Here is a 66,513-nt window from a genome sequence, read left to right on the forward strand (position 1 = left end):
CACCCCAGCTTTTGCCTCCATTATCACATGTCTGTCTTCCCTCTGTTGTCTGTGTCTTCACATGACCTTCTTATAAGGACGCCACTCATGGGCTTTAGGGCCCAACCTAATCCAGTATGACCTCATCTTATTTTAACTAATAATTTCTTTAAATACCCTATTTCCAAACAAGGCCATGTTCTGAGAGGACATGAATTTTGAGGGGGGCACTATTTAACCCAATACACCTTATATTGGGATTTAGTACCAGCAGAATTATAATGGGTGTTTGATGTGATGACTAGACTCTAACTTTTTCTTCCTAGGGGAAAACAAACAAAAACAAAACTCTAGTTTTGAAGGAATGTATGCAATAACAGAATCTGAATGGAATGTTTCTGGTTACTATTTTGTAAACTTCCCCTTTCTTGGAAAACACAGAAGTGGGAAATGTCTCCACAGCTTCCCATTAGTAGATGGTGTTAATGGTTGGCCTCTGATTCTTACTAGAGTCAACTAGTCCATTCTCAAGACATCTTGGTGTTGCCTACCCCCCAACTTTTGCCTTTCTACCAAACCACGTATTAACATACCAACCAGCTTTCAGCAACTTCAGCGGGGTAATCATTGTAGTTTCAAGGGAAACATAGCTGATCTCATCAACTTGGGCAAAGTCTCTTGGAAGCAAATGCCATGACACAATTCAATTATTTAATCAAGTAATCATACTATTACCCATAATCAGCACAATTCAAGTGACCATCTTATTCGCATGGCCATTGGTTAGGACTGTTATGAATCCTGCAGATTGAAACTAGCTGATGTTGGATTCTGTGAATAGGCTACAAATTCCAGGGTCTTCCCCTTCTGTGACTCAGAATTCCCCAAGGGAAGCTTGCCAACCACAGAGCTGAAGAAGATTGCATGGCTCTGCTACCAAAGGAGCAAAGCTTTCTTACCATTGTTTTCATCTTTGAAATGGAAATCTCAAGAAAGAGACAGCTGTTTGTGGTGAGAAATATAACAAAGGCCCTTGTCTTGGGCAAAGTAGGGGTGATGAGAATTCAAAACTATATCATGATGAAAATGTGGACCCCTTAGGTCATCTGGAGAAACTTCTTCTTTCTGTTCAGGATTGTCTGTTTTGTTTTCTTCATGAGAACATAAAATCCTCTCACCCTATTCCAAGGAGAAGGCTGAATGACATGCAAGCAACTGTTGAAATCATGTTTGCTCAAGTTCTGGTGTGGAGGGAAAATTCTATTGCTTACCAGCAATATTTTTAAAAACTAAGCATGTCCAGTCTGTTCTTCACAAATTTACCAATCAGATAAGTCCTTCACCAAATAAGAAAAGAGCTTACTAGGAATTCCTGGGAAAAGATTTGCACTGACAAATATTTCAAATCTATTTCATCCCTGTCACCAGACACGTCATTTTGTGCAAAAATAAGCCAGTCAGAAAGAACTTCAGAAGATCGTTTGTTGTTGATGGTTGGTAATTGTTTATTCCATTGAATGAAAAGACTTTTTTTTTGCTGTGACACAAATCTGAATATCCCCACTCTGCATCCCACTACCACACCTGTGCACCCTCAAACAACTAGAGAACTCAAAAATAAGCCCCAAGCAACACTCAGATTGACCTACTGTGTCCCTAAAGTGCAAGTATACATAATAAACATAATGATAGAAGTCAAGGCAGGGGATGTGGCTTATTCCATCCCTTTTCATTGGTCTTTAAATAAACATATATGTGTTTACTACCCTTCCACTTTGGACAATTTTTTTTTCCTGTAATTTGCTGTATGGGGGAAATGTAACTTCATGAAGCACTTTTTCCTACAAAGTGTGAGGCTTGAAAAACATGTCTAATGATGTGTATGTGTGTGTTTGCTTGCTTTTGTCCCCCCATTTTTATGGAGGTATAATTGACAGTTGAATTGTAGTGTATTTAAAGTGTAGGGCGCCTGGGTAGCTCAGTCGGTTAAGCATCTGCCTTCGGCTCAGGTCATGATCCCGGGGCCCTGGGATTGAGTCCCACATCGGGCTCCCTGCTCCGCGGGGAGTTTGCTTCTCCCTCTACCCCTCCCCCCTGCTTTCTCTCTCTCAAATAAATAATGAAATCTTTAAAAAAAATAAAGTGTACAACATGGTGATTTGATATACGTATATGTTGTGAAAGGAGTCTCATTATCAAATTAATTAATGGATTCATCACCTCACATAGTGATGTTTTTTGCAAGAATGATTAATTTATACTCTCAGCAAATTTCAATGATACAACACAGTATTATCAGCTATAGTCACCATGTTATACCTTAGATCCTCAGAACTTATTCATGTTATAATTGGAAGTTTGTATCCCTTTCCCAGCCCCACAGTCCAATTTCCCCACTTCCCAGCTCCTGGCAACCCCCAATTCTACTTTCTGTTTCTATGAGTTTAACTTTTTTTTCTTTTTCTTTCTTTATTTTAGATTTCACATATGAGCGATACCATGTAGTATTTATCTTTCTCTGTCAGGTTTATTTCACGTAGCATAATGCCCTCCAGTTTTATCCATGTTGTTGTAAATGACAGGATTTCCTTCTTTTTGACGACTGAATACTATTCCATTGTATCTGTACATACACCATGTTTTCTTATCCCTTTATCCATCAACAGGCACTCGTTTCCACACCTTGGCTATTGTAAATAATGCTGCAATGAACATGGGGGTACAGATATCTCCTCTAGATAATGGTTTCATTTTCTTTGGATATACGTGGTAAGTAGGACTGCTGGATCACATGGTAGTTCTATTTTTAATTTTTCGAAGAGCCTCCATCCTGTTTCCCATAGTGGTTGTACAAATTTGCAGTCCTACCAACGGTGCACGAGAGTCCTTTTTTCTCCATAACCTCTCCAGCATTTGTCATTTTTTTTTGTCTCTTTGATAATAGCCATCTTAATAGGTGTGAGGTAGTATCTCACTGTTGTTTGGATTTGCATTTCCCTGATGATGAGTGATGCTGAGCATCTTTTCATGTGTCTGTTGGCCATTTGTACATCTTCTTGGGAAAAATGTCTATTCAAGTCCTTTGTCCATTTTTAAATTGGGTTACTTGAGGGTTTTGTTTGTTTGTTTTGTTTTGTTTTTGCTATTGGGCTGTATGGGTTCCTTGTGTATTTTGGATATTAACCCTTTACCAGATATGTGGCTTGCAAATATTATCTCCCATTCTGTAGGTTGCCTTTTCCTTCTGTTGAATGTTTCCCTTGCTGTGCAAAAGCTTTTTAGTTTGATGTAGTCCCACTTGTTTATTTTGCTTTTGCTGTCAAATAAAAAAAAATCATTTCTAAGACCAATGTGTCAAGGAGCTTATTCTCCTATGTTTTCTTCTAGGGGTTTTATGGTTTCAGGTCTTATGGTCAAGTCTTTAACCATTTTAAGTCGGTTTTGGTGTGTGGTGTAAGACAGGGGTCCAGTTTCATTCTTTTGCATGTAGCTGTCTAGTTTTCCCAACACCATTTACTGAGGAATCTGTCCTTTCCCCATTGCATAGTCTTAACTCTTTTGTCAAAAATTAGTTGACCATAGATGCATGGGTTTATTTCTGGGCTCTGCACTATGTTCCATCGATCTATGCGTCTGTTTTTCTGCCAGTACCATATGGTTTTGACTATGAAAGCTTTGTAACACAGTGTGAATACTTTGAAATCAGGAAGTGTGATGTTTCTAGCTTTCTTCTTTTTTTCTAAAAATGGCTTTAGCTGTTCAGGGTCTTTCACAGTTTCATACAAATTTGAGGGTTATTTGTTCTAGTTCTGTGAAAAGTACCATTGGAATTTTGATAAGAATTACATCGACTCTGTAGATTGCTTTGGATATTATGGACATTGTAATAATTTTAATTCTTTCAGTCCATGAGCATGGAACGTCTTTCCATTTATTTGTGTCTTCTTCAATTTCTTTCATCAGTATCTTATAGTTCTCAGTGTACAGATCTTTCACCTCCTTGGTTACATTTATTCCTATGTCTTTTATTCTTTTCGATGCTATTATTAATGGTATTGTTTTATTTCTTGAGGCATTTTAGAATGCTTTATTATTTTTCTATTTTTAAAAAATATGGAATGCTTCATGAATTTGCATGTCATCCTTGTGCAGGGGCCATGCTAACCTTCTTTGTATAGTTCCAATTTGAGTATATGTGCTGCGGAAGCAAGTACAATGGTATTGTTTTCTTAATTTCTTTTTCTGATAGTTTGTTGTTGGTGTATAGAAACACAGCTGAGGGGTACCTGGGTGGTGCAGTTGGTTAAGCTTCTGACTCACGGTCATGATCTCAGGGCTGTGAGATGGAGCTCTGCGCTCAATGGGGAGTCTGCTAAAGTTTCTCTCTCCCTTTCCTTCTGCCCCTCCCCTTGCTTGTGCGCTCTCTTTCTCTAAAATAAACAAATAAATCCTAGAAAAAAACCCAACAACTGATTTTTGCATGTTGACTTTGTATCCTGCTACCTTACTAAATTTCTTTATTAGTTCCAACAGTTTTTTGGCTATAGTCTTTAGGATTTTCGATGTATAATATCATGTCATCTACAAATAGAGACAATTATACTTCTTCAATTAACAATTTTGCTTCTTACTACTTCTTTGGATGCCTCTTATCTCTTTTTCTTGCTTGGTTGTTCTGGCTAGGACTGCCAGCACTATGTTGAATAAAAGCGGCAGGAATAGGCACCTGCATCAGAATTACCTGTGATAGTTCTTTAAAAAAATACAGATTTCTGGGCCCCTTTGGCTCCCTTTTTCTGCACATTGGCCTGCCTCAGCCTCAACCTCTGCTTTCTACCTTGACTTACTTTCCTCATACTATTCTAACTTTTGTAGTCTATTCTCAACACAGCTGTCAGCATGATCCTTTAAAACTCTTCAGTTAGATCCTGCCTCTCTTCGACTCTCCTCGAAACTCTCCAGTGGCTGCAGTCACAGGGTCCTTCATCCAGAGGTCAGCTCTCATGGGCCTCCTGGGCTGTTCTTCTCTTTCCTTGTGCCTTCAGGCCGAGAGGTCACCTGCCCCTGCCTCATCTCTGTGACCTTGTCTCTTACTGCCCTCCCCCTGGGGTCACTCTCTTCCAGCCAGCAAGCCTCCTTGCTGTTTCTCAGATCTGTTTCTGCCTCAGCCCTTCGTTTTTGGCCCAGATACCCACATCGGTTATTCCCTCACCTTTTAAAGGGCCCTGCCCAAATGTCACCTTCACTGAGAGTCCTTTCTTTTCTGTAAAATAGCAACCCCATCTACGCCCTGCTGGACACTCCCCAGCTCTCTCACCCTGTCTTATTTTCTCCTCGCATATTATGGATCCATTGTTAGTTTGTGTACTGCCTGTCTCCCTGCACTAAAATGTAAGCTCCAAAAAGGAAGAGATTTTTTTAATATTTTCTTTTTTTTTTTTAAAGACTATATTTATTTGAGAGAGAGCACAAGGAGGTGGAACAGCAGACAGAGGGCGAAGGAGAAGCAGACTCCCCGCAGAGCAGGGTGGCTGATGCGGGGCTCCATCCCAGGACCCTGGGATCACGACCTCAGCCGAAGGCAGACGCTTAACCAACTCAGCCACCCAGGTGCCTAAAAAAGAAGGGCTTTTTTCTCTCACAGCTCCAGCCGTAGTGTCTAGCCTGGCACACAGGAGGCCCTAAAGAAACATTTTTTGGGGGGCCGCCTGGGTGGCTTAGTTGTTAGGCGTCTGCCTTCGGCTCAGGTCACGATCCCGGGATCCTGGGATCGAGCCCCACATCGGGCTCCCTGCTCGGCGGAGAGTCTGCTTCTCCCTCTCCCGCTCCCCCTGCTTGTGTTCCCTCTCTCGCTGGGTCTCTCTCTGTCAAATAAATAAATAAATAAAATCTTTTAAAAAAAAGGCTTTTTTTGAATAAATGAATGAATGAATGAACCATATATAGGCATGTAAACGCTGAGCTCAAGATGGATGCATATTAACTGGTCATAGTGATACCTCTGGGGAGTGGGGTCATGGAAAGGGGACTTTCATTTTTGACTTCAGCTTCTTTACTGCTTGAATTTGTATAGCAAGCATGCGTTGCCCTTGTAATTAGAAAAATAGAAATAATAGGGATTTTGAAAAGAAAATGAGCTTTCAAGGGCCAAAAAGCTGCTTAGGAGATTAGGTTGGGCAGCAGGTGGCAGGGTTGATTCAACTTGAGCTTCACTCGGCCCCCGTCGTGTGCATCGGAGCCCACGGGCACGCTGGCTGGCACTGGCAGAATGCCAGGGAGCGGGGTGTGAATAGAGCGAACAACGCTGCAAGTAACACACAGCGGGATGTGAACTGAGGCTGGGTCTGGGTGCGGGGTTACTGCAGATATTTTTTTTAATCTTCTGGGTGCTTTTGTGTATATTTTTATTTTTTTTCCCAGGATGAACATGTAGTACGTGTGGACTGGGGAAAAGGAAAGCATTCCATCTTTTGAAACGAACATTTTAAAGGTGTCAACTCTTGTGCCCCCCCGCCCCAAGCAGGAGGCTGCCCTGCGTCCAGACTTTAGAAGTTCCCTGCCTGTGCGAGCCTCAAGGAAATGCCTTCAGCTAACTTTGGGAAAACAAACTGGGCCTTCAAACTTACCAATGTCAGTAGGTTGTGGGATCACCTCTGTTTCAGTTTACTAGGAGTTTCCCGGGTATCAGCCGAGGAGTTTGGAGTTACTGTTTTGAAGCGTCAATAGGTTCATGACTACAGTCCGTAAAGGTCTCTAGAGATGCATATTTTTTAATAAAGATATTTATTTATTTATTTGAGAGAGAGAAGGGTAGAGAGAAAGCATGAGAGGGAAGAAGGTCAGAGGGAGAGGCAGACTCCCTGCCGAGCAGGGAGCCCGATGCGGGACTCGATCCCGGGACTCCAGGATCATGACCTGAGCCGAAAGCAGTCGCTTAACCGACTGGGCCACCCAGGCACCCTCTATAGATGCATATTGAAAAAAGAAAATCTAGAAGAATATTTTCATGTGACACTTTTCTCTTACCCATCTCCCCAAGCTTCTTTCTGCTTGATAACAGCTGCTCTCACCAAGAGGCATTTCAAAAACAGGATGATTTTGTCTTTGCCAACAGGAACCAATGATTAATGAAAGACACAGCTCTACATGGCTGAGGCTGGAGGCGGTGGCCGGGGGGGGGAGGCTGTACACTCCCACAGCCGGCTGAGCATGACCATCCTTCGTGCCTCTTGGCCTCCAGGATCTACATGCATATCTCACCTTGGGGTGAAGATTTTCCTGTTAGTGCCCCCCCCAATGCACATACACCTATTGCACACAGACATACACGTGTGTATACACACTCACGTGTGCACACGCACACACATCTAGCCCCGGACAGGAAGCTCAGGAGGCACCTCTGACCCCTGTGTATTTTACCCTCTTACCACGTGCGTCTTCCTTCACCCCACCTATGCTGCACCCCACCCATTGGCCAGTACCTTCTGGCCCACGTCCATCATCCTGCTGAGCATCTGCTTCCCCAACACCCCCACGTCTTCACTCCCAGCTCCTGACTCTATACCCATCCTGCATGGACTTCAGTCAGAGCTCCGTTATGCAAGGAACAGAGATCCACTCAAGCTGGTTCCACAAAGAAGTGTAGGAGGGGGCAGGCGGGTGGGCCAGGGATTATCGTAAGGAGATGGAGACCTTACGGCTCTCCCAAGAGGGCCACCGTGGTTGGACCTGGAACAGGAGGTATGACAGCTACAATTTCTGGGGCTCTCTCCAGAGGCCCAGGATCTCTCGCAGTGTCTCTGGTCTGCTCTACATATCTGCTCCATCCTGTTCTTTCTGTTGACCGGTTTCCTGCTCACTTTTGCTCATAGACAGTCCCTCACCTTTGACCCCACTCCAAGTCTGTCTTAGAGCCTTTCTCTCTCAGATGGTGGCTCGGAGTCTCAGTGGCCCTCTACCCTATTCCCAAGAGAGGAATCTCATTGTTCAAGTTTATCTTCTTAAGCCAGGCCACAGGAGTTCTACAGAGAGTACTGACCTTCCTATGAAACGGCCGTCATTGGCCAAATGCCCACCGATCCCGCTGTAATCAGACAACTTTAAGAAGGGTGGGGTCTCATGGACATTTAGGCTCACAGAAGCAACTTGCAGATTCCCTGTGGAAAGGTAGGCAAATTGTTAGCCTGTCTGGTACAGCTAGCCTGGAAACTGTGGTCTGATGCAAACCCAGACCAGAGGGCCCTGTCCACCGACAAGGACTTACAAATCCTACACGATATTCGTGTGCCCTGTCTATTCTCAGAGACTCCCAGAGTTGTTGGGTCCTAGGGTTCATTCGGCCTGCTGACGCCTGTCCTAGCCCTTGCTCACTGGTCACGAAGTCCCTTCGTTGAAACAAAATGTGATAAATTCATAATATGGAATATCATTCAGCCATGCAAAGGAATGAAGTACAGAACATGCTATTAACACGAAGGAACCTTGAAAACATGCTATGGTAAAGAAGCCAGTCACAAAAGACCACATACTATATGATTCCATTCATATGCAAGTCCAGGATAGAAACATCTACCGAGACAGAGAGAACAGTAGCGGTTGCTTAAGATGGGAGGTGGGAGGTGGAGGGTAAGGAAGTGAGAGCTAAACGGTATGGAGTTTCTTTTTGAGGTAATGAAAATTCCACCTTTCTAAAATTAACTTTGGTGATAGTTGCACACATCTGTGAACACACTAAAATTCATATCCCCACAAAACTCAAGATGGCAGAACTGCAAAAATCTTTTTTCTCCGACTGGTGAGAGATTGTTCAAGTGAAGGGAAAATATTAGACACTCTAACTTCCAATTAATTTTGCCTCATCATGAGATGAGTCATGACGTGCACGGAGACACCAATCCCAACAAAGGTAGCCAAGCGTGGTAGTGAAATTCCATCCCGCAGTGCGCAGTTCTCCCCCACTAGTTTTAAGAATAAAAACATGAGGGGACAGACGTGTGGGAGACGGTATTAGACTTTTCCAAAGAGTTGTTACAGTGAACAGAGCTGTCGCTTTTGCCTATGGGAAGTGCCGCATTTAGACGTGGGACAGGCGGTGGCCGAGAGGGCAGAATTTCTTTTGGAAAGCGGAGAATGGTCCAACTCGTTTGACGGGCCGAGTGATTTTCCATACCACAGCTGTACTTGTAGCACTTCAGGATATGATCTCCAAGTTTTTTTAGAGGTAAGCAGAGCAGTGCCGTGTTTCTAAAACGAAGAACAGAACAGAAATAGAGGGGAAAGAGCAGTGCAGACAGGGCGCATCATGAGGGACAGAACCAACCGTGGAGCAAACTTTGCCAAGTCTGACCTTCCAAAAACCTAGTTTATATTACTTAGCTCTCCATGTAGAAGTCTGGTGTCTCTGAAGTTTTTTAATGTATTTAGCTATTAAATATCTTTAAAATTAGAACCTATTGCTAGCACACCAACGTGGGCTCACAGAGAGCTCATACAAAGAGCAGAGAGCAAAATGCGATTTCCACAATTAGTTAGTGCTAAAAACAAACAAACAACGAAGATGTGATTCGTATGCTTATTTAGCCTTTATTACAGAATTTTAAAACGGGGAAATTCAATCACTTTAATTGACACTGAAAAGTACAACAGAGAATAAGGTAAGGCAATTCATATGTGTGGGTTTGTTTTTTTTTTAAAGATTTTATTTATTTATTTGTCAGAGAGAGAGAGAAAGAGCAAGCACAAGCAGGGGGAGTGGCAGGCAGAGGGAGAAGCAGACTCCCCGCTGAGCAGGGAGCCCGATGTGGGACTCGATCCCAGGACCCTGGGATCAAGACCCGAGCCGAAGGCAGACGCTTAACAACTGAGCCACCCAGGCGCCCCTGTTTGTATTATTTCTTAACTTGCTTTTTGTTACCTGGTGATATGAAAATCCTGTTTTACAAAGGTCTGTGTCACAAAAGGAAGAACACACACCTCACAGTTGGCAGCATTTGGAAACTTAGAATAGACTACTCTCAAACTCATGAATTATTTGATATTCTACAGCTGTTTTCCTCCAATTTTTAGAAGTGGGGCAGGGCTGGGCCATCCTCACTTTGAAGTATTCTGAGTTCTTGCTTGCTTGATGCAGACACAGTTTGAAGACATAAATCTCTGTTTCTGGTGTCAAACTTCTTCCTTTCTGTCACAAGCTCATAGGAAATGAGTGGCCAAAATACACCCCTTGAATAGACGAGATATGATAAATAACAATATCACAAATCTATGGAACCAGAAAGACAACCACGGCCCATTTCCTCACCTCTTCACCCCAGAGGTGGTGTTAGCACAGAATTAGTAAATCCTCACCCAGCCTCCTTTTGCAGAGATTGCAGGAGGTAAGCTCTGCCTTAGCAGTGGACCTAGCCTCCAAAATAAAGCAAGAAATTTTCCACTTCAAACTTCTGCCAGCTCTTGGGGTAGGTGGCTCTGTGGCTGGTTTACTTCTTTGCCTCTGGAGCACAGTCTGAAAGCAGGAGAAAGAAAACACTGGTACTTGCTTTGTGTAACAACATAACTTGGCAGGGCAAGCCTGGCAGGTTTTGTGACCCTTTGAAAAGTGTTTCTATTTCTCACTTTGAATTGGACTGGACCGTCCTTAATAATTAATGGGGCCCCATTGGAGACATGTTGTCCTCCTAAACGTATGGCCTGTTGAGTCAGCCTGCCTACGTTCCCATTTACCATTTACCAACTGTGGGGCCTTGAGCAACCTTAAGGTTACTAGCTGTGTAACTTCTCTGAGCCTCAAATACATCATCTGTTAAATGTTAATAAAAATAGTCCCTCCATGGACACCTGGCTGGCTCAGTCAGTAGAGCCTGCGACTCCTGATCTTGGGGTTGTGAGTTCGAGCTTCACGTTGGGTGTAGAGATTACTTAAAAATATCTTCAATGGGGCACCTGGGTGGCTCAGTAGGTTGAGGGTCTAACTCTTGATCTCAGCTCAGGTCTTGATGTCAGGGTCATGAGTTCAAACCCCACATTGGGCTCCACGCTGGGTATGGAGTATAGTTTAAAAAAAAAATTAAAAACTAAATCTCAAAAAAAAAAAATAGCCCCTCCACGATGGTGTCATGAGGATTAAATCGTCATATCTCATTGAATCTAAGACATGGTCCCAATCATTGATTGTAGGATAGACCATTATTTTATGTACCACTCAAAAAGAAAAGGCAAGTTACCCCTTAAACTCTATACACCTTGAACACCTTGATTTTGAGACATCCTGGTTTCAGAAATGTTAAAATATGAAATGTGCACATTTCCTAATCAATGAAATACAGTAGTTAATACTGATAAGGTGCTTATAGCAATGCCTGGCATAAAGTAAGTGCTTAACGTTTGTTATTCTGGGGTGGGATTTCCCAAAAAGAAGGCAGTCATCCCCACCTTGAAAACGGAAGCCTTATTGAGAAGTGCAGAGCCTTCAATAGGAGAGAGCGAGGCTAGGACCCCGATGTGTCCACGAAGGACCCTTGTACAGGAGTTAATCTTTTCATGCTTTTCTGTTGCACAGCACAAGGGCAAAAGCCACGTTTAATGTATGGTTCACATCGTCTGTCCCTCATTGCAATTCTCTCCAGTTACACTTACCCCCGCCCCTCCGCTGAAGTCTGACCCTCTGCAGAACTCTGCATGGTGGAGTTTGAGAGGACTACAAGGGGGAGGAGAGCCTGTTCCACGTTCAGCTTGGAGCTGATGCCCAGGCAGAGGAAGCCACTGTCCAGGAGCTCCACGTGAGGAGCTGCCCGGATGGAAGAATCTCTGAGAGTGGCCTGGGGCGGGGGGGGGACCCAACACCGCACAAGTGGCTACCCAGGGAACGCCTGACTGAGGAGTCAGTGTGAGGGCAGGAAGCTTCCTTCCCTAGGATTTTAGAGAAACACAGACCCTTGGGGTGACAGAAGTGGCTAAGGCTTGGGTCACATCGGTGATGATATTATAAGACAATCCATGTCACTGAATTGGATCTGTACCTTCACTGTATTTCCACACTTTTAAAAAAAGAACGTTTTTCACATTTGATTGTTTCTGAAATCAGAATGTATAACTATGATGGTGGTGATGAGGATAAAAAAATAATAATATAATAATAACAGCTAATGCTTATATACAACTTAATGTGCACCGGGTGTTCTTCTAAGTGCCTTATGTGCATGAACTTATTTATGACCCTGTGAGTTAGGTCCAGCTATTATCCCCTTTGACAGTTGAGGAGACTGAGGCACAAAAAGGGGAAGTGCATTTTTCAATATGTCACACATGAGCATCTATAAAGAGGCAGAGGTGTGCAGAACCACGACCTTAACCATGACACTGGCATCCAATTTACCAAAACCATGGCATTTGTGTTCTTTCCCAAGGCTATCTCTCAACCAGTGGTGCCTCTTAGATACCCGGTGGTATCTTAGAATTGAGAAAACCCAAGTGGTGGTTAAACTGTCCCTTCAGTCCAATTTCAGTCCCATCTTCATGCACTGGGTCCTGCAAGGGACAGAATAGGGCAGTGGCTTCTCATTACATGGCTTTGAGTCCCAGCTATACCGCTTACAAGCTGAGTGAGCTCAGGAGAGTTTTTAAATTCCTCCGATCCTCAGTTTCTTATAAGATGAGGATGATCACAACATTTTCTTTAAAAAAAAAAAAAAGATTTTATTTATTTTAGAGAGAGTGTGCGTGTGCCTGCGATCAGGAGAGGGGCAGAGGGAGAGGGAGAGAAGCAGACTCCCTGCTGAGCACAGAGCCCGACATGGGGCTCGATTCCACGACCCTGAGATCACGACCTGAGCCCAAAGCAAGACTCGGCGGCTGAACCGGCTGCGCCACCCAGGCGCCTGGGGTATAACATTTTCTACCTCACAGAGCTGCTGTGACCATAAAAAGAGATAATGCATGTGAACTTCCTTGAACACAGCAAATGCTCAATAAATGGAGACCATTTTCATCTCTCATTTGACTTCCTGGAGTGCTCAGATGAAGGGCCTTCCCCTCCAGTGTTCAGTGAAGGGGGTGGTTCTTATGCAGTGAAGACTAGCACCTTTAGACAGTGCCAGCCCTCAGTCAGCTCAAGCTTTCTAGACTCTTCTCAGTGCTTTTAGAGCACAGGTATTGTAAAGGGCTCACTGCAAGGCCGCCATATGCCTAGGGAACCGCTGCTACCACAAACCAGGCACGACTTTGTCCCAGATGGGAATGTGTAACATTTGCTCGTTTAAACTGGAAAGCAACGCCTCTAGGTTTTTGTTTCATGTCATTCAACCTTTTTGAATATTTCAAACCCGACCTAGGTTTGCAAGAAGCCCCTAAAGGCTTTGTCAGGAACAGCAAACATTCAAGCAAACAAAAATCAGACCCTGCCATCTTGCTTGAAGCAATGAATGGCCACATGCCAAGTAATAAACTGGAAATTAATGGTTCAGGTGCTGAAGTGATACCTAATTAATGAGCGGAGAAGATGCTGGGACTGAGTCTGTGGTAATCAGACAAATCCCCTTTGTTTAACTGTGAGCTTATGTCCTCTTGTTCTTCCTGTGGAAAAGAAGGCAAGCTTTTAATCCTCCCCTGGGTAAAAGCCTTTTAATGGGTTATTAGCATGGAATCAGTGGATTTTAAGAAGGGGTTTGAGAAGAAAAATGTGGTCGAAAAGGGAGAGAAAACTGCCAGATGACCTGAGCGGTGGGAGAATCCGAGGCTGAACTGTTGTCTTTGGTAAGAGATACCTTGAAATTGACTCGTGGATTACAGAATGAGTACAAGTTTGGCACCTAGCTTTCTGAGACTATTTTGTCCCGTTCCTCGGGGAATGTGCATGGATCTTTGGTTTGAAGATTTTGGATTTTCTCCCTCAGCATGTGTCCCGAGGGGCAAGACACAAAGCACAGCCAACCATCATAGCAAACTCATGGCCCTCTCATTATAAGCACACTGCTTCAACCAGCTAACCAGGCACAGCCAAGCCAATCAAGTCATCAATCCAACTGCTCTCCCCAAGGGCCCCCGATAGGATTTCTTGCTGTATATAATAACCAAACTCTGGGCCCTCATCCGAGTATTCAGGCAAATTTTGCCGTGGCTCAGTGTCTGAAAATGAAATCAGTCATTTCTGAAATCGGAATATCTGGTAGGGCCATCTCCGGGCATGGGGCTCCCCAACTCATAGTTTCCAGATAATACTCTATGGTGCTCATTTGGGCTTCAGCAGTTCACGGCCCTGATACTCTGAGGAAGGAGCAGGTATGAAAAACACTTGGGGGGAAATGTTTGGGTGGGTAACAAATAATTATAAGCCAGCTAGTAAACATTGGGTGAACTATTCTAAGTGGGTTGAATCCTTAGGGGCTAAGTCGCCACCTCCGATCTTTTCTGGAAATAGTTGGGGAGGAGATAATACATGGAATGAGAAGCAGAGACAGAGTTTACACAAACACACAGAGCAGCCAGGTACTCTGAGAGCTGGGTAACACTTGTCGCAGACAGTGGAAGAAATAGGAATAGCAAAATGATTAAGAGACAGGCAGAGGAAGTGGGCTGCCTAGATTTAGATCCTGTCATGGCATTCCGCAGGCTGGGCAAGTTAATTGATCTCCTCAGGCCTCAGTCTCCTAATCTGTAAAAAGGAGGTAATAACAGGATAGCTACCTCATGGAGTTACTGCAAGACTAAGTGTGTTATTAAATAGAAAATTATAGGGGTGCCTGGGTGGCTAAGTCGGTTAAGCGGCCGACTCCTGATTTCGACTCAGGTCACGATCTGTGTCCTGGGATGCAGCCCCGTGTCCTCGGGCTCAGCACTCAGCAGGGAATCTGCTCCAGGATTCTCCCTCTCCCTGTTCATGCTTTCACATGCTGTCTCTCTAAAATAACTAAATTAAAAAAAAAAAAAAGAACACCATAACAGCACAGCTAAGCACATGCTAAGTGCTATATATTATTGTTTCTGAGGGTTTTTTTTTTTTTTTAGATTTATTTATTTGTCAGAGAGAGGGAGAGCACAAGCAGGGGGAGAGGGAGAGGGAGAAGCAGGCTCCCAGCCGAGCAGGGAGCCCGATGCGGGGCTCGATCCCAGGACCCTGGGATCGTATCCTGAGCCCAAGGCAGACGCTTAACCCACTGAGCCACCCAGGCATCCCTATTGTTTTTGAGTTCTAAATGTTTCTAGAATGTTCTTCCGAACTCGGCTGCTATGCCAGTTTACTGAGCAGCCATTAAGGACAGGGCAATTCAAAGGTGGGTGAGAGGAGAGCTGCTATGAGGAAAACTTCCAAATTCAGGTCATTGACTACCACCCGCAAAGTCTAGTTTTTTTACACACTCACATCTAGGGGACAGGGGAAAGTGGGAGTGTTCCCACATGGAAATGAAAGATTGAAATTGCTTATTTCGGGAAAAGCCAAAACAAACAATATGGAGATACAGTTGGGGCCGTCCCCACCTACTTCCTAGGTGGCTTCATAGGAAGCTGGCATTGGCCCTTTGAGCAGTGCGGGGTCATCTGGGTCTGGTTCTGTCACACACCTACTCTTTTCTATTCCACCATGTAACAAAGAACCAAGTCACCGTTCTTTGGTTACCGATCACTTTGATGAGTGCAACTCTTCATTTCCTAGTAACCGTTTCCTTCCTCATTACTAAGCCCTACCAACCGAAGGCCTCTGAGCCCTTCCACTCTGACTCAGAACAAGAAGCCCGCATGGCAAGCCCGACGCCATGAATCAGAGCTTTTCCAGTGTTTGTTGATAGGAAGGGAAGAATGCAGGTATGGCAACAGTGATCACAAGATCTACAGCTTTGGAAACCTCTCAAACCAATTTCTAGTCACTCGTCATCTAAAGATTTTTCCTGAGGGGTAAAGCACCTTGATGAGAAGACGGAAATGATGACACAGAAACTTCAAAGGGCTCCCCCTCTACCCCCACCTCATCTTATGCTCCGCTCCGTCCCGTGGCCCCCACGGGCTTCATCGCTCAGGATGGGGAGGAAAGGATTTGACACCAAATTCACATTAAGTTGTTAGCAGTCGTGAGTGTGACCCCTTTAGGTAGTAGCATTTACAATTTGAAGGGAATCCCGGGTAGGGTGAGAAATCTCTAGTGGTGGACACCCAAGCCCTGGGACTTCTAGTCAGAGTAAGATGAGCTGGTCTCTCCCACCCTGGTCAATCTCTAACCAATTACCCCCTTTCATTTCCTTCATAACCCTTATCACTATCTGAAATCATCTAGTTAATTGATCTATTTATTTGATTATTGTCTGTCTACCCTCCTAAGAATGTGCTATACATTAGGACATGGACTTTGTCTGGTTCATTCACTCCTAAATCCTTTAGGGCCCAGAACAGGGTCTGCCATATAACAGGTGCTCAATAAACACTTGTGAAGTGAATGAAGGAATAATGAACTGAAGCGGTTTTTTTAGCAAGTTTTCCTGAAAGTGAATTGTTCCTCTCCCCACATAGCCTTTGACAATTCAGACCCCGTAAATTTTTTTATGGAGCAAATAAGACTGCCCTGTCCTCCCTGTGCATTAAATAGCACAGGTCCATGGCAGTAAAAAGAAGCTCTTTTGTCACTCGAAGGACTTTTGGCAAGAGGTAAGCTGGAATTTGGGCTGCCAGAGGCCACAACACTCTCCTAGATATATATACACCAGCTTGGGGCCAGATGGGAACACTTCTCTTCTAACATAATTGAAATGCTGAAGAGGAATTTGAAAGATGAAGAGAGCAGGTCTCCACACGACAACCCCATAGCTCTGAAGGTTCAAAGGTTTCTACTTTGTTAGATGTACATCTTCTAATGACTCCCCGCTCTCCGTGGCATTTGCCTACGATAACCCTCGCAAAACTGAAAGGCTTTGGGACAGGCCCCCCCTCCCAGAATGTGCCACTCTGGCATGTGGATTATTTTGAGCCAACGGCAATCGAGACTCTGCGGGCTCAAGAGAAATTTTTGCTCCTCCCTTAACTACATAGAAGAATCTAAATTGGAAGGTCTTTCCAGAATAAGGGTTATTAGCAGAGATATATTTTCTCTGAGTAACCCATCTGGATGGCAGGGCAAACATCAAATTACCAATATTTGCTCTTCTTATTGCCCTGTGAAGTACTTTCCTTTCCTCTGAAGTCCCAGACCCCTACCCCCTTCTCCTGAGTTGAGGAGGACCCACAGACCCCGGTTTGCCTGTCTTTGGAATTTCCACGTCTGCGTGGATTCCCTGTAGGTGTGCCATTGAACGTGATTTTCTCCTGTCAATCTGTCTCAAGTCAGTGGCTTCTTAGTCCGGCTAGAAGGACCCTTGAAGGGGATAGGAATTTTTGCTCCCAGACAACAACAGTAAGGTGCGTAGGTGGCAAGTATTACTAGGCCTATGTGCAGGTGGAGAAAGTGAAACACAGCCAAGGTGGGTGAGTTGAACCAGCGAGGTGGCCTACTGTGTATTCCATTCAGGTTGCCGCGCACTGAGTGCCTACTTTGTATGGACATAACTCTCGAGCTGTGTCAACCAATCGCCCGTGTTATTTTTCTCATTCAGATAGGCCTGGGTTCGCTTAGCTCAGGACTGGGAAAGGCTTCTGTGATAACCTAGAGGCTGCATTTGAGCACGCAGCCACAAATGAACAGAGTTGTGAAGGCCAGGGCCCCTGTGATGACACCCAGTGCTTAAGAGTGGTGGGTTTCCTGTATAGAATGAAAGGGACCTTCTGGCTGGTTCGTGATCACAAGGCTCACTCTGGGGCCAGGCTCTGTGCCTCCCTTGCATTATCTCATTGGGTTCTCATAACCCTTGAGGTAGGAAGTCTCTTTATCCCCCTTTTACAGAGCTTTACAAAAGCTCACTGACTTGCTCAAGGTCACAAAGCAAATAAGTGGCAGAGCCACTTAAACGGGAATCACCTGGGTCTACCTCTTTCTGGAGGGAGCCTCAGAGCATTTGTTTTGAGCTGAAGACATACCCAGCAGCATACTACGGCATCCAGGTAGAGCACTGGGGATCTGTCATCCCACACAGAGTAGAAAGCTCATTCAGTCCCAGTCCCACACAGTCGCCACTGGCATCAATAGCACAAGCACTCAGTAAAGTGTGTGGTGAATGTGTGAATAATGTTGGTAATGAAGCCATTTAACCTTTCAGAAACGGTGACCACATGTTTAGAGTCTTCTGTTGGAAAACAGTATTTTAGAAAGAGCTCTATCCAACAACACTGTCATGTGTAAGTTCCCACACATAAAGGGCTGGCCTTCAGTTATATGGAAAATGAGCTTCTGTGGAAGAGCCCCACCCCTCCACACCCCCACCCCGTCGGTTCTGGATAGCTGGGCTTGCTTGCATCCACTGTCCTCCCTTCCTACGCAGGGACGAGGCCATGGTCAGTTGCAGGGATCGTGAGCGTAGGTTCCGAAGTCAGGCTGCTGGGCAGTTGTCATCTTGGCTCTGCCACTTGTGAGCACTATAATCTTAGGCACATTACTTCATCTTTATGCCCTCCATTTCCTCACCTGTCACGTAGATTAAATGAGTTCTTATTCGTGAAGCACTTAAAACAGAACCTGGCATGTAGTAAACACTGTATAAGTTATCACGCTGCTTCCGGTAAGAAATGACCCTGTGATGACAGATTGGCTCGTAGATAGGCCACCCAATAGACGAAGTAGAAGCAGCAAGTTGAAGGTTAAGCTTAGAAGGTACAACTTCCGGCACCAAGTATTTCCTCTTTCCACCGTTTGTTGGTGAGCTCCAGGGTAGTGAGATTGTGGCCCACCAGAAGCCACACTCCGTGACCACCAAAACTCAGAATTGCCCACCTCAGTCTTCTAGCAACGCTGCTAGGGTGACTCAGCACTCGCTTTGATTCCCCCTTAGCACTTAAGCCCGAGGAGAACCCAAACCACAGCAGCGGATGACATCGGCAGTGTGTATTCGGGCAGCCCCTCTCACTCCTTCCTTCAGAGTCTCCCTCCTCCAATCTCCCAGGCACTCAGGGTCCTCAGTAGAGGAGCCTGGCGGCTGGGCAGGGTTCAGGCTATCGACCTTCCCGGTCTGGGATTCTGATGGAGCAAAACCTACCTCTCCAGTCGCTAGCTGGATTCAAATGGCCTAAGCCCTCATTTACAAAACAAATCAACCCCGCCTACAATAGCTTCCTAATCTTTATTAGTGATCTGCCGGACTGATCCAAGATTGTTTTGTTTTTCCACCCCCCTCAGGATGTCCTCCCTCCTCTTGCCAGGCCACCCTTGATAGCTATGACCTCTCTTTTTTTCAAAGTCAGCCATAGCAAACCACATCTTAGGAGCATCTGAATAGGTCTATAACATCCTTACTTACGTTCTCAGTGGCGAAATGTTGGATGCCTTTATATCTTTTTTTTATTTTTATTTCCATTTAAAAAAAAATTTTTTTAAAGATTTTATTTATTTATTCATGAGAGACAGAGAAAGAGAGGGGGAGAGAGAGGCAGAGGGAGAAGCAGGCTCCCAAGGAGCAGGGAGCCCGATGCGGGACTCGATCCCAGAACCCTGGGATCATGACCTGAGCCAAAGGCAGACGCTTAGCCATCTGAGCCACCCAGGCGCCCTATATCTTTTTTTTTAAATGTCTGAGGTCATCTGTTAACTATTTTTCTTTTTTAAGGTTAAGAGATTTGGGGAAGGGGCACCTGGCTAGTTCAGTTGCTGGAGCATGCGACTCTTGATCTTGGGGTGTGAGTTCAAGCCCTACATTGGGTGTAGAGATTACTTAAAAATAAAATCTTTTTTTTAAATAAAATCTTTAAAAAAAGAGAGATTGGGGAAATTTATAGGTATAGAAAGCTCCAAAAGATTAAAGGCATGGTTGTCTTTTTTTTTTTTGATTCAGAAGAGCACATTTTATCAGTAAAATGTAAGATCAATTCATGCATGCAGAGAGTTTTCATGAAACATTCATCTGTGTTTATGAAATGTTGTAGAAACCAATCCTTGGACTTCTAGCCTCCAGAGCTCTTAGACATTAAATTTCTATTGTTTAAGCCACCCAGTATGTGGTCTTTTGTTACATCAGTCTTAGCAAACTAATAAACTGCATGTATGGCCAATTAATATTATTCTTTTTGGATAGGTAAGGTGATCAAGCGTGCAAATTTTTAATAATCTGTATATGCTGAGGGGCCAGGTATCCTGGGGCAAGTCTTCAACAGCACAGATATATTCCAGAGCGCAAGGTCACCGACGTGAAATAGCTGGCTGGTTTAACCAATAGTGACTATAGCTCTCAACACTTTGTCCTTATGCTCTGGCATTCTGGCACCAGGAAAGTCTGTGTCACGGTTCGCTCTGTTTTTTGTTTTTTTTTTTTAAGATTTTATTTATTTATTTGACAGAGAGAGAGGCAGCAAGAGAGGGAACACAGCAGGGGGAGTGAGAGAGGGAGAAGCAGGTTTCCCGCTGAGCAGGGAGCCCGATGCGGGGCTCGATCCCAGGACCCTGGGATCATGACCTGAGCTGAAGGCAGACGCTTAACGACTGAGCCACCCAGGCGCCCATACACAGTTTGCTCTGTTTATGGGGAACACAAAGCTAAGGGGACCAGATCCACTTTCCAGATGCCCCTCTCCTGAGATCACAGCCCACATAGTCTGAGGCCTATAGTGAAGAGGTACCAGTCCCAACTTGAAATGACAGGTCTGACTGCCTTGGCCACTGGAATAGGCTCAGGTAATGAGCACAGAAGAAGGAAAAAGAACTCACTCTAGAACCATAGCAGAAAGCAAAAGGCCCTGGGTTGAGAAACCTGGCTTCTTAATCTTCTTCTCAAGGACCTTGAATAAATTACCTAACCTCTCAGGGTCTCTTCATTCATATCTGTAAAATGGATGAGTTGTACCCCCTTCCTGCTAAGACAGAGGTTCTCAGGATGGGATCAGCATGAACCAGCTGTAGCATAATCATCTGGGACATTTGTTTCCAGCAAAATCCTGGGCCTTACCCCAGACCCACTGAATCAAAATCTCCTATCGTGGGGTCTTGGAATCTGCATCTTAACAAACTGTCGCTCCAAGGTCTCTAATTTTTTTTTAAGATTTATTTATTTATTTGGCGGGGGGGGCAGTAAGTGGGGGAGGGGCAGAGGGAAAGGATCTTCAAGAAGACTCCCCCCTGAGTATCGAGCCTGATACTGGGCTCAATCCCACAACCCATGAGATCATGACTTGAGCCGAAACCAAGAGTCAGGCACTTAACAAACTGAGCCACCCAGGTGCCCCCAAGGTCTTTCTCAACTCAACATCTCACAAGTCTATGACCTATTATCCACTCTGCCTATCCCACTTATTTGCTTAGAACTAGGATCATTTTCTCACTTGGACCCCTTGTTACTCTTAGCTGCTGGTTTGATCCTTAGTGTAGCTGGTGATGTCCTCAAGGGCTTTTAGCTATAAAAGCCATATTTGTACTTTTAAGCAAGGAGAAAAGCAAAAATAAAGGTTTGGTGGGGGAATAAGTTTGAAACTACTAGCTTAAGGTAAACTTTTGATATTGTCTGGCTTTTAATTCTCCAGAACTTGTTTGGCCCTCATGGACACAAATAATCATGGGTAGCCTCACTAAAAATTTCCTTGAACTGGTTCCTTTGACCAAAAAAAAAAAAACAACAAAAAAACCCACCACCACCACCACCACCAACAACAAAACAGAGAGAAGGGTTCACTAATCATTTGAATTCTACCAAACATCACATAATTGTTTTGCATATCCGTATTTTGGCCTTTCCTGCTTAAAGGTCTTTCCTTGGGTTTGCAAACAGGAGTTTGAGAAGAGTCCTGGTACTGACTGAGCTTTCTTGGTAATGTCACAAAATTTCCAACCACAAAGTCAATCTCCATTTGAGTCAGAGCAATTAGAGGAAGACTGATGGCTGTGGACAAAAGTACTAAAATATTTTATTGAGGAAGCCAAATAGGTAATTCAAATGGGAAAATGTCTTTTTACCATGGTGGGGTTCAATCTGCTGCCTTTTAGCAGGGAGATGCCCAGAAGATAGTCTTAAAGAAGAGGAGAAAATATGAATATTCGAGACTCTCACAAACTGTAGGGAATGGCATTGAAGGATGATATTCTGGGCCTTTCTGTAACATCTGTTTATACGCTCTTTCTATAACTCAACATTTAAACCTTCATTTCTACATGATCTGGGTTGGTGCTTCAGGAAAAGACTTATTTCAACTAGTCCCAGATACTATTAGTCAAAGTCAATAGTAAGTTCATAAACACATGTGATCTTGGGCTCAATATGAACACATACCATAGAGATAGTTAGAAAATCATTTTTAGCAAAGCTGAGTGCTGGCTAAAGGAGAGGTTCCCTGTATAGAAGTCGGAATCAGTAAGGCCACCAAATGCTTCAATGGCTCTTTTCACTTGAGAATACACTGGTGCTGGTAGCTTTCTTATTTCCTGACCATTGGCGGCTAATGATGAAGATTTTCTTGTATCAAGATCATACTTTTTTTTCCACGGAATCCACGATAATAAAGAGGGTCTATACTTATAAAAGAAGCTCACAGTGCAAATGATTTGGATTGATAATGCTTGTGCAAATCAACAAAGACAAGTTACAGACTGCAAAAATTTCCAAACATTTACCAGGCTCTAAGCAAAACTTCAGGGTTAGAAGTTTTCAGCAATGTGACAAAATGTAGTAACCCTTATCAGGACTCTAGAGTCTGGGTAACACCTCCATCAGCTGAGCCACTTAGAGTCAGAAAGAGTCTGTTGCTCACCTTAGGGTTTCATATGATGCCCTCCAAGATGCTAGAATCTTCTCACTAGGTTACCACGGAGCAAGGTGTAAACCCATCAGGGTACTCTCTCCATCAAAACAACCAACCAGATTAAAAGGGTGTGGGAGAGGCCTCCACACATACAGCCTCCACATCAAGGCCCCTGAAACGTCTCTTTAGCTAGGAGGAGGTGATATAGCTGCCAATATAGAATCTGAGTTTGAGGGCGGTAACCTTGAGCTGCTGAAAATGGCTCATCTCGTGGCACCCATACGTACTCCATTGCTCATGGAGGGGTATCTGTTTAGACAGACCTGAGTTTGATGCTAGTCATGCCTTGGGGCTCCAACCTAAGGGTCTTTGAAGAAATGACTGTCTTTACCTGACAGAATAAAAGCTTTTTGAGAGCAGTAGCCATGTCTCCGATCTCTTAACCCCGTGCCTCTTGCGGGCAAGTAGGAGAAAAACCACAATCTCACAGTGATGCGATGTTCTTAAAAAGAAAGCATTGTTAAGTTGCCTTTTAAAACGGTGGTTAGGGGCACCTGGGTGGCTCAGTCGGTTAAGCGTCCAGCTCTTGGTTTCAGCTCAGGTCGTGGGACCGAGGCCCATGTCTGGCTCCACGCTCAGCAGGGAGTCGGCTTGAGAGTCTCTCTCTCTCTCTCTCTCTCTCTCTCTCTGCCCCTCCCCCCTAAAATAAATAAATAAATCTTAGAAAAAGATAAAACAGTGGTTATTAGAATGTGGAGCAACATCAGATGCTTAGTAGAAAAGGCTAAGTGGAGACAACTGTGTGAGGTGACGGATGTGGTAATTAACTCAACGGGGGCATCCTTCCACAGCACATATGTACATCAAATCATCACAACGCACACTTTCAACATCTTACGATTTTATTTGTCAATTATACCCCCAATAAAGCTGAAGAAAAGCTAAGTGAAAAAAGCACCATGTAGTCATTATATAGATTCTATAATCACAACCATGAAAAATTTTATGTGAGGGGAAGACTAGAAGGAAATATGACAATAATGGTTATGCTAAGAAGGTAGGTTTATGAGTAATTTTGTTCTTTTTCTCTTTTTTGGCAATATCATGAAATAATACTTTTTTTCAGAATTATATTTAAAAGAGGGGTTTTTGTCTAGTTATTATAAAGTTAAGTTTCCAACTTGAAAGCATGAATCGATTTTTTTTCCCTTGCATAACCCAATCTTCCAGAAACTGAGGATCTCAATGGCGTGAGCAGTTCTTCATCCTAAAGAGGTTGCCCAGGAGAGGGGCTCAGCTTGCGCTCTTGGCTTTGGTGAGTAGTCCTGGAGGAACTCGGAGTCATCCCAGAAACAAGAGCCAGCAGCCTCATTCCTGTCCGTTCTTTTAAATCGAGGCCACGGTGCGACCCATGCTTCTGTGTGCCCACCAGCGTGGTTTCAGAAAGCGGAGTCTCAAGGAGGATAAAGAGAAGAATGGAAGCCCCTGATTTGGGCTCATCATGGACGGGCCGGAAATAGGGAAATGGCAAAGGAGCATGCTGGGTAAAAGATGGTGCCTCCTCTTCCTGGGAAGGAAGATGACCTTTGTGGCTAAGTTTGCCACTTAGAACTTTCCCTGTCCCCACAGATCATCCAGTGAATCACCAGGTTTTGGGAGGGCTGCTTACTACCTTCACACACACACACACACACACACACACACACACACACACACACACACAATTTCAAAACCACATTTGAATTGATCCTGCAATTTTTTGTTTGTTTGTTTATTTGTTTGTTTGGAAAATGTAGAGAGGGAAGGGTTAGGGCACCATAGAAGCTTAACACCTAGTGTTTGTTGAGACAAAAACAGTTAAGTGACAGTGCCTGGTGCTATGTAATTAAATGCCATATGAATGGAAGAACACTCTGAGGTTACCAGAACAGCCTCTAAAGTACTCTGCCACCCTCTGGGCTCTGGAGCTGTTTTCATTTATTAGGATTTGGTATTTAGTAATTATGGAACGTGCTTCTGAGAGACAGTGCTAAAATCATCTTTTTCATTTACAAAATCAGTTCCTAGTAGGGACAGATTTGGGAGCAAGTTAAATAAGAAAATGCTCACCCTACCCAATGTTCAGGGGAAAGTGAGTATGAAGTTGTATGCCCAGTGTGAATCCAGTGATGCAAAAGGTATGTATATTTATTTCTTTATTTAGAGAGACAGTGCATGCAAACCAGTGAGCCTAGAAGGAAATACTCCAAAATGTTATCAGTGGTTATCTTGGGGTTGCGGGTGCTTTTGTTTCCTTCTTTATATTTTTCTGCATTTTAAAGTTTCCCACAATGAGCACTTACCAGTTTTCTCATCAGAAAACAGGAGCTCCATCAGGCATCGGTGGGTGAAGCATTCTAAAATGAAGAGCCCCACGTGAAAATAATAAAATGGGTTTAAGAACAATTTTACAGACTTCTCTGGCTAACTGAAAAAGAATTCTTCACAGAAATTAAGCCTCTTTGAGGTACACTTTTTTCTGGTGAGATCTAGTGGGGCAGCCACACACCCCCCAAACTTGCCCTAATGTCTTGACCAATCACCCAGGGCCTGAGCAAGCCGGAGCTGAGGGCCTATGGCATGCCCAGCATTGCACTGGGTGTCATGAGACCTCTGTCTCTCCTCTCTTTTGCGAGTGAGCTTAGCCCCCATTAGCTATGGAAGGAATTTGGATTTTTTTCTGACCTTGCCTTCTCTAGCATTTCCTACCATTGTGAGAGCCATCATAGCACAGAGGTTAAAATCACAAACACAGGAGTCAGACTTGGATTTTCATCCACTCGGTGCTGCTTACAAGCTTGACCAACTAACTTGACCTTTCCCAGCTTCAGTTCTACCTCACAAGCTGCTCTTGGGAGCCTCTGATGAGATAAAGCGTATGAAATCTTTGGTATGGACTGGGTGTATCATAAGTACCCCAACTATGCTAGTCCCATCCTGTTTCCTTCCCACCATCACCCCAAATTCTGGAATACTGCAATATCTTGCCACGTGTCACACAGGAAAGAATCACAGAAACAGCAATACACGGCACTGGGTGGGAAAAAAAGGGGATGGTAATCTGGGATGCAGTGCAAATATTTGATACCATTCCTAGCCATCCACAAGAAGCGCAGACTTTCTCTATAGAAGGAAAGGCCACGTTGGGTGGTGGATGATTTAGTTGCCACAGGAACTTAGATAAAAGAGAGAATCCTATGGGGCCTCCTGGAAAAGGTACAGCTGAGGTTGAGTCTTGGAGAGAGGAGTGTTGGGGAGGTGTAAAAGAAGAGGAAGTGAAGGCATAATGGAGGCTGGGCTGTTGGCCTAAACTCATACCTTGCTTACAGCAGTAGTTTGTGAGTAGAATATAAAAACAGCAAGAGTCCCTCAGGGAACATTTTGTGGTCCAATCCCCTCATTTTACATCTAAAAAAACTGAGACCTAAAAGGGGAAGGCCACACAGTCACACAGCAGGTCAACGGCACGGCCAGGACTAGAACCTTGGTCTTCTGTCCCACCCAGAGCCCAGTGATGGGGCACAAGCCTGGAAGAGCCTTGGGGGCAGGGATCCTGCCTTTGTGGAAACTGAGTGGGGATGGGAGGGAGGGAGTGGAGCATGACTGCAAAAGGGGATGTTCTAGAATTGGATAATGGCAATGGTTGCATAACTCTGAATATACTAAAAAACCGTTGAACTGAAGTCAAGAGTTGGCCGCCCAAAGGTCCGAGGCACCCAGACACCCCTGAACTGTACACTTTAAATGGGGGCATTATATGGTATGGGATTTATATCTTGATAAAGGTGTTACAAAAAGTACTGAAGTGGGGCGCCTGGGTGGCTCAGTCGGTTGAGTGTTGACTCTTGATTTCAGCTCAGGTCATGATCTCAGGGTCCTGGGATCAAGCCCCACGTTGGGCTCTGCACTCAGGGTGGAGTCTGCTTGAGATTTTCTGCCTCTCCCTCTCCCTCTGCCCCTCCCCCCCCCCCCCCCCCCTCCCCAATAACTAAATAAATAAAACTAAAAAAAAAAAAAAAAGTACTGAAGCCCCCGAGGCCCATCCTGGGTCCTGGCCCAGAACAGGAACCCAGTTGTCAGGAAAGGAATGGGGCAAGTGAATGGCAGGACAGTAGAATGCTGTATAGTAAAGACCATTTATCAACTGCAAAACTTCATACATACCAAGCAAAAACACCTGGGTGCCTTTGAGGTGAGGTCTCAAATTCATTCTCTGAAGTTCTTCGGTTTGGCCTTAGATGCCATTTCTCCCCCTCCTTCCCTCACTCAGAATGCCCTTGATCTCTTCATAAACAGTTGAGATCAGATGGTAGGAGTGCCAGGTGTTAGGTTCTGGGTACCGGCCAAGAGCTAGCTGGGTGTGTGGAGACCCTGTGGTTTGGGAACTGCTCAGGCCAGCAGAGGCCCCAGGCAGCACCCCCATTGCCTCTAATAACATGACAGGCAGCAAAGAGGGGTTCAGTTTTGATGCCTACCCGGTTTATATGCTCTACGGCTTCCAAAACCTTCTGTGAAGTTGTAAGGGGTCCCTCAACTTCTTGAACACAGTGGTAAGGCTTTCGATGAATCAAAACACATATATCCATAACTGTTTTCCCTTAGTTCTCGTTCATTCTTTTTCATCCATTTGTTCATTCGTTCCACAAAACAGAAATGTCCCCTACCCTTGTGGACTTTATGATCTAGTGGGAGAGAATCACTGTGGTAAGCACAATTCTAAGATGGTATTCGAGATTCCTACACCCTGAGGTACATGCCTTGTATAGTCCCCTCCACTTGCATGCAGGCGGGACCTAGGAGTATGATGGGCCATTACTCTTGTGATTATGTTACATTGTATGGCAAAGCTGAAGGGATTCTGCAGATATAATTAAGGTCCCAAATCAGTTGGTTTTGGGTTTCTCAAAAGAGAGACTCTTCTGGTGGAGCTGACTTAATCAGCAAAAAAAATTGTCAGATGACAATTGGGATAAACATTACAGAAGGCGAATGTAGGGTGCTAAAGAGGTCGCCAGTGGGGGTTTTTAACGATATATATTTATATATAACTATATATTTATTTAACTTTATATATATTATAAAGTATATTATATATTTAAAATATATAAAAATATATTATATATAAATATATAAATATAAATATAAAACGATAGCGAACACTCAACATAATGTATACTGTTTTCCAGGTGCTGTTCTTGGTGCCTTGTTTAGGCCTTGCAATAGCCCTAGGAGCAGAGACCATTGTCCCCATTTTGTAGATGATGAGATGAAGACACAATGACTTTACTAACTTGTATGATGTTGTGTGCTTGGAGAAGGGTGGAATTGGGAAGCTAGGCCGTGTGGTTCTGGTGCTGAGGGTCAGTCCAAGCCAATGAGCCCAGGAAAAGCCTTCCTTGCGTGGGGAGGTGGGCGGTGCTTCAGGGGAGACAAGAAGGATGAGCTTAGTTCTTGCATCTTTTCGAAACCCTCTTGGGTTTCTACGGTACCTCCCAGTCCTGATTCTCTTTGGACCCCCCTCTTCACTTCTCTTTTCTCTTTTATCTAATTTTGAGATTCTCCTAAGGTCTGGTTGCTTCCTCTCTGCCCTCTTTTTAATGTCCTCTTCTTTTCTGCAAGGGCACTCACTCTAATGAATGGTCTTTTAGGAGTCAGTTGATCACTTTTGAGCAATGAATCAAAACTAATTTCAGAATTAAGTGGCATATGTGTCAATTTGCGTAAAGGTAGTAAACTGTCTGGAACTTGAAGAGAAATGATAGCTGCACCAGCTTGCAAGTCTAGCTACCCGGTAGAATCACACGAGAAAGCTGTTCAGGTGATCCTAATGGGTAGCCAGGGCCGGGAACCATTGGCTTAATACCGATAAAGCCAATTAGTACAATCTTCCTTCAAGGGGGTCTAGGAGTTAGCATGGAGGGACGGGCGAACAGTGTTACTTTGTTGACAAGACCATGCGTAAGTAAACACAAGCTAGAACAGCGTGAAAACATCTTACATCCACTGGTGCAAATGAAAAAAAATCAGGAGACCAGAAAAATGATGGTACATCACTTCCCTTAGTGTACTCCACACAGTGTTAATGAGTGTTAGACACACAAGAAAATAAGGCAGTAAGAGGGTAGGAGGAAATGGTGCTGTTTGATGGGACTTTCCATATATATTGCTGAATCCTCATGACACTTAGAAGCAGATATTATCCCTGTTTAAAATATTTGTTTTTTTTTATTTAAATGTAATTAATTAACCTATAATGTATTATTGGTTTCAGAGGCAGAGGTCAGTGATTCATCAGTCTTATATAATATGCAGTGCACGGGGTGCCTGGGTGGCTCAGTCGTTAAGCGTCTGCCTTCGGCTCAGGTCATGATCCCAAGGTCCTGGGATCGAGCCCCACATCGGGCTCCCTGCTCGGCGGGAAGCCTGCTTCTCCCTCTCCCACTCCCCCTGCTTGTGTTCCCTCTTTTGCTGTGTCTCTCTCTGTCAAATAAATGAATGAATGAATGAATGAATGAATAAATAAATAAATAAATAAATAAATAAAATCTTTAAAATTTAATATGCAATGCTCATTACATCATCTGCCCTCCTTAATGTCCATCACCGAGTTACCCCCTCCCCTCTAGCAACCCTCAGTTTGTATCCTGTGATTTATTTAAAATATTTGGAAACTGAGGCACAAAGAGGATGTGATATGCCCAAAGTTATAGAGATAGTAAGACTGAAAGATACATGTACCTTATGAATGAAGAACGTCAATACTGTTCCTCTTCTAAAAGTATTTATCAGCAATCGATGGTGAATTTTTGCCTTTTCTACCATGGATTACAATAGTGTTTTTTTCTTCATTCTGTTATTAACATAAATTTGATTAACAGATTTTCTAATACTAAACCATTCTCGCATTACTTGAACGGGTCCCTCTTGGTGAAGGTATATTAACATACTGCTCAATTTCCCTTACTAATATTTTACTTGGCACAGTTTCAATAAATATTTATGTGTGAGACGGATGTTAGGCAGTTTAATTTCTTATACTCTTTTCCAGGTTTTTACATTCTATCTTATCATTGTAAGAACACCTGAGATTTATCCTCAACACATTTTTTAAAAATTTTATTTATTTGATAGAGAGAGCACAGAGGGAGAGGGAGAGGGAGAAGCAGGCTCCCCACTGAGCAGAGAGCCCGATGCGGGGCTGGGTCCCAGGACCCAGAGATCATGACCTGAGCTGAAGGCAAATGCTTAACCGACTGAGCCACCCAAGCACGCCTACTCTTAACAAATTTTTAAGTGTACAGTACACTATTGTGAATACAGGCAGGATGCTGTACAGATCTCTTGAGCTTATTCATCTTGCTCAAACTGAAAATTTATGCCTGTTGATTAGTAACTCCCCATTTCCTCCTTCCCAGCCCCTGGGAAACACCATTCCAGTCTTTGATTCTATGAATTTGACTACTTTATTTCATTATTTTTTAAAGATTTATTTATTTATTTTAGAGAGTTAGAGAACAGGGCGGGGGGGGTGGTGAAGGGATAAAGGGAGAGAAAGTCTTAACCTGTGCGGAGCCTGAAGCAGGGCTCGATCTCATGACCCTGAGATCACAACCTGAACAGAAACCAAGAGTCGGACACTTAACCAACTGTGCCACCCAGGTGAGCCTGAATTTGACTATTTTATGTACCTTATATAAATGGAATCATGCAGTGTTTTTCTTTTCTTTTTTTTAAAGATTTTATTTATTTATTTGACAGAGAGAGACACAGTGAGAGAGGGAACAGAAGCAGGGGGAGTGGGAGAGGGAGAAGCAGGCTTCCCACCGAGCAGGGAGCCCGATGCGGGGCTCGACCCCAGGACCCTGGGATCACGACCTGAGCCGAAGGCAGACACTTAATGACTGAACCACCCAGGTACCCCGGTGTTTGTCTTTCTGTGACTGACTTATTTTATTTAGCATAATTTCCTCAGGGTTCATCCATCCTTCTTTTTTGAGGCTGAATAGTATTCCACTGTGTGTATGTACTACATTTTCTTTATCCGATCATCTGTCAACCGATATTTAAGTTGTCGCCACATCTTGGCTATTGCTGCAATGAACATAGAAGTGCTAATGTCTCTTCAAGATACTAATTTCAATTCTTTTGGATAAATACCCAGCAGTGGGATTGCTGGATCACATAGTAGTTCTATTTTTAATTTTGTGAGGAATGTCCATACTGTGTTCCATAGTGCTGCACCATTTTGCATCAACACGTGCAACGGTTCCAATCTCTCTATGTTCTCATCAACACTTGTCACCTTTTTCTCTAATAGTAGCAATCATGACAGGTGTGAGGTGATGTCTCATTGTGGTTTTGATTTGCATTTCCCTGATGATTAGCGACATTGAGCATTTTTTTATATACCTATTGGCCATTTATATGTCTTCTTTGGAGAAGTGTCTATTTGAGTCCTTAGCCCATTTTTAAATAGAGTTGTTAGGTTTTGTTTTTGTTTTTTGTTTTTTGTTTTTACTATGAGTTGTAGAAGTTCCTTATATATTTCAGAGACTAACCCCTTATCAGATATACAGTTTGCAAATATTTTCTCCCTTTCTGTAGGTTGCCTTTTCACTCTGTTGATTGTTTTCCTTGCTGTGCAGAAGCTTTTTAGTTTGGCGTAGTCCCACTTGTTTATTTTTGGTTTTGTTGCCTGTGCTTTTGGTGTCATATCTATGAAATCCTTACCAAGACCAATACCATGAGGCTTTTCTTGTATGTGTTCTTCTAGGAGTTCTATGGTTTGGGGTCTTACAGTTAAGTCTTAAGTTCATTTTAAGTTGATTTTTGTGTGTGTAAGATAAGGTCCAATTTCATTCTTTTGTGTGTGGATATCCAGTTTTCCTGACATCATTTGTTAAAGAGAATATCCCTTTCCTACTGTGAATTCTTGGCATCCTTGTCAAATGTCAGTTGACAGTATATACGTGGATTTACTTCTGGGATCTCTACTAACTTCCAATGGTCTATATGACTGTCTTTATGCCAGTGTCTTGCTGTTATGATTACCATAGCTTTGTAATATATTTTCAAATCAGGAAGTATAAGGCTTCCAGCTTTGTTCTTTCTCAAGATTGTTTTGGCTATTCAGGTTTCTTCATTGTTCCACATGATATTTAGGATTTTTTTTTCTATTTCTGTAAGTAATTTCATTGGAATTTTGTCAGAGCAGCATTGAATCTGTAGATTGCTTTGGGTAGAACAGACATTTTTACATTATTAAGTCTTTCAATCCTTGAACATGCGATGTTGTCTTTCCGTTTGTTTGTATCTTAATTTTTTCATCAATGTTTTGTAGTTTTCACTAGACAAGTCTTTTTTTTAAAGACTTTATTTATTTATTTGACAGAGAGATACAGCAAGAGAGGGAACACAGGCAGGGGGAGTGGGAGAGGGAGAAGCAGGCTCCCCGCTGAGCAGGGAGCCTGATGCGGGGCTCAATCCCAGGACCCTGGGATCATGACCTGAGCCAAAGGCAGACGCTTAACGACTGAGTCACCCAGGCGCCCCCAGTAGACAAGACTTCTACCCCCTTAATTAAATTTATTCCTCAGTATTTTATTCTTTTTATTATAAAGAATATTATAATATTCTTTATAATATTATAAAGTTATAAATGGAATGTAAATGGAATATAAATGGAATATAAATATTATAAATGGGATTGTTTTCCTAATTTCCTTTTCAGAGAGTTTGTTGTTAGCATATAGAAATGCAACTGGTTTTTTATATTGATTCTGTGTCCTACAACTTTACTGAATTCATTTATTAGTCTAACAGTTTTTTAAAAGGAATCTTTAGCGTTTTCTATATATAAGATCATGTCATCTGCAAACAGGGATAATTTTACTTCATCTTATCTGATTTGGATGCCTTGTTTCTTTTTCTGGCCTGATTACTCTGGCTAGAACATCCAGTTCTATAGTGAATAGAAGTGGCAAGAGTGGGGGCGCCTGGGTGGCTTGGTCGTTAAGCATCTGCTTTCGGCTTAGGTCATAATCCCAGGGTCCTGGGATCGAGCCCCATGTCAGGCTCCCTGCTGAGCAGGGAGTCTGCTTCTCCCTCTTCTGCTTCCCCTGCTTGTGTTCCCTCTCTCGCTGTGTCTCTCTGCCAAATAAATAAATAAATAAAATCTTCAAAAAGAAAAAAAAAGAAGTGGCAAGAGTGGGTATCGCTGCCTTCGTTCTTGATCTTAGAGGAAAAGCTTTCAGCTTTCCATCACTGAGTATGATGGTATCTGTGGGCTTATTGTATATGGCCTTTATTATGTTGAGGTGCTTTCCTTCTATTCCTAGTTTATTTAGAGTTTTTATCATGAAAAGATACTGGATTTTGTCAAATGCTTTTTCTGCATCCATTGAGATGATCAAGTGATTTTTATCCTTTATTCTATTCATGTGGAGTATCATATTGGTTGATTTGTGTGTATTCAACCATCCTTGTATCCTAGGGACAGATCCCACTTGGTCATGGTATTTTAGCCTTTTAATGAGCTGTTGAATTCAGTTTGCTGGTATTTTGTTGAGGATTTTTGCTTCTATATTCATTAGGGATATTGACTTATAGTTTCCTTGTGTTATCAGGTATTATTGTGCTGACATCATAAGATGAGTTTGGAAGAGTTCCCTTCTCTTCAATTTTTTGGAAAAGTTGGAGAATGAATGGTATTGATTCTTCTTTAGTGTTTGGTGGAATTTACCTGTAAAGCCATGTGGTTCTGGGCTTTTCTGTCTTGGGAAGTTTTTGATTATTGATTCAATCTCTTTACTCATACTGGTCTGTTCAGATTTTCTATTTTTTCATGATTCATTCTTAGTAGGTTGGTTGTATGTTTCTAGGAATTTGTCCATTTCTTTCAGTTCATCCAGTTTGTTGGTGTGTAATTCTTCATATCAGTCTCTTATGATCCTTTTTTATTTCCGTGGCATCACTTGCAATGTCCCTTCTTTCATTTCTGATTTTATTTATTTGAGTCTTCTCTCTCTCTCTTTTTAGTTAGTCTAGCTAGGTATTCATCAATTTTGTTTACCTTTGCAAAAAATCAGCTTAGTTTTGTTGATTTTTTTCTATTGATTTTCTATTTCATTTACTTCTTCTCTAATCTTTGTAATCTCCTCCTTTCTGCTAACATTTGCAGGCAACTTTTGAGTTACAAATGTTCTGGACACGGGGCGCCTGGGTGGCTCAGTTGATTGGGCATCTGCCTTCAGCTCAGGTCATGATCCCAGGGTCCTGGGATTGAGCCCCGTGTTGGGCGGGCTCCTTGCTCAGTGGGCAGCCCGCTTCTCTCTCTGCCTCTGCCTGCCACTCCCCCTGCTTGAGCTCTCTCTCTGTCAAATAAATAAATAAAATCTTTTAAAAAATGTTCTGGACTTCCTGAAACTGACATTAATTTCTCTTCTGTTTCCTCTACTCCCTTTTCCCCATCTATTGAATCAAATCTCCTGTGCTAGAGGAGGTGGCTAAAAAAGAGCCACAGAACTAGGTGAGGGGGTGGGAAGAGAGTGGAAAACTATCAGAAACCTTCATTGGGAATTAGATTTTTCCTGCCTCCCCCCTCCTACCCAAAAAGGCCTACATTTCTTCCGGGCCATGGTTTGAGCCTGCCATTCTAGAATGTTCCATAATGCAAATATTACTTTCCTGCAGAGGTCATGAAATGTAGATTTTTGGCTTTCCGGTCTTGCTCAAAGATCGTCTTCATTTCAGTGAAATACCAGTCCAGAAGCTACTTTGAAAAGTGTCATATGCTGTCGCCAGCCTCAGTTTAGGAATAACTTGTGCAAAAGCCACAATTGCTCTTCTTTACAAAACCTCTACTGTGGTTTTCGCACATCACTGCTACCTTGAGCACAGTCTTTCCTCTTTCTTACAGAAGTAAGAGAAAGTATTAGTACTAAGTCAGCTCTGTTCACATTTCCGGTTTCAGAGGAGCTAACTCTGAAGATGCAGTAATTTTCATTGTTCACCAACTTTGTGAAGGATACTCCCCAAACCCACCCCACTGACAGAAAATTCTCTCAAGTCCTAAGCTGCAAATGAAAATTTTGCTCTTAGGTGGGAGTAGATTTTGAGATAGGACTTTGTTAAGAATTATGAAAATAAGGAGCGCCTGGGTGGCTCAGTTGGTTAAGCATCTGCCTTCAGCTCAGGTCATGATCCTGAGGTCCTGGGATTGAGCCCCGTGTCAGGCTCCCTGCTCGGTGGGGAGCCTGCTTCTCCCTCTACCCCACTTGTGCTCTCTCTCTCTCAGATAAATAAAAATCTTTAAAAAACAGAATTATGAACTTAGGAACATTGGTAATTGACAAAATGCATTAATTCCTGGGCTTAGCCACATGAGTGATATCCTGGGTTGGCATTTTGTATCTAGAGGTTCCTAATGCTGTGAACCCCAGAATGCTGGGGCAGAAGTATGCAGTGTTGGAAAAGAAGGAAAAACCTCTCACAACTCCCCTCCCATACAGCTCAAAGTCCTAGAAGACTTCCTTTGCCAGAATACATATGGCTCCACCTGGACACAGAAATGTGTGATCTCTCAGAAATCTTTTGCTATCAAAACTGCACCCTCTCCTTGTCTAGTAAATTAGTCAGGAATGGTCCTTAATTAAGATAGTGCTGGAGTTTTCCTTTTTAAGGCAACTTCCTTACCTACAATTAATTGGCTCGTAATCCTCCTTCAGCTTCCCCTTCCTGTCTTGGTGTGTGTGAAAGAAGCCAGGAAGGAGAAGAGCCGTGAACTCCTACAGGGTCCCCAGAGCTCCGCTCCTGACCCCAGTGCTCGGAGGCCCCTGACCCTCCCTCCTCTTCTCCAATTTCTTGGCTGGCGTCCCAGCTTCCAGAGACCCAGTTCTTCGCACTGAGACTAACCACATTACCTGCCCCCCCAAACCTCTCCCCAGCCGGGGTAGCTTTAAAGCTTCCTGGGAATTTGCCTTTGAAAAAGAAAACCTGGGTACAAAGCCTCCCCTCTGGGAGAACCCTCCCCCCAACAAGGCCTGATGGGAATGGTGGGAAGGTGTCATCTGCATGGAGGATGAGGGGGATATCCCTAGGAGAAGGCACGAGAACTGGAGGTTGGGCTAGAGGTACAGCCAGGGATGGAGGTGTCCTCCTCTTGCCCCTCCCCACTTCCTTTTTCCTATTTATTTCAACAAGTCTTCCTTTTTGACTTACTTTTGGACGTTTTCTGTACTTCTCTTGTTCTGTTCCTGAACTGAGACCCTTCTGTAACCACTTGGCTGCCATTTCCTCTCTCTGTCTGTCTCTGTGTCTCGGCGTTTCTCGATGTGCTCCCTATGTCAGGACTGAATAAATCTTAATCTGCAATTAAGAAGCCCACCCATCTGCAGAGCCTGCCCTCCCCTTGACCCTGGATTTTTCTGCTGGGTGGTGCTATTTTGGGACAAGGAGCTCTTTTTATTATTTATCTATCTATCTGTCTATCTATTTATTTTAAAGGTTTTATTTTTAAGTAATCACCCAACCACCCCACCCAACGTGGGGCTTGAACCCACAACCCCAAGACCAAGAGTTACACACTCCGATTGAGCCAACCAGGTGCCCCAAGGAGCTCTTGTTAGACTCACCTCGAATCGTACCACATAGGTGCCCCCTTGTAGGTGATATGAGAGGTCATCCTTTGAAATTAGCTAATCTTTGCCTGTGGGTGGGGGTGGGGGTGGAGGAGCAGACTGTGGAAGGACAGAGATTGAGAAGAGAATAGGATCCCTTCAGCAACGCTGCTGCCTTTTGCAAAGCACAGAGGCTTGACTTGAACAAAAATGTTCCTGGTAGCAGAAAATGCTTCTAGGGGGGAGCTTGCTTTTGTCATATTCATTCAAGGAAAATGTACTGATCACCTACTATATGCCAAGCACCATTCTCAGTGCTGGAGATACAAGTGGCTTGGGGAACATGAAAGGCAAAAAGTGCTGTCCATATGGATCTTACATTCTAGAACCTGCTCCTGGACCAGGTGTCAGGACCATGAGTGCTAGTCACAGCCCCATCAGTTATTAGCTATGAGACCTTGGAAAAGTTCTTTAACAACTCTCTGAGCCTAAGAATTCTTATCAGTCAGAGGGGTCTGAGGTTGAATGGGTGAATGGATATGGAAGTATGTTCTGTGAAGAGTATCAAATACCCTATAAATATATGGTTTATTTTTGTCTATCCTCACCCCTGCTAGGGCTTTTAGGGAGTAGTTCTTAACTGCGGGTCTTTAAGAAATGAAGGTACCCTGCGACTATTTCACTTAGAAAGATTCTGTGAGTGCATGAGAGTACTAGTAATCGAAGATAGGTAGATGACAGATAGAGACACATGTTTTTTACACAAGTAATACATATTCATTGTGGGAAACTTAGAAAATACAGACAAGTTAGGGCGCCTGGGTGGCTCAGTCGTTAAGCATCTGCCTTCGGGTCAGGTCATGATCCCAGGGTCCTGGGATCGAGTCCCACATCAGGCTCCCTGCTCCGTGGGAAGCCTGCTTCTCCCTCTCCCACTCCCCCTGCTTGTGTTCCTGCTCTCGCTGTCTCTCTCTCTCTGTCAAATCAATAAAAATAAAATCTTTAAAAAAAAAAAAGAAAATACAGACAAGTTAAAGCAAACAGATAAAAGCCTTCCAGAATTTATCACAGATGAGTCTCGTAGTACCTTCCAGGCTTATTTCTCTATGCATGTACAGACTAGTGTAGAGCATAATCGGAGAGGGTCACACAGTCCTTATGCTTGAGAGTATGTCCTCTGTTGAGCATTTTTCTCTTCATGTCATGACCAACATAGCATTTCACAAGATGGGGCAAACTTTTTCTGTACAAGTGCTGTATTCGTTTCCAATGGCTTCCATAACCCTACAGCAAGCTTGCACACCCCACACATACGCTACCACAAATCAGGTAACTTAAAACAACAGAAATTTATTCTCTCACCGTTCCGGAGGCCAGAAGTTCAAGATCAAGGTGTAATCAGGGCCATGCTCCCTCTGAAGGCTCTAAGGAAGATCCTCTCTTGCCTCTTCCAGCCTCTGCTGATTGCCAACAATCCTTGACGTTACTCGGCTAGTAGCAGCGTCACTTCAGTCTCTGCCTCTGTCACATTGCCATCTTCCTTCGGTGTGTGTCTGTGACCAAATTTTCCTCTTCTTATAAGGACACCAGTCATTGGATAAGGCCCATCCTAATTCAATATGGCCTTATCTGATTTCAACTAATATCTGCAAAGATTCTATTTCCAAATAAGGTCACAATTTACAGATTCTAGGTGGAAAGAATTTTGGGGGGCTGCTATTTGACCCAGCACAAGTGTCAACCCCATTGTTTATTTGAACATGCCTCAGGTATGGTTGGTTCTTCTGTGTCGGGAGAGTGGCTGCCAGGTATCCATGACCCTGTCACAATAGCGGGTGCCAGGGCTTCCTTCTCCTCCGAGGCAGGAAACATCTTGATGTCAGAATCCTTGATTGGAGGGGCTCCTGGCCGCCTCAGTCGGTAGAGCATGCGGCTCTTGATCTCAGGGTTGTGAGTTCAAGCCCCATATTGGACGTAGAGATTACTTTTTAAAAATTCTTGATTGGATTAGATGCTGGATGAGATGTAGATGTGCTCCGGTGGGAGCTATTCTAAGTCTACATTTAGCAAGACGGCACCATCCACTGTGGGACATTGTGAAGGAGAAAAGTTCTCAACTCTATTCATTTGCAGGTAAACACTTGAGCCACAACGGCTCTCAAAAGCGTGGTAATCGTTTCCAACTATTAATCTGTGGGCAAAAATTAACATGGGTGCAGAGAATGGAAGGGAACATACAGCTCATTTCTAATTAGTACTCATAGGCATTTTGGGGACACTCTCAACTTACTCTTACCCAAGTGGAACTATGGAAACATTATATTTTTGCCATGATATTTGTACTAACAGTGTATCACAGGGGTCCTTCTAAGCCTGTAAATATACTTCTGTTCCAAAATTTATTAAACTACCAATCCTAAACCCTTTGACACAGCCCTTCTGCTCCTCACCCCACCCCCATCGTGGTCCTTGACATCTTACCATTTTATTGAATCTCTTCACCTCCTTTTGCACCCCCACTCTGTCAGAAAAAAAAAAAAATGTTTTCTGCCTCTGGCATTTCCTTAATTACATGCAGACATGGTTGGATGTTCTTTGCTAGGCTGCTTAGTCAGAAGCCTGGACGGACCAGCTGCGGTCTTAATGAACTGACTCAGGAAGGAAATGCTAACAGAGATGGTGCACTGTGCACTCAGTGGGTGGGAGCTGATGGCAGCTAGAAGACCTGAGCATTGTGAGGGGCAGCCTGATTCCCAGGAAAGAGCAGTGGCTGGAAGTTTGGAGGCCCGGACTAGTCTCTACTCTGCCACTAACTTGCAACACGACTTTGGTAAATCATCCCCTTTCTCTGAGCCTCAGTTTCCCCACTTATGAAAACATGTGACTGGCCCCAGGAGACCTCGTGGGAAAACCAGAGGTCCTCTGAGTGAGGTCCTACTAAGAAGACAGTCTCCTGTGAGGTTATGGAGGAAATGAGTTAGGAGCAGAAGCACTGTTTCCGAAACAGCCCCAGGAGTGAACCGCAGGAGGGATCAGAGAAGGACTGCTCAAGCTTTGGGTCAGAACTAAAGAGGGTGGCCTAGAGAATAGTAGTTACAAGTTAGAGAAGACTGGAACGAGGGAGGTTAAAAATGGGCTACAACCACAAAGACAAGCCTTAGATGTTCAGGCTGATTTCTGAAGGAAAATGGGTGCCAGTAATATGACCCCCCCATAGAACACTCGAACCCTGAGACCCTTCACTCTGGAACAAAGGGGATTTTTTTTTTTTTTTTTTTTTTTACTATAAAGTCCTAATATTCTGTGCTCCACCTTAAGGGCCCATTGGAAGAAGCTGGGGTGCCGTGCAGAGCCCAGAGCAGGGCTTTGATCCCAAACATGCAGCCTCAAGAGGAGAAAGAATTTCAGTCTCTGGGTCTTTCTTTGCATGTGCTATTTCCTGTACCTGGACTGCATTCTTCTCTCACCCAGAAAATTCCCTCAGGGCTCTAACATTATCTCTTCCAGGAACCCTCTCTGACCCTCTCACACTTCACCCTCACTCTTCCTGTGTGCTGCCACAGCCCCATCTACTTGCCCTATTGTGATGCTTCCCTGGTGTACTATAGTTGACTCCTTGCTTTCCTAGCTCCTTAACTAGCAGTTCTTTCTTTTTCATTTTGACTCCCCAGACCTATCAGAGAGACTAGTGCTTGCTAAGTACTGGGCAAATACTGGCTGCATGGATGTGGACTACTTGTTGTCAGCCACAAGTAACTCAAGCAGTCCTGTCATAGAAGACAACAATGTTGGAAAACCTTTGGGAATTATACAGAAAGCTGCCATGGGACTTGTGTCTTTCTGCTAGACACACCTAATTCTCAGGACAACCCTATGAAGAAGGAACTATTGCTATCTCTGCTTTATAGACAAGGCAACTAAGGCACAAAAAGGTTAAATAATTCACCTAAGATCCCACAGCAAGGAGAACAGTCTGGAATGTCTGCTACCAAATTCTGGCTATTTCCACCACCCTAATCTCTCAGAAAGATTATTACACCCAAAGACTCTTCCCTAGTCAGGCTAATGACATTATTATTTTCAAGTAATTGTTTTAAACGATTGTGTTCTACGTTTTTGAAAAATGTTAGCAACAAAGAGGACATATGGATAGCAAATGAACACAGGCAAAGATGTTCACCATCATTAACCATTAGGGGAATACAAATCAAAACTATAATGAGGTAATATTATAGACCTTTCAGAATGGCTAAGATAAATAATACAGATGATGCCAAGTGCTAGTGAGGATAAGGAGCAACTGGAACTCCCAGTTAAAACTATCTTTGGTGATAGAAGGCAGAATAGTGGTTCTCTTTGTGAGAAGTAGAGGTGACTGGAAGACAAGAGGGAGGTTTCAGCAGTACTGTAAATGTCTACATCTGGGTGATGATTACAATGGGTATGTTTACTTTATGAAAATTCATTAAGCCTATGATTTGTGCATTTTTCTGTACATAAAGGTTTACTTCAATAAAAGTTTATTAAAAATAAATTCTTGTAAAAGTAAAATATGTTCATTGTAAAAAATAATGCAAAAGGTACAGAGGGTATAGACCAAAGAGTAAAAGTTGCTTCCCCACCTCCCAGTTCTACTTCCCAGTGGCAATCAAAGTTACCTGCATTTCTTGTCCATCTAAGCATATCGATAAATACAGCTCTATTTTTCTTACACAAATGGGGAGTGGAAGCAGAGTGCCCACGAGTCAAAAAACAAAGAGTGAGCATTTGCCAACAAAATTCACTTTTGGGGCTCTGGGATGGAGGTAGGCAACTGGTAGAAACAGAAATTGAGGAATCTGGTCACACTAGCAAAACTAATACCTAAAACCAGGCCAATATTCCAAACACTGAATGTTGGGATTTGTCGGTGGAGTGCTAGGAGCCAGGATTCAAAGTTATGACAAGTATCTCTTCTTCTGAGGAGCCTTCCCTGATATTCTTTCTATCCCAGCCACCTGTTGGGTCGGTACTCCTCCCTAATATTCCCACAGAAGTCTGTGTTCATCTCTACTGTGGCACTTCTCACATTGTTTTATGTTTGTCTGCCCATTGTACCGATTGGCTGCTCTGAACTGGGAGCTCCTGGCAAGGTAGGGACTATTGTCTTCATCTTTGTATCCTCAGCATCCAGCTCAGCACCTGGCCCACAGTAGGCACTCAGTGAATGTTGATTTGAGCAAATGAACCGACTGAAAGAAATGTCTCCTGTAATTGCTTCTTACCAAGCTAGCCAAAAAGGGCAGCATCGTGGATGGAGGCACCAGAGAGTACATCATCTCTGGCTTTTTGCTGCAGTTCTACATGGAGAATCCCACATGGGGCAACAAAAAATCTCAAGGCCAGCTAGGACTTTGCATTGGAAGCTTTAAAATGCAATATCTGGCTTTGAAGAAGATGTATAACACAAATAATTTACTATGCATTGATAATGGAAGTTTTCATTTTCTGTTGACTAGTAGAAAATAAACAATAACTTTTAAATTCTCTTCCTTTGAGCGTGATGTGTTTAGGTTAACATGTTGATTGTTCAATGTTTTTAAAAAATGTGACTCTTTTGCCTTCCAGATCTCACAGAAATATCTGAAAAGAAACTTAAAAAAAAATGAATGAGTACAGGGTTTTTTGTTGCAGCATTGTTTATTACCTTTCTAAAAGATTTATTTATTTATTCGAGAGAGAGAAAGAGAGAGAGAGAGGGAGAGGACAAATGGGGGGAGGGGCAGAGGGAGAGAATCTTCAAGCAGAGTTCCCACTGAGCTCAGAGCGGGACTGGGGGCTCAACCTCCTGGCCCATGAACTCATGACCTGAGTGGAAACCAAGAGTCAGATGCTCAACCGACTGAGCCACCCAGGCGCCCCTGTTGGAGCATTGTTCAATATCGTATAACTGGAAACAACCTAAATGTGTATCAATAGGGAACTAGTTAAATACACTGTGGTATGTCATTATACAATGGAATACTATGCAGTTGTAAAAAAAAAAAGAGTAAAGAAGCACTTTGCTGACATGGAATAATCTCCAAAATATATTGTTAAATGAACAAACAAAGATGCAGAACAGTGTATTGTATACTACTGTGTGTGAAAAGGGTGAAAGAGAATATGAACTTGCTTGAATGCACAGAAGAGCTTCTCTGGAAGATGTATAAGAAACCGACAACGCTGGTTGACAATGGAGGACTGGGAGAAAGAGGTGGAAGGACGACTTCACATTGCACATTCTTTTATATCATTTACCTTTTTAACCATGTGACTGTATTATGTGGCCAAAAATAAATGTAAAAAGAATGAAATCACAACCACGGGAAACAAGAAAAGGTGACATCAGTGTGAAATAAATTTTGAGTGATACCAACAAGAAAGAAAGGCAATGAATTTGGACTAGATGAGAAATCAGAGCAGAAAACATTGCAATTCAAGAACTCAGAGGTAAGAGTGGGTTTTCCCAAGGAAACACCGATCTCAGAGACAATGAATGCAAAGAGCAGGGGTAGGCTGACAGGTAATCATTATGGTAACTCATTGAAGAGTTGCAGTGGAAACAGCTGGGATAGGTGGGCTCTTTTTCTCTCTCTCTCTCCTTTCCCCCATGAACCCTTTGTCAGCAGCAGCATTTGGCTTTTGCCCTCAGGCTGAAGTTGCCTGAGGAGGGCCTTAGGGAGGGTGCTAAGACCTCTGCAAAAGACAGGAAAAAGAAAACAAAAGGAAAACCAGCATCAGTCAAGAGTGAAACCCTCTAAAGGGCTTCACCCCCAGAGAAAAGCCCTCCTTGCTTTATCAGTTGTGGGGGTCCCTGGCCTTCCTGCCTCTCCACCCACATAACCTAAAGGGAAGCCTGCTTTTTGACAGGCTCTACCCACTGAAACAGAACCCGCAGTCAGCCCTCCCATTCCGGAGAAGGGTTTGTGGGGGGAAACAGATCAGTGCAAATTGCAGAGGAAACCCATGCTATCTACCCATAAAAACAAACATAGTTTTTCATTCATAAATATGACCAGACAACAAAGGGTCATCAGACATTTGAGGAAAACTATCAACATGAAAGAGAAGGACCAAAATAAACAAATGGAACTGACCCCCGAGGACAGAAAGATACTTAAAGGAATAGAAGAAAACTTAAATATATTCCAATTTGTATCGCCAGAGGCTAGCCAGTGCTACTTTACTAGATTAGAATGTTGTACAGCTCCCCTTTCGATCCCCTTAAAAGAAAATTCAGTAAATCGGCAGAGGTTTTACTAATTCCTTACAATGTGTCAGGAAGCAAGGATTCTGAGTTTGTTTTTTTTTTAATTGTCTCTTTCCTCTAGGAGCTAATGGTAGGGAAATTGAACAAGTCAATTATGAGGTAATGTGGCAAATGCTAGGGGAGATGAAGCACAGAAGATGGATTAAGCCTCCCACCTTGTCTGCTGGGAAGGGAGGTTTCAGAGGGCCTATCTTCTTCATCAACCTTAATGGATAAGGGCGGAGAGAGTCAGCATGTGCACAGGGAACAGCTTGACCAAGCACAGTACATTTAGGGGACTAAGCCTAGCTTGATACGGCTGATGCTCAGGGTTGAGCAGGACCAAGTTGCGAGAAAGATGAAGACAGAAAGGTGGGCAGGGAACAGATCATGTTCTATGCTAAGAATTGAGATGCTGCGCTCTAGGCCAGGGTTTCCCAGACATGTTCAGGGAAAAGAGTCCATGCAAGGCCATTTGTAGAACAAAAAAAAAAAAAAGTGATATATTTAACTCTTTCGTATGTACTGGAAATAATTTTCCTAGCAGAAACTATGACTGTGTTCTAGGTTATCAATATAAAATCACAACCACAAGCATAGTCACACCAAAAACAAACTGTTGAAGTATGATCCCTTGTTTTTTGAACTTTTCCCTTGATATCTATTTGCTGCAATTCAGTCACTAGCTAGCAAGAAAGCATAGTAAAAAAGAGGGACAGAGATTTCAGAAAATTTTGCATAAAAAAACTGAAAAATGAAGCAATTCAATCCATCAACTTCATTCTTTTTGTGAACCAAGAGAAAGATGGTCAATATTTGACTTTGGGCGCAGGCACTTTCATGCACTCTATAGATCTACAGATTTCTTGGAAACTAAGGTTGAGAATCACTTCCGGATGCATTAAGCAGCTGAAGTTTTTGAAAGGGGGCCCAACACCAGGGCCAAGGCCACTCCTTCTTGGGGGAGAGACAGGTATGGTACATCCTGACACAAAGGACATTTGATCAAGAATCAGAAATCAGAAAATAGAGCCCAAGTTTGGAAGCTGGAAAGGTAGCCAACTGTTGTAGAGGACCAGGCAGAGGAAGGACGGAAGAAAGAGGAGGCTTCACGGACTGAAGTGCAAGCAGGTTATCCTGGAGCTAATCCCATTCCTGCTGAACATGCCAGGGCACTCGGTCCATCTGTTTGCCTGCGTCTGGTGCAGAATCTTAGGGGGTCAAGTCAGATTAGATAATATGGTCACTTATAAGACTTAGAATTAACATTCTTCTGGCAGTATGAAGGATGGATGGGGTAGGGCAGGAAGGGAAGCAAGGAGATAAATTCGGAGAGTACAGGTTAGTAATCTAGCAGAGAAGGGACGTAGGCCCAGACTCTGATGTTGGCACGAGAAAAGTGGTGGAGGTCAAGAAGCTTTGGGGAAGGGGCACCTGGGTGGCTCAGTCGTTGGGCGTCTGCCTTCAGCTCAGGTCATGATCCCGGGGCCCTGGGATGGAGCCCCGCGTCGGGCTCCCTGCTCTGCGGGAAGCCCGCTTCTCCCTCTCCCACTCCTCCTGCTTGTGTTCCCTCTCTCGCTGTCAAATAAATAAATAAAAAATCTCAAAAAAAAAAAAAATAGAAGCTTTGGGGAAGAAGAAGCCCCTGGGATTGGGGAGGAATCTGGGCAAGAGAGAGGGAAGAATCATGGACGGGTCCCAGGGCTCTGACCTGGTCAATTAGGTGGGTATAGTAGCACTGTACCCTGAGATAGGAAGAAGCTTGAGGGAGAACAGGTCTGGGCTGGAAGTGGAGTTAAGCGTAGGGCGTGCAAATGTGAGGTGGCTTTGGGATATCCAAGTGGACATATTCCGAGGTAGTTATAAATCTGAAGCTCAAGGTTGTAGTTATAGATTCGGGGTTTATCACAATGAAGGTGTTAGTGAAAACCATGACAGTGGATGGGAATCACCCAAGGAAAACGTGTAGAACGAGGAGCAGGGAGGGGAGAGGGGAGGGGAAGAGAGGAGAGAAGAATGAGAATGGGCTAATATCAAAGTTTTAAGGGGAACAAAGGAAAAGGGGAAACACACGAAGAAGCATTCTGAGAGGTAAGGGGGGAAAGCTTTCAGAAGGGTGACAACAGAATCGTAGGTTAACAGACTCATAGAAAGGTCTCTAAAAATGAACCCTAAAAAGTATTCAGCCCAAACTAGGGAGCTAATAATGGTGGGAGCAGTTTCAGGGGAATATTGGGGACGGAAGTGCGACTTCAGGAGGCTGAAGTTGAGGAAGTGGGAGGCAGGGAGATTGGACAACAACTCTTTCTGGAAGGTGGTCATGGGAACAAATCCTGACCTTGCCGGCATCTCTGTGGTGGGCCCTTCAGCGTCCCTTCCCTGCGCACTTGGCCGAGCTAATCTTGGCAAGGCCCTTGCAGTTCTGGCATTTTGTAACCCTATGAAACAGGCTTGGGGGAAGTCCTCGAGCCCATTTTGGCTCTCATGATCATTTTCCTTCAGTGGAACTCAGGTTACTTGTCTAAGAACTGAAGCCTCTGACCTGACTGATGAAAGTTTATCACGTGCATTGAAGCCACCTACTTGGCAGATGCAGTGAAAAGCTACACAGCTCTGGGCCCAAGGACAGGATGCAGGCGCGTGGGAGGGGAAGAGAGCAGGTGCTAACAATACAGATAGTGTGCCTACCGGAGCACTTTGTTACATTTCCTATTTGTCTCTCAAAACAATTTTATAGGAATCACCAAAGTGATCTTATCATGGTTTCTAGACCAGGTTGGGATGTGGGGTAGGGATTTCCACGGCTGCTTTTGTTTCGAAGGCAATCTGATAAGACGACACAAAAGCCATTGAGAAATGCATAATCCTACACATCTCAATGATTCAGTTCGTTGTCAAAACTTGGGGTGTTTTTGATGTTGTTACTGTTCTTTTGTTTTTTTACTAGTATGTAAGGAGGTGGCAATTATTTGGAAAAGTCATTATCTTTGGCTAAACAAATCCCCCAAATTCAGGATGAGTTGTCTGTTGCTTAACACGTCTCAAAGATCCTTCGTGCACATTTTTATTTGATCTTTGCAGCAGCCTATAGTGATTTGCCTGAGGTCCATAGCCATTTGTTGGTAGAACAAGAACTAGAATTCAGGTCTCTTAACTGGAGCCTGTTCTCTCTATTCCGAGCCATTACACCAGCATCAGGAATTATCTGACAGACTGGAATAGTGTAGACAAGCAATTTGGCCAAGTCAAGCGAGGATTCCGACTTTAACCTCGATCCCAGGGTTTTGGACCCATTTCCTTCAAGACCCTCCTTCTCTTGGCCCTTGAGAAATTTATGTTTCTTAAATTACCTGTCCAGCTAAAATTTTTTTTAAATAACTCTCAGCACTCCTTTTTGCTTCGTGCCATGTAGACTTGAAAAGCTGCTGGGATTTCACTGGGTTTGAAGATTAAAGAAGTCTTGAGAAGCAATTAGCTGGGGGTATACCTGTCATAAAAATCAGTCCAAACTTTTGTTGACATTCGTTCCTTTCCCCATATGCCAGGTTCCCGGTTTGTATTAGTAAGACTGAAATTGAAATAAGTCTGTTGCTGGTGGACACATTTGTCACTTTCCTTGAAACTGGTGAACCCAGAAAACTAGCGATAGGAAAATATCGCCATTCTCTGTTAAGAAGTCTATGACATTTCAAGGCAAGAATGAATGTATGGAAGAAGAGACTTGTTTCTTCTTTACTAACAAAAGGGAAAGCCTGGAAGTGAATGATATGGGTATAATTAAAAAAAAAAAAAAAACCTTTACGTAACTTTTTTTTTTTTTTTTGCTGGGAGAGAAGACTACGAAGCACATTTTCCAGGAAGTGTGGGCTGCAAAGATTGTGCGCTCTTAACTAATCCTGAGTAAGGTGGCCACTTTGACAGTGTTCTCATGCTGCCTCTGCCACCTTCTCGGTCTGAAGATAGCATTTCAACTCTAACACAGCATGATCGAAACATATAGCCAAACTGCTCCCCGATCCGTGGCCACCGGACCACCCGTCAGTATGAAAATTTTTATGTATTTACTTACTGTTTTTCTCATCACCCAGATGATTGGGTCAGCACTCTTTGCTGTGTATCTTCACAAAAGATTGGACAAGGTAAGCTGAACCAGGAGCCCTTGTTAACTCAAGTTGGGGGGTCCTCATTGATTTGCGGATTGATTGGTTTTAGGTCTATCCAGATGATGGACAGTGGTGGGAGTTCACATAGCTAAAATGGTCTCGTGGCATAATGCTTGTCATCTAGTTAGTAAGGTCTCCTGCTCTGGTCTTGGGTCGAGAGCTCGGGCTCTGGAGTCAGACTGCCTCGGTTCAAATCTTGACTCTGCCCCCTAATAGCTCTGCGATCCTGGGCAAGTTATTTTATATTTCTGTGCCTCAGCTTCCACATCTGAGAAACGGGGAAGATAATAGTACCCAGCTCGCAGATTAAATGAATTTAGCCTCGTAGCAAGATTAGAGCAGAGCCCCGCGCAAAGTGAGCACTAGGTGGGCATTAGCTGTAATTCTTTGCTAAAGTTTTGTTTAAGAAGTAAACTTTTCTGATGGAGACGCCTTTTTCTTTAATTGCTAACTAGAGAAGAAGAGTATGAATTTGATCTGAAACTTCCTAGTATTTCAGAGGAGCACGGACATGGATAAGTCCGGAATTTGCAGTCTTAGAGTAAAAGCGGCATTCTCTCTATAACTCTTCACTGATTGTAGTTGCAAGCTGCTCAGTTTCCCTCTGAGATGTTTTACATTCTCAAGTGGCTGGACTTACAGGAACAAAACTGTAGAGTAACTTAGGAGGTAGTTTTGCATCCTCAGGACAAAATAACTGTTGGGATTTATCCTGTTTCAGTGTGCTTACCCATTTCCACTGAGGGGCATTATTGGCCGTAACCGACAGAACGTCAGTCATATATGAAAAGGAGAAATTTGATGAATTATCTGGCTGTTCCTATAAGTCTGGATGTGGGGACTGTGGCTGTACAACCTCTGGAGACTGCATTTTCTCAGGGATGTTTGAATGTCCTCTATTGGGATCCCATCCTAGAATTAACGCCATGAAGTTTTTCATCAGGATAAGGAGGGGCAGTGACGGTTGGGGCAATTCACTGGGTTACTCTGATTTTAGTTGACTAAAGAGCAGGGTTCTGGGTCTGGTTGTTTGTTTGTGTTTGGCCTGGTGGGCTCTGTCAATCAAATGCCTGGACCTAAGCCTAGCCTCTATGGGGGGAAGCGGCGACCACATCTACCAAAGCATTGAGGTGTGTTCTTAATGACAGTGGAAGCCACTGGCTAAGTGGATCTTGTTTTAAAACAAGAAAATGGTCCAGAATCAGTTGATTATACAAGTGAATTCCATACATTTAATTATTCTGAGACATTGGAAAATAAAATCTCTCTCGTTAACTTTGGGAATGAAAGATGGCTTCCTTAAAAATGCAAATGTTTTCCACAAATACTAAAGTTAAAAAGAGAGAGATGTAATTAGAACTCAAGTTAATTGACATACATTGCAAATTAACTTCTTTTTATAAAGCACTGCAGCACCAACTAAAATGAAGTGGGCAAATGAGCTCAATGGAAAACGATTTTAGACGCTGGGTTCACAATTGACCCATCGTTACAGAGCAATGAGGAATATGATCATTCTCGAATATTGCTGGTATAATACATGGACAAAATGTATACTTTGTAATGAAATTTTATTAGAATAGCTGTGATTTCTACCTAGAGTTTCGGGTAATAGGACATTTTAATTGCTGGCTTTTGTCGATTTTTTTAATGGCTGATACCAAATAACAATAATCCGGTATAATAACTTTTATTCCCCATTTATATCTGCAAAATCCTCCTCCTGTTACTGATGCCATGGAAGTGATTGTAGGGGCAGACATCATTAGCTGCCTTCTCCAGAATTATGTTTCTCATGTCCATGTTATTTCACAAATAGATAGAAGATGAAAGGAATCTTTACGAAGATTTTGTGTTCATGAAAACGTTACAGAAATGCAACAAAGGAGAGGGGTCCTTGTCCTTACTGAACTGTGAGGAAATTAAAAGCCGATTTGAAGCCTTTCTCAAGGTAAGGAGCTCAGTTGTTGATTAAAGGGTCGTTGAAACGTTTTACTGCTTTTGCTAGGTCAGGAAATGAACGCTGACGATGGAGAAGTTTTGTAGACATAGGTACATATGTGCGTACACATATACATGGGTATATGTATCCAATAAAAACAAAGGAAAAATGAAGCCAAAATCCTATGTGAAAGGGAAAGGGAAATTGGAAGTGTGCACATTCATAGGAATGTTCTTGAGAGGAACAAAAGAGCCTCTTTTGGGGATACTACATGCAGCTGCCCCTGTGAACATTATGAAACACACCGAGTTTGGCCCTTGGCATTTCCCTATCTTTCCATCCAAACTTTGCTGCCTTGTCACTGCGGACCCATGGTCGGGTCCCCATTTCCCAGGGGAGCGAGAATCACTGGCCGGCCACAGGGTACGGGCCTGCCCTTACTGAGGGTAGTAGGGACTTCTGAAGGCTGGGGCTCTCACACACAAACGAACGCTTCTCTCGTGACAGAATTTCAGGTGCCATGAAAGCGAGATCTTTCCCTTTTATTGTGAGGAGAGCTGTGGGGAAAGGGGGATGGACTTTCTCGGTGCCGCTCAAACCAGACCCCACAGAACACCACTTGCTCATGAAGCCAGTCCACTGTAGGGCCGTCCAAGCCCTGAGGTGGACAGAGGCCCCAGCGAGGAGTCACTGCAGTCTCTGGGGCCTGGAATAGGTACTGCAAACAAGAAGTCTTAGAGTGTTTACTGAGGGCGCACTTAACAACATGAATTCCATCATCACAAACAAGGAGTCCAGAAGCTCTTTCTCCTGGAGCAGAACATCAGTCTTTCTGCTTGTTTCCCCTCTCAGAACACTGAGTAAAATACCCTTGGCCCTCAGCTCACTTTGGGGTCATGAATAGGAGGCGGGGGGGGGGGGCAGGTACTCTGGGTAAACCAACAGCAGTTAGTTCTCGCATATAAATAATGTATCATTTAACCTGGGAGTAAAGGGCTTAAGATCTTATTTCTGAGCTTATTCCTGTCCTCCAACGGTAAAGACGCTAACAGCCTAGTCCTGTGTCACCTACAGGAATCAGAGTGCAGCCCAAATCTGCTGCTGGCTTTTGCATTCTTTACACTCATCTAGGTTCTAGATGAAGACTCCTCTTCATTGGCCAAGCTTGGAAATGAGTTGAGCTTCTCTGGTTGTCCGAGGATTCTGGCCAGGACTCTAGGGTATTGGGAGGTGTTGCAAATTTAAATGGGAAGAAAGCCACTTCCAGAACTACAGTTATTAATCCAAATATTTATTGGATATTTAATGTCCTTGGCCATGCGACCTTGGGCAAATGACCTCACGTCCCCGGGCGGGCCTGTTTTCTCATCTATAAATGAGAGGGCTGAGGTTATCTGCCCTGACGCTGTGTGATTATATGATCAGCCTTGCAGCGAGAGTGCTGCTGGTTTTCCCCCTCCTCTCTCTTTCTTACTGAGAGTCTTACCGTTCAACGGCCAATTTCTAATGGCTTTATTTCAGGTCAGATACATAAAACTTCCCAAATCAGCTACCCAGGAGAGGAGCAAGGGAAACTGGCGGGCTTGGCCTCTCTGCTTATGCTTGCACGAAAAAAGTGACAGCTCCAAAGTTCCATATTCTAGAAAGGCAGACCTTCTCAGGCCTGTCAACCAGGGCTCCTGACGTAAGGCAGAGGAAGCCCCTCGCCTCTACTGCCACAGGAGCGGGATCCTAGTCCGTGCCACATGTCACATAGTCCTCCGGCTTCTCAGTCCTCCCCCGAAGACGGACCCGCTCTCCAATATCCATTCTGCCAAATTTCTCCTTCTAAACAATATTTTGGACGACTTTTTTTTTATTTTTTAATCCAGCCGGCCACCTGCAGAGTAACCCCAAATTGGATTTTCATCTTCTCAGTGAGTGTTAGCAGGGCTTTCTTTCTGGGCTTCACGGTCCGACTGGACCGGGACAACCAAAGGCTTGAATTCGGGGGTTCCAAATCATAGGACTTGAAGGGGTCTTAGAAGTCACCAGATCCAATGATCAACCCAGGGCTTCAGTCTTCTCCCCACAGCCCCTACCGAGTGGTCACCAAGCTCTGCTGGGACAGCTCTAGTGACGAGTAACTCATTAGCTCCTGAGGCAGGTAGCACCAAGCTGTCACTTTGAGGGGAAGATGGAATTTGGGGCTTATGCTCGGGTAAGTGCAGGCAGCGTCTTGAAGAGTGTAATGTCACGGGAAAATCACGCCACCCCGCTAGACTGGTCAGCTCCAGGGTCGTCTGCCCCCCTCCCCCAGGCCTGAGATGTCTTTGATGAGGGTCAAAGCATTTCCTTTTCAAGATAAAGGTCAACCTGTCCACACCTGCCACATAGACTTCCCAGTAAGAGAGAAATCACTAATCTGAGATTTTTCTGAAAGTCAACTTTGACAAGTCTTTCAGTTGAGGTGGGGAGTGAAGGAAGGGGGAAGAAAAGGGCTCTGGGGAGTGTGGTTGGGGGAAAGTTCACAGAAAGGCAAGGCTGGGCACATAAAAGACAAACTTTGCTGACTTCACGTTTTCATCTTGGCCAAACCCTGACACCAGTGCAACCACGTAGCCTAAAAGTACCTCCACCTCGATCATCACACTCCATTTTTGAGAAGACACTAAATACTCATTTGTTTACTGGCTGTCTCACAAACATTTTCCTGTCGCCGCACTTTCTCAGCTCAAGTGGAAACTTGAGGGCCTGTGGTCCCTGTGAGCTTTTCGAGGCGCAGGATCCCCAGTAGGGCTCTGTGACTTTCACCCTCACATCTGGCAACCGAGCTGAGCCTACCGGGGACGCTCCACAGTCCCGACACTAATTCCTTTTGGGGAAGGAAGGAAAGGAAAGGCCCTATAGAAAATGGAGTCCAGCAATGGGAAGGCGCGCAAGACTTTGATCATCAAAGGGGAAAATACTAGTGTGCTCGGCACTTGTATTTAGAGCCCAGAGTGACGGGGTGAGCTAAGCAAATAGCCAACTCCATATAGAGATACAGATACTGTTTTCTGAGGCAAAGAGAGTAATCTCCACGATGTGAACGTGATCTCAGAGTTTCTGCTCTTGGCTTCAGCCTCAGACTCTTGGGTGACCTCGTGCCAGCCTGCTAAGCCCTCGAGGCCTTGTATTCAGTATCTTTAAAATGGCAGCCGTAGCCCTGATTCCCTTCCTGCTTGTGTTGATGGCCATGCCCGTGAACTTCCCCAGTTGCTAAGTGAAAAGAAACCACTTAAGAAGTGTTGCATTTGGGGGCGCCTGGGTGGCTCAGTTGGTTAAGCGACTGCCTTCGGCTCAGGTCATGATCCTGGAGTCCCGGGATCGAGTCCCGCATCGGGTTCCCTGCTCAGCGGGGAGTCTGCTTCTCCCTCCGACCCTCTTCCCTCTCGTGCTGTCTATCTCTCATTCTCTCTCTCTCACAAATAAATAAATAAATAAATAAATAAAAAAAAGAAGTGTTGCATTTGCCTTTGAACACCAGCATCATTGGGAGATTACCTGGCTTTCCTATATGCTGATTATTCTAAATATATACAGGCCCCGCAAGGCGACCAACTGCAAGAGAATCTCCTCATCCCCTCGACAGGGACAAGACAATAAAAAATGCCTGAGGGTCTGTCTGTAGTCTGGAATTTCTTCCCAAGGTCAAACGTACTATTACCATTTCCTAAGAGATTTCAGACCAATTTTATTCTAATAGATACACGCCTTGCTTTATGTTTAATAATATTCTATATACCAGTTCCCAAGGTAGAAACGTCTCCCCATTCAGCATTATTTGTCAATACCCGTCAAAGGCGGGGAGGCTGGGGTCATAGGAAGGGTCAGCTTCACAGCCTCTGGTCTGGAGAGAGCACTGCAGTGGAGATAATAGGGCCCCGATCCTGCCTCCAGGCTCACCCCTGGGCTTTCTGGGCTGTCAGCTCATCTGTCAGAGCCACGGGCTCCCAATCGCTATGATGGAATTAATGACAGGCTCTAAGTCCATGTGATAATCCTCACCAGGAAGAGGCAATAGAGTCATGACAGATGCCAAATGAATGATACCTCTAAAACCCCACACCAGATTTCCTGTCAAAATGACCTTTTGCACTATTCTTATTTTAGGAGATAATGCTAAACAAAGAAGTGAAGAAAGAAGAAAGCGTTGCGATGCAAAAAGGTAGGTTGCTATTTATCCGTTTTTGTGAATACTTAAAACCTAAAAGGAAGTTTCAGGCTGATCACACTGAACAACCCAGTTGTTAGAATTAGGGAATTTTTAGCCCTGGAAATAAAACAGGACTACAACGGCCAAATGGACACCTTCTCTAACACCTGTGATTTGGAAAGGTTTTGTAGGTGCACATGTATGGGCAAGGCTGTGTTCTTTTGATGCTGACAATACCTAGGATGAAGAAATGCCACTGTTTTCAATATCTTCATCAAAGCAACCATACAGCCTGGTGCCACCCACAGAGGATAAGATGACAAGAAAGTCATCGCTGGCATTCATCGCTCAGTGATAATAGCTTTGGGTGGGGAACCACGGCCAGTGGGGTGTCTGCGATCAAGGAATGATTCTGTGTGACAACATTCCATTCTTTGCCCTGTTCTCCATGTCAGAACACCTCCAACATCTCAGGGTTGGAAGGGATCTTGACTGGGAGGAAGGGTTCTCAAACGCAGTGCCACCCACATAGCACGAATCTCTTTCACAACCATCTGGCCTCTGATCCAACACGCTAGGCACCTTCTAGCTCATTCATCATCCTGGTCCAACTTTGAATGGCTCTAGCAATTATAATAAGATTACTGTACTACTCAGAGAGAAGTCTTTCCTCCTCTGGAGTTGAAATTTGTTCCTATAATCTCCACTCACTAGACCCAGTTCTGCTCTTTGGGACCATACTAAGCAAAGTGGAATTCTTATAGACAGCAGCTGTCCAGATGTTGAAAACAGCAGTCGTGGCTCCCAAGCCTCTTCTTCTCCAGGCTAAACCTCCCCAGTGTCTTCCACTGTTCCTCCCATGACCCTTTCCGGGGCTTCTCCTCTCCCTGTTCCTCCTAGAATTTAGCACCCCAAACACAATAATAATGCTTGGAGTGAGCGAGCAGCTGAGCATGGGGGAGATGGAGTGTTGGCAGACCAGTGTTATTCACAACGTCAGTGAAAACGATGCTATCTATGGCTTATTAATACATACAAAGAAATATATCCATACAGAGATACAGATACTATTTGCTGAGGCAAAGAGAGTCCTCAGAGCTTGCGTTAACTGTTGCTCTGGATGCAATGGGCCATCTGATTTCCATGAAGTTTTCATCTTCTGAATGACTGTAAGATGTGTTGAGTGGTACCATGTTGTCTGTGAGTTACAGTGAAATTTGAGGAAATGGTGCACGTGGGTGTTGCCTAGCAGTCTTCAGGAAAAGGATCAACTTAACTGGTTATCTAGGTCATGCAATTTGATTCAATATTTATAGGGCACCTACGAAGTGTCTGACAGCAGGCTCATTCTTGGTAAAAAAAAAAAAAAAAAAAAAAAAGAAACTTCCACACAGTCTCCGCACATGGGACCTCGGCACATCTAATTAAAGAGCAAAGTTTTTACCTGAGAAACAACCCGAGCTAGGTACAATAGTTTGGCCAGTTGCTTGACCACGTCAGACACTGTTGGCATCATACCAGCTAAGTGTGCAGACACCACCTTGGGGCCCAGTGAGGTTCCCAATGGCCAGGAGCTGTTTCTAACAGCAAGATTCAAAATACATTTCACCAAGACCAGGAGTTTTAGCCTGCGTCAATCTAGCTGAAGTGGAGTCAGGTACTGAACGACCATTAGAAGAATGGGATCAATGCAAATAGCCAACTCAGTTGTTCAGATTCTAGAAACCTGCTTTCCCCTGTGACAGGGATTTCAGACCGTTGTACTCTTTCTTTTGTGTAACCTACTTACGCCCTGTCTCTATGACATAGCTATAGGACTAGACCGGATAGTTCTGTGGGCAGTATGGTATTGCTTTGGCCTGACAGTTGGCTTTTGGTTTCATTTCAGGTGATCAGGATCCTCAAATTGCAGCCCATGTCATAAGTGAGGCCAGTAGTAACACAGTGTCCGGTAAGTCCAAAGCCTCCGAGCCAGTCACCTGGGTGGGAAGGCTGAGATGCGCAAGCACGGCAGCCTAATGACCAGGCTCCTCTCTTCCTCTGGGGCCCAATTTACCAACCCATCCATACACCTCTCATATGCTCTCCTTTGTCTTCAAAGTGAGCTCAGATGCACAGATGGGACTTGAAGGGACAAAAGGAGGTGGGAAGCAATCCCGATGTTCTCATTATGTTCTTGCTCAATGGCCGATTCTAAATGATGAATTGCTGGGTAGAGGGACCATTATTCTGAGAACATAGAAGAGATGGCAGGTAGTGACCTCCTGGCTGGGAGCATCCCTCACGCTAACCCCTCTTCGCTGTGTGTAAATGGGCCTCAGGGGGTACTTCCTGCCATCTGTCAATCCCTGTATGATTAACCCCAGCCTCACGGGGGCCAACCTCAGGGAAATTAAAGGTAAAATCATTCTGCAAAGATCAATAGGTGCCAGGACGTTAGATTTTCCAATGAAGTAACAGCAGATGACATACTGTAATCTTTTCAACTCTGAAAAAGTTTATTTCCATATACGTTCTGCCATCATTCTAGCTCTTAGATCTTTTTTCCCAAACCTGTACCTTGAGAGAGCTGGTGCTGGAGAATTTGTCGCATCTGATAAATGGATGGAAACATGCCTGCGAGCACGAAACCCCCTCACTAGATAAATGCAGTCCGAGGGCATCAGAACAGTCTTGGAAAAATTTAGCACAGTTTTCCAGAAAGGAGTTCTAAACAGTGTGTGTGTGTGTGTGTGTGTGTGTGTGTGTGTGTGTGTGTGTGTGTGAAACACACATACAATGAGAGAGATAGAGACAGAGACAAAAAGAGAGAAGAGGAGATACCACCTCATCTCTGAGGTGGCTTGGGCTTCTCAGTGGGCGTAACATATACGCGGTTATCACAGATCATGATACGGAAGGAAGAGCACTGGATAGGAAGTTTTTGAACTGAGATTCTAGAACCGTGACTACCACTTGCTAGGTGACCTTGGGCAAGTCCCTTTACTGCCATGTTCCGCCTCACTTACTTCACAGGGTGACCCTCAGCGTCAAATCAGCTGATGTGGAAGAAGGTCATACTGTCATGTGCTAGACAAATGCAAGGTGCTGTTACTTAGCTTCCTTTACTGTAGTTTAGATGTCAGAAGAGTTGCAGAAAGCCCTTCATTAATACCAGTTATTTCCTACCATATTTAATAATCCTGCCAGGTAGCCATTCTCAGCAAATACACTTATGGGAGAACATCCCAGCTGTGGTGGCTTGTCCGGGGTGGCGGTCCACATGACACTTGCACACCCGGATTGCATGACCTCAACAGAGACACCACTTAGAAGAGTAGCTTCCCGCTGGTCTTTGCCCACCAGCGCAGAAATCCTTGCCCTTGGATAGATTTCGTGGCCTCAGATTCTGCCAAAGAGTCCAAGATTGATATGGTCCCAGCATATTTCGGTCCGCCCCACAGGAGGTCCGCAGGGGATCAGGTGTGAAGACAACAACATTCCTCACCGCCCCCCCAGTCCCAAACCCCCCACTCCTGCCTGGTCATGCTGCCACAAGCTTGACCTGCACCCCACGGCAAGGACAAAGACTAGGTAAGGATTTGCAGAGATAATCCTAGTGGACTAAAAGATAGAGAACCTGCCCTTGGCTTCTCAAATGGCCTGAAAGTGAAAACATCATAAGGAAGTGTCATTTCTGTAGTGGTCCGGAGGGCCAAGAAATGTCAGACATTTCAGGATGCCTTTCCTGTTACTAAAGGATGAATCTTAACAGCTTGAATCTCACACCCTGATAGATCGCCAAATAGGAATTTTTAAAAAGGGCTCAAGGAAGCAAATGATCGATACTTTCACTTCTCCCCAACCCCCACGCCCGGCAGTCTAGCTGGCTGTGGGAGCTGAGATTTGAAATCGGGTGCACACACTACTTTGAACCCACTCAACATCTCCGCCGAGAAAATGGCACACCGTTGGTGGGTACTCAGGTTTAGCCACAAGAACACAGGTACTTTCAAGTTGGTGGCGCCCACTACAATGGAAGATCAAAACACACAGTGAAATGACAGGTTCATTTTCATACTTCCTTGCCTAATTTTAGTCCTTGCTGTGGGAGGCAGGTCGGGTTTGCGACAGCATGCGCAAGTAGGAAGAAATGGGGTCTTTCCTTTTGTCAGCTGAGGCTGAGCTACATAGACCGGCAACTCTTTGACTTTGTAAAATCCAAGGAAGGTGAGATAGTAGTGTTCACATCAGCAAGGATTTTGTCTGAATGTCTTATAAGTGTGCATAGTTCAGGACATGGAATTTTGAAATCACTCACACTTGAAGTTCAAGGGCAAATTGGCTCTAAACGCTCTAAAGGAAGAAGGAAACTCACTGTGCCCGGTTGCTGTATTTAATCTTCAAAACAAGTCTCTGAGAGACTCTGTAATACTAGCCCCGTGTTACAGATGAGAAACTAAAAGCTCAGGGTGATTGAGGGTCTTGGCGCGAGCTTGACTAAAGTCTGGATTGGAACCCAGCTCCATCCGACTGTGAAGCCCCTGCCGATCGGTCAGCCCCCAGCTATCACGTGTATATGAAGCTGGTATCGAACATTAAACTCTGTGTTCTGGAGGAATGGGAGCCATGCATGCCTCACCTCACCACGAACTCCCCCTCTCCGTTACAGTTCTCCAGTGGGCCCCGAAAGGGTACTACACCATAAGCAGCAACCTGGTAACCCTCGAAAACGGGAAAGAGCTGGCCGTGAAAAGACAAGGACTCTATTACATCTATGCCCAAGTCACCTTCTGTTCCAATCGGGAAACTTCGAGTCAAGCTCCATTTATAGCTAGCCTCTGCCTGAATTCCCCGAGCGGATCCAAGAGAGTCTTACTCAGGGCTGCAAACACCCGCAGCTCCTCCAAACCTTGCGGGCAACAATCCATCCACTTGGGAGGAGTATTTGAATTGCATCCAGGTGCTTCGGTGTTCGTCAACGTGACTGATCCAAGCCAAGTGAGCCACGGGACGGGCTTCACGTCTTTTGGCTTACTCAAACTCTGAACAGTGGCACCTCACAGGCTGCGGCTGAGCTCATGCTGGTGGTCTTCGTAATACAGCAAAGCAGTTAAGACCACCCCCTGTTGAACTGCCTATTTATAACCCTAGGATCCTCCTCGTGGAGAACTATTTATTGTACACCCCCAGGCATGTAGGGCTGCGGGCATCCAGAGAGTCCCATGAAAAGACGAGACCATTATGCGCAGATGGAATTGTGAGTAAACGGCAGATCATTAGTCAAGTTTCGTTTCATTTCTTTGCATGCAGTGTCTTTCCATGGATAATGTATTTGATTTCCCAGCGAAGACGTGGAAGGGCAATGGGGAGCCTCAGCCCTGGGTCCCCGCGGCCCTGATGGAGGGGGCAGGCTCTAGAAAGTCTGATGCAGCGGAGAACTGAAAAACCCTGCCCCCACCAGCCACCCTGACTCTCATCCTCTCCCTCCTCCGCGCCCCCCCCCCCGCCCCCTAGACACACACAGTCAGGCTGTTGCTAATCGGTTATCTTATTTCAACCCTGTCGCGTCTCCAGCACTGTAGGCGGGAGGGGAGAGCAGAGGCAGAAGCTCTGAGGCTGCCCACTCCTCCTCCCGAAATGACTGTATTTAAAGGAAATCTCTCGTATCTACCTGCAGTCTCCCTTGTTTCCAGAGTGAACTTGTGATGATCTTGTTATTTATTTTTTGAATAATAAAGTGCCCTTAATGTTATTGTTGTCATCTAGCACCTAAAGCCCTTGGCCAGGTTGGTGGGGGGTGGAGGAGGAATTGTTGGGAAGGGTTCTTCCCAAACTGGGTGATGGGTTCATAAACTTGGTTCTCAAGCTTCTTGCACCACTAAATATCTTGGCGACCGCACCCTGCCTGGCTGTCTGCGATAGGCTTTGATGGATCGACGTGAAGCTCGCTCGGTGAAAAGCAATCTGGGTCTTTATTTCCAGCCTGCTCTGGAAAGGCTGCAGGGGATGAAAAAGAGACTTTTTGTTCTTGATTAATCACAGCTAAGCGAGGCTGGAGGGAGGATCTTTAATGAAAAGCAGTTGCTGATCTTTTTCGTACTGTCTAGGTGGTTCTACCTTGGGTGAGAGGCAATGGAGCTGGGACAAACTGGGGAGAAGTACTGGTCCCCCGTTCTGCCACCGAAGCCAACAGACCTATTCTTGGTCACCTTCAAGAAACCCAGAGTGGCTTGTTCATTTTTATTGGCAGAGTGCGTTGCTTAAAGCAAACACCTAGGTTCAAGCAGGAGAATATTACTGTAGGAATAGGAAAGGGGAAGGGGGGGGTCCACTCTGCCCACCAGCCCTGCTCTTTGGTCCTGTGGACCACACAGCCCCTCCTGGACTGAGTGACTTTGAAGACGTTCTAGCATGAATTGCTAACACAAGGCTGAAATCATGCTAGTTGAACTTGCTTGGCTGCATACCGTCTTCAACGAGAGAACTTTGGTATGAGCAGAGGTGACATTGCTCGATTCAGGGACTCATGGATATGTCCTCAGTGCTGTCTTGTCCTCTGGAGCAAAGATCCTTCTACAGCCTTGTCCTCTGCACGGGACACTTGAAGGAAGTGGGGCAGCGGCGTGGCAGCAAGGAGACATTGGTCATGAGATTCTCATAGGTATGGGGCTCCCTTAGGGAGGTCAGGACCCCAGGTCCAGCTGAGAAGAGGGCCTGGCCCCGTCCACAGAGAAGAGACAATCCACGGGTCATGATTTCCCCTCCCTCACGGTACCTGAGTGCCCACTTTGGGGGACAGCAGTACTTGCCCAGCTCGCCCAGGTGAGACATGCGGGCGGGGGTGGGAAGAAGCATTACCCGTTTAGTAAGGTTCTTGCGCAGGGAATCCATGTCCAGCCTGGACAAAACTTTTATAGTCTTTGTATACTCACATGCTCTGATTTAAACATTGCCCTTGCACTTCACCCTACCTTCTTCTTTGGACATCATATCTCCCAATTATCTCTGCCTCTGGCAACCAAGTTGCTAACGATATCTGTTATCAAAGGAATGCCATAGTTACAAAAACTACATGTTCTAGTCTATTTCTTCTGCTCTCGTGCTTCCTACTGCTCACTAAAAGACGCCTCCCAGAGCTCCCGTCCAGAACTTTCCCCTGCATGTCAGCCTCACCTAGCCAACTGCCTTCAACCTCTCAGACTACTTCCTCATGAGGTCGCCTTGTCCTTTCCAAGAACTCCAGTCCCATCCTTTACCCTCGTATCTTCCTGTCCTACATGCTCACAGTGGGCTGTCTCCTCAACCCCGCCAACTCCTGGGTTCGAACACCACGTTCATGCCTTTAGTCCCGACCTGCCTCCTGCAGTTTGTCCCCTCAAGCCCAATGCATCCACATGGAACTCCTAATCTTTCCCCCAACCCAACAGGGTCCACTTTGCCAGTGAATGGCAGCCTCATCTGCCCTGCTTCCCAAGCCAGCAACCTGCCCTGACTTCTCCCTCTCCTCACGCCCATGTGCAATCCTACCAGCACAAATCCATCACCTCTATTTCTTAAATAGTCTGTAAGTTAATCTACTTCTTTCTGTCTCTACTGCCACTACCCTAGTCCACGCTACCGTTCATCTGTCTCCCAGAATACAACCACAGCCTCCTAGCCTCCCTGCCTCTACCCTTGCTCCCTCTCATTCATTCTCCGTGCACCACCAAAGTGAATTAGTAAATGAAAGTCTGATTTGGCGTGCCTGGGTGGCTCAGTCGGTTGGGCATCTGCCTTCGGCTCAGGTTGTGATCCCAGGGTCCTGGGATCAAGCCCTGAGTCAGGCTTCTTGCTCAGTGGGGAGCCTCCTTCTCCCTCTCCCTCTCCCCCTCCCCCTGTACTCTCTCTCTCTCTCTCTCTCTCTCTCGCTTGCTCTCGCTCTATCTCAAATAAATAAAATCTTTAAAAAAATAAATAAATGTCTGATTTTTCCACTCCCCTGCTTCATCATCTCCTGCAAATACCTCTCTCAATGTCTTAAGTTCCAACCCTCAGTTCCACTAAGCAAGGCTACACGTACTCTCCCGCCTTGGGACCCGGACATGCTGCTTGCTTGGAACCCCCATCCCCCTCCCCACTGCACCCTGCACTGAGCTTCATGGCACTTACCGAAGTTGAGGTTTTTCCTACTATGCTGTGAGCTTTTTGAGAACCAAGACCTTGTCCTGTACATCTGCTCATGGTGACTTCAGCGTCTGCCATAGCGCCTGGCATAGAATTGGCCCTTGATTCATTGTATGAAGAAAAAAATGAGTGAATAAATGCCCCTGCTTGTAACTTGGTTAAGTAGTTCATGAAATAATTCTGGGTGTTGGATAAAGCATAAATTTGCAATACTGTAAAAATATTTTATGTCCACAACATGTATATGATAAAACTGTACTCAAGGAGCACAGAATGACTGCGAATTATAATGTAGATAAAAATAAATAATCTCTTTTTCTGGGGTGCCTGGCCAGCTCGGTTGGTGGAGCATGTGACATTTGAGCTCGGGGTCCTGAGTTCGAGCCCCACGTTGGGTGTGGAGATAACTTAAAAATAAAAACCTTAAAAAATACATCATCTATTTTTACTATCTGGTTCATGATAGTTTGCAAAACAGTACATGAAGTTGGTCCAAACTTCACTTGAACATTTTCAAAGTTGTTCTAATAAATGATGGGGACTTGAGAACCTACAATATTCTGATCATAAGTTATCTAATATCATCCCATTTTTATAAACATGTTACTTTTACATTCCATCTAAGGATTGGCAGGAAGGGAATGCTTGAAATGACCAATGATTTTTATTTCCAGGTAAAGAGAAAATGAACAAAGTACGAAATATTACTATCACTCTTACTTGGTAGGAAGCAAAGGTCTAAACGATGCAAACAGTGTGCCCAGGCAAGCTGTGGGTACGGGGCACCCCAGTTAAAGGAAAACAACACATTGACTCCCGGGCTCCAGGAGGGAACGCATTTCATGCTGAATTTGACTATTTCCACAGGGCCTGATGCCACTGTGTTGGAGGCCACGCTGCCGTAGGCCTTTAAAGCAGTCTGAATGAAGTAAGAGACGCAGAAACCTGGAACATGAAGCTAAGTAGAATTTTTTTTCTCTCTCTCTGAAACACATCTCCAGTTAAAAAAACAAAACCAGGGGCGCCTGGGTGGCTCAGTCAGTTAAGCATCCGGCTCCTGATCTCAGCTCAGGTCTTGATCTCAGGATCGTGAGTTCAGGCCCCGCATTAGGCTCCACGCCGGGCATGGAGCCTAATTTTGAAATAAGTAAGTAAATAAATAAATAAATAAGTCAAAACGTTTTTTAAACACCCCAGAAAGGGGCTCCTGGGTGGCTCAGTCAGTTAAGGATCTGCCTTCGGCTCAGGTCATGATCCCAGGGTCCGGGGATAGAGTCCCGTGTTGGGCTCCCCGCTCAGCAGGAAGCCTGCTTCTCCCACTCCTTCTGCCTGTCTCTCTCTCTCTCTCTCTCTGTCAAATAAATAAATAAAATCTTTAAAAAATAAATAAAACCCTCAGAAATAGTCATTGTAGTGTAGTGGTTGCATCTGGAGTCAGAGAGACACCGTCCTAATCCAGGCTCTGCTATTTTACCACCTTTATAACCATGGCAAGTCATTTCTCCTCCTCTGGGCCTCAGGGTCCTTGCCTGGAAAGCAAGGTTTATGAGGGTTTAACGAGATCATTCACAGAAAGTCCCCAGCAGAGCCTGCTCTCTGGAACAGAACACCAGTGTGAGACATCTGAGACCAAGGGAAACAGGCCTCGCCCATTGTAGTAGGCCAAAGACCACACCCAGTTTGAAGGAAAGTAAAAGAAAAAAAAAGGCAGGGGATTAGATCACATACCTAACATTACCATAGATTTATGTGTAGCAAAGACTCTTTCTTACAGTTTCATTGTCAAAAACAATGAACCATTGGAGGCTTGGGGTTGCCAGATATGTCAGTTGGCTTGAACAGTTCCACATTTAGCATATTTAGGAAGGTTTTTTTCTTTCTTCTTCTTCTTTTTTAGTTTCAGGGGTAGAATTTAGTGATTTATCAGTTGCATATAACACCCGGTGCTCATCACATCACGTGCCCTCCTTAGTGCCCATCCCCCAGTTACCCCATCCCCCCACCCCACCACCCCTCCAGCAACCCTCAGTTTGTTCCCTGGAGTTCAGCATCTCTTATGGTTTGGCTCCCTCTTAATTTTCATCTTATTTTATTTCTCCTTCCCTTCCCCTGTTCATTTGTTTTGTTTCTTAAATTCCTCACTGTTGGTGGGAGTTCAAACTGGTGCAGCCACTCTGGAAAACAGTATGGAGCTTTCTCAAAAACTTAAAAACAGAACTACCCTACGACCCAGCAACTGCACTACTAGGTGTTTATCCAAAGGATACAAACATAGTGATCCGAAGGGGCACATGCTCCCCAATGTTTATAGCAGCAATGTCCACAATAGCCAAACTAGGGAAAGTGCCCACATGTCCATCGACAGATGAATGGATAAAGAAGATCGGGCATATATATACAAGGAAGGTTTCTTTTAAGAAAGACTGTGATCATTGCTTCCCGATCTAAAGGACATCAGCACACAAATGTACCCCTTCCATACCGCACTCCTGTGAGTAACCCCAAAAGGCAGCTCGGCAACTCTCAAGAACACCAGTGAAACACACAGTGGGGTTCCCATTGCCCACTCCTGGAGTTACACTGAATTACCTTCCCAGTTCCCTGCTAACGTAATCCCACTTAAAGTCCAATAATTTTTGTCACAAACTCTAGTCCTATCTTCTGTACTTCTCTGCTGTAAACCTCTTTGAAGTTCAATGTGCAACCTTTAACTCAGATTTTTTTTGAGATTTTATATTAATTTATTTGAGAGAGAGAGACAGAGATAGGGACAGAGACAGCAAGAGAGAGCACGAGCCAAGAGGAGAGGGAGAAGCAGGCTCACAGCTGAGCAAGCAGCCCAACTCAGGTCTCGATCCCAGGACTCTGGGATCGTGACCTGGGCCGAAGGCAGACGCTTAACTGACTGAGCCCCTCTGGGGCCCCTTTAACTCAGATTTGATTCCCATTTCTTGTTACTAGGTTTTTTTCAATCCATCCACGCACCCATCCAACGCTGACTGATGTTATATCTTCTGTGCTAAACATGAGACGAATGTGATCCAGTCCCTGCCCTCAAGGAGCTTACAGTCTTCTGCATAACAAGGGTGCAAACATTTAAACCCTGGGGTCCACGCTGCAGCAGGGGTTAGGGACCAGTGTTGCACATGATACATGCGGCGGACACGTAACTCAGACAAGCAGAGGAAGGCAGGTGTCAGGAAAGGCTTTCCGGGAGTGGTGGCACAGAAGGGTTCAGGGCAGCTCCCAGAGGGCCTTGCGTGGGAACCAGTCTCGGTGTATGGCCACACAGCTCGAGCCGAAGCCCAGTCAAGGAAGAGGCCCGGAGCTCATTTGGCAGAGATAAACCGCCCTCCGGCCTGCTTTCCGGGAGGGGCTGACTCCACAGCATCCTGGGCGTGGCTCAAGTGGCCCGAGGGGCAAGTTGTGACAAGGTGGCCAGGAGGCTGGGCCACAGACCAGACCCTGCAGGCTTGGAGGCCACGGACAGCTTAGACCCCCAGGTGGCTTCTGCTATAGACACTAAGGCAAGTTTTCACAGGTTTCCCACTCAAATTATGTGGAAATTGGCTCGTTCAACAAATATTTATTGAGTAGGTAGGTACAATGGGCTGGCCCCTGTACCAGGCCCTGAATTGACATAGATGACAGGAGTCAATCCCTTAACATTTCATGTGGGAGAAGACCCAGGCAGAGGCAGCACAGGTCAGGAAAAGGGCTGTTGGAGTCTGGATTCCCTGAGGACGCAAGACTTGAGATCACTCTTTTTTTTTTTTAATAAATTATTTTAAAGTTACAGAGAAGTTGCAAAAATAATAGTATAAATAACAGCGTATCTTTTTTCTGAACCACTTGAGGTTGTGTGCATCATGGCCTCAGGGTGTATTTCCTAAGAATAAAGATATTCTTCTTTATAACCACAGCACAGGTGAGCCCCCAGTAACACAGGTTTGGATTTTTTTTCAGTAAATAGAATAAATGTATTCGCTCTTAAGATTTTTTTAATAACATTTTCTTTGCTTTGGCTTACTTAATTGTAAGAATACAGCATAAGATACATACCAAATATATCTTGACTGTATAAATCAGTAAAGCTTCCAGCCAACGATAGGCCATTAGCTTAGTTTTTTTGGGGGGGGTCAAAATTACAGGTGGATTTTTTACTGTGGGGGGGTTGATGCTCTTACCCTGAGATCGTTCAAGAGTCAACTGTACACTTACCAACTTCCATAAATTTAACATTGATACTGATCTGCCATTTGTATTCCAATTCCATTAAATGATACAATAATATCTTTTATATCACTTTGCCCTTCCAGTACAGGATCCAGTCTGGGGTCAGGTACTGAATCTAGTTGTCACGTCCCTTTAGTTGCTTTTCATCTGGAACATTTCCA

At 44.4% G+C, this 66,513-nt stretch overlaps 1 protein-coding gene and 1 non-coding gene across 2 annotated transcripts; one reads left to right on the forward strand and one right to left on the reverse strand.

Annotated features, from left to right (window-relative positions):
* Positions 1–4,086: 4,086 nt before the first annotated feature.
* Positions 4,087–4,193, reverse strand: LOC112815557 (U6 spliceosomal RNA). The gene has a single exon (XR_003206017.1). It is a non-coding gene; the product is annotated as a U6 spliceosomal RNA (small nuclear RNA).
* Positions 4,194–47,557: 43,364 nt separating this feature from the next.
* On the forward strand, positions 47,558–59,705 carry CD40LG (CD40 ligand). The gene is made up of 5 exons (XM_025861567.2): positions 47,558–47,828; positions 49,672–49,803; positions 53,929–53,983; positions 55,860–55,922; positions 58,623–59,705. Exons 1-5 carry the CDS (start codon positions 47,673–47,675, stop codon positions 58,997–58,999), a joined length of 783 nt encoding a protein of 260 aa, XP_025717352.1. The 5' UTR covers positions 47,558–47,672; the 3' UTR covers positions 59,000–59,705.
* The last annotated feature ends 6,808 nt before the right edge of the window (positions 59,706–66,513 follow it).

This window comes from Callorhinus ursinus, unplaced genomic scaffold, assembly GCF_003265705.2.
Source record: "Callorhinus ursinus isolate GAN/ISIS: 27379988/994484 unplaced genomic scaffold, GSC_fseal_2.0 scaffold64, whole genome shotgun sequence".
NCBI lineage: Eukaryota > Metazoa > Chordata > Mammalia > Carnivora > Otariidae > Callorhinus > Callorhinus ursinus.

Excerpts from the sequence above, each read along its gene's own strand:
- CD40LG (XM_025861567.2), top strand. The coding sequence starts at position 47,673 with ATGATCGAAACATATAGCCAAACTGCTCCCCGATCCGTGGCCACCGGA. Across the intron at positions 47,829-49,671 it reads TTCACAAAAGATTGGACAAG|ATAGAAGATGAAAGGAATCT; the intron begins GTAAGCTGAACC and ends TTTCACAAATAG. Across the intron at positions 55,923-58,622 it reads CAGTAGTAACACAGTGTCCG|TTCTCCAGTGGGCCCCGAAA; the intron begins GTAAGTCCAAAG and ends TCTCCGTTACAG.